Raw genomic sequence first — 72089 nt, 5'->3', positions numbered from 1 at the left:
TTCCCTGAAAGGGTTTGCTTATAATCAGAATGACCTAGTGTTTGAAAGTTTGATGGAAGTCCCCTATAAAACCTTCTGAACTTGGTGTTTTCTTTAAGAGATGATGTTACCTACTGATTCAATTTATTTAAGGATCATAAGACTATGCATTCTTCTTTTTATTCTTGAGTCAACTTAAGTAAGTTATATTTTTCTAAGAATGTAATCATTTAGACTAAGTCTTCAAACATAATGACAAAAAAGCTGTTCATAATATTCTTTTATTATCAGTGTCTGCACATTTGTAGTTGTATTTCCTTTTTCATTCCTATTATTGTTTACTTATATCTTTTCTTTTTTTATGAGATAATTTTGTCTGAAGTCTATTTTATTGCTGTGAACCAATTCTTGGTTTTTATCTTCTCTATTATATCTTTATTTGCTATGTATAATTACTGAATTATGCTCTTATTTCTAAACTGCTGTTTTTCATTGGGTATGATATGCTAGGTTTATTCTTAAATTTTTGAAGTTGGAATCTTAGCTAATTAATGTTGATCCTTTATTTTATATATAAACATTTAAGCTATCAATTTCTGAGTGTTATTTTAACTGTACCTCACAAGTTTGAATACATAGTGTTTCAGTCTTCAATTCTAAATAATTTTAAATTTACATTATGAATTTTTTCTTTGACCAATGAGTTGTAGTGGGTTTGCTAAACTGGCATTTATCACCCATGCCAAACCTCCTTCTAGTTGCCTGCCAGTCCTTCAGAGCCTGGCAAGATAAAGCTTCATATGTCAGACTCCCAGACTTCATATTCAGTCAGACTCCCTGAATGTGAATTAAGTTCTTCCACTGGATGAATTGAAAGAAGGAAAATAAGTAAATATCATCAGTGCAATCTTTAAAGATGGTGAGTGACAAAGAAGGGTTCTGAGCCCCCCTCCCTGACCCCGAAACATGGAGCAACTCCCTCTGAAAGAAATCTGGAAACTACCTAGGCAGCTCCTACACATTGGGCAAACAAGAAAATAGCCACATCAAAATGGGTAGGAAAGGCTACAGCACAGTGCCATACCATTGGAGGAAACCCCCAATTCCCAGCTTCTCCTTGAGGAGTGAAGAGTTTGGAACCCATATTTAAAGTTCCAACTTTTAAGACTCCCACCTAAGGGACAGGTTCCCAAAACACCTAGCTCTGAAAGCCAACAGGGCTTACATCCATTAGACCCACAAGGCCACAGCCAGCAAAGCAGCTGTTATTAGCAGGTGCAAGCACTCACCATGGCTATTCTCCCAGGGCAGAGAGAGCTGGCAGAAATGCCTGTCTCCCAGTCTTTCCCTGAAAGGGGTCTAATTTGGATACTTCAAAAGCTGCTGCCTGAGGGTCAGGCTTTTAACTTGGCACACATCTGTGATTCTCTACAGAGACCAGGGATGTACATGAAACTTCCCCTGCCCTTTCCCTCTAGCCCACTCCAGGTCACCAGTCGCTCCCTGGAAGGAGATAGTATACATGTGTGGTGCCCCGATTTTTGCTGCTGCTGCCTGAGGAAAGGCCCCCCAGATCACCTGGCCCTAACAGCACCGGGGTTGATTCAGGAGTCCCAGAGAACTGTAGCAAGCAAGAGGTTTTTAACGGGCTCAGAAGCACCTTCCCACAGCTGTACCTCCAGGCTCAGGGCAGAAGGAACAGGCAAAAATGCCTATTTCACAGTTTCTCCCTGGAAGGGGCCTAACTACTTATTTTCCAAGCTGTTGCCTGAAGGTCCAGCTTCCAACTGGCCTGCATGTAGGTGCTGACGGCAGTCTTCCCTTTGGAACACTGATGGGTCTTGACACACCCTCAGCTACTAGAATAAAGAAGTCAACTTGGACAATCACAAAGGTCTGAGACACAGCCAAGGGCATAGGCAAGGCTGCTTGAGAAGGTTCCTATCCTACATAAGACTATTCTATCAAAAGTGGGAGAGGGGGGCCTCCCTGGTGGCGCAGTGGTTGAGAGTCCGCCTGCCGATGCAGGGGATACGGGTTCGTGCCCCGATCTGGGAGGATCCCATATGCCGCGGAGCGGCTGGGCCCGTGAGCCATGGCCGCTGGGCCTGCGCGTCCGGAGCCTGTGCTCCGCAACGGGAGAGGCCACAACAGTGAGAGGCCCGCATACCGCAAAAAGAAAAAAAAAAAAAAAAAAGTGGGAGAGGGAATTCCCTGGCAGTGCGGTGGTTAAGACTCCACACTTGCACTTCAGGGGACACAGGTTCCATCCCTGGTCGGGGAACTAAGATCCTACAAGCCATGCAGTGTGCAGCAAAAAAAAAAAAAAAGAAAAAAGAAAAAGAAAAAAGACTGGGATGGGAGAGGTGGCTATTTTATCTAATACACAAAAACCAACAGAAAGAGTCCAGGAAAAAGAAAAACCAGAGGAATATGTTCCAAACAAAAGTAAAAGATAAAGGTCCTGAAGCAGATCTTAAGGAAATGAATATTTTACCTGATAAAGAGTTCAAAATAACAGTCATAAAGGTGCTCACTGAGGTCAGAACAATGCATGAACAAAGTGAGAATTTCAACAAAGAGAAAATATTTTTAAAGTACCAAACAGAGATCACAATTTATTTAATGAATAAAATAACTGAACTGAAAATTTCAATAGAGGGGTTCTACAACAAACTAGATTAAACAGAAAGAAGGATCAGCAAACTCAAAGATAAGGCAGTGGAATTCATCCAATAAGAGAAGCAAAAAATGGGACTTCCCTGGTGGTCCAGTGGTTAAGAATCTGCCTTCCAATGCAGGGGACACAGGTTCGATCCCTGGTCAGGGAACTAAGATCCCATGTGCCACAGGGCGACTGAACCCTCGTGCCACAACTAAAGAGCCTGCGTGCCGCAACTACTAAGCCCATGTGCTCTGGAGCCCATGTGCCACAACTAGAGAGAAGCCAGTGCACCACAACTAGAGAAGCCCATGCACCACAATGAAGAGCCCGTGTGCCACAGTGAAAAATCCCAAATGCCACAACAAAGATCCCATGTGCCACAACAAAGACCCGATGCAGCCAAATTAATTAATTAGTTAATTTTTAAAATAAAATAAATGTCAAAAAAAAAGAGGAGCAAAAAGAAAAAAATGAAAAAGAGTGAAGAGGGCTTAAGGAAAGAAACAAACATCCAGATTGAGGAAGTCCAAAGAGTACCAATAAGATTAATCTAAAGAGACCCACCCTGAGACACATTAATTAAACTGCCAAAATTTAAAGAAGAGAAACTTTTTTTTAACTTTTTATTTTATATTGGAGTACAGCTGATGAACAATGTTGTGTTAGCTTCAGGTGTACAGCAGAGCGATTTAGTTCTACATATACATGTATCTGTTCAAATTCTTCTCCCATTTAGGTTGTTACATAATATTGAGCAGAGTTCCCTGTGCTATACAGTAGGTCCTTAAAGAAGAGAATCTTCAAAACAGCAAGAGAAAAACAAATTGTAACATATAAGGAAACCACCATAAGACTATCAGCAGATTTTTCATCACAAACTTTGTAGGCCAGAAGGGAGTGAGATGATATATTCAAAGTGCTGAAAGAAAAAAACTGCCAACCAAGAATATTCTGTCCAGCAAAGTCGTGCTTCAGAACTGAAGCAGAGACAGTTTTATAGACAAGCAAAAGCTGAAGGAGTTCATCACCACTAGACTACCCTTACAAAAAAAATGTTAAAGCAAATACCTGAGACTAAAACCAAAGGATGCTAATTGGTAACAGGAAAAGTATATGTAAGTGTGAAAGTATAAGAATCGGGCCTCCCTGGTGGCGCAAGTGGTTGAGAGTCCGCCTGCCGATGCAGGGGATACGGGTTCGTGCCCCGGTCTGGGAGGATCCCATATGCCGCGGAGCGGCTGGGCCCGTGAGCCATGGCCGCTGAGCCTGCGCGTCTGGAGCCTGCGCGTCCGGAGCCTGTGCTCCGCAACGGGGGAGGCCACGACAGTGAGAGGCCCGCATACCGAAAAAAAAAAAGAATCACTGGTAGGGCTTCCCTGGTGGCGCAGTGGTAGAGAGTCCGCCTGCCGATGCAGGGGATATGGGTTCGTACCCTGGTCTGGGAACATCCCACATGCCGCAGAGCGGCTAGGCCCGTGAGCCATGGCCGCTGAGCCTGCACGTCCGGAGCTTGTGCTCCGCAGCAGGAGAGGCCACAACAGTGAGAGGCCTGCATACCGCAAAAAGAAAGAAAAAAAGAGTCACTGGTAAAGATAAATGTATAGTTAAATCCAGAATATTCTAATGTAATGGTGGTGAGTAAATATTTATAACTCTAGTATGAAGAGAAAAATATTAAAAATGACAATTACACTAATTTGTTAATGGATACACAAAGTACAATAAAAAGATGTAAACTGTGACATCAAAAACATAAAATGTGGGGGAGATGGAGAGTGAAAATGTAGAGCTTTTGTATGTCTTCAAAGTTAAGTTCTTAGCAGATTAAGACAGACCATTATAAATGTAAGATGTTTTATGTAAATATCATGGTAACTACAAAGCAAACACCTATAGTAGACATACAAGAGATACAAAGAAAGTAATCTAAGCATACCACTACAGAAAATCATAAAATCAGAAAAGATGAGAGGAACAGAGGAATTGCAAAACAACAACAACTCAATTAACTAAATGGCAATAATAAGTCCATAATTATCAATAATTATTTCAAATGTAAATGGACTAAATTCTGTAACCAAAAGACACAGAATAGCTGAATGGATGAAAAAAAAAAAAAGACCCAATTATATGCTCCCTAGAAAAGACTCATTTCACCTTTAAGAACACACATACACCAAGAGTGAAGGGATGGAAAAAGATATTCCCTGCCAATGGAAACCAAAAGAAACCTGGTATTGCAATACTTATATCAGACAAGATAGACTTTAAACCAAAAACTGTAACAAGAGACAAGAAGGTCATTACAGAATGATAAAAGGGATCAATTCATCAAGGGGATATAGCATTTGTAAATATTTATGCACCCAGTATAGAAGCACAGAATGTATAAAGCAAATATTAACAAATCTGAAGGGAGAAATAGACAGCAATACACTAATAATAGGGAACTTCAATACCCCACTTTAGACAATAGATTATCCAAACAGAAAATCAATAAGGAAATATTGGACTTAGACGACATGTTTAACCAGATGTGCTTGACAGATATTTACAGAACATTCCATCCAACAGCAGCAGAATACATATTCTTTTCAAGTGCACATGGAACATTCTCCAGGATAGGTAATATGTTAGGCCACAAAGAAGTCCTAATAAATTTAAGATACTGAAATCATATCAAGCACCTTTTCTGACTACAAAGATATAAAACTAGAAATCAATTAAAAGAAGAAAACTGGAAAATTCACAAATATATGGAGGTTAAACAATATATTCCTGAACAGCCAATAGGTCAAAGAAGAAATCAAAAGATAAATTTTAAAAATATTGAGACAAATGAAAATGGAAAACAACATACCAAAACTTATGGGATGCAGCAAAAGGAGTTTTAAGAGGGAAGTTTACAGTGATAAATGCCTACATTAAGAAACAAGAAATTGGGATTTCCCTGGTGGCGCAGTGGTTAAGAATGCCTGCCAGTGCAGAGGACACGGGTTCAATCCCTGGTCTGGGAAGATCCCACACGCTGTGGAGCAACTAAGCCCATGTACCACAACTACTGAGCTTGCGCTCTAGAGCCCACGAGTCACAACTTCTGAGCCCACACACAACAACTACTGAAGCCCGAGAGCCCTAGAGCCCGTATGCCACAACGACTGAGCCCACGCACCACAATTACTGAAGCCCATGCACCTAGAGCCCATGCTCTGCAATATGAGAAGCCACCGCAATGAGGAGCCCACGCACTGCAACGTGCCCCTGCTCACCACAACTGGAGAAAGCCCATGTGCAGCAACGAAGACCCAACACAGCCAAAAATAACTGAAAAAAAAAAGAAACAAACAAGAAATATTTCAAATAAACAACGTAACTAGAAAGGAACTAGAAAAAGAAGAACAAACTAAGCCCAACGTTAGAAGAAGAAAGGAAATAGCAAAGATCAGAGCAGAAGTAAATGAAATAGAGACTAAAAAGACAATAGAAAAGATCAATGAAATGTTAAGCTTGTTTTTCTGTAATATAAACAAAATAGACAAAACTTTTAGCTAAACAAGAAAAAGAAAGGACTCTAAATTAAAAATTAAAGAGAAAATTTAAATTATAAATCATTATAACTAATACCACACAAACAATACAAAGGATCAGAAGGCACTACTATGAATAATTATACAACAAAATATTGGACAACCTAGAAAAAATGGATAAATTCCTAGAAACATACAACTACCAACAATGACTCACAAATAGAAAATCTGAGCAGACCAATTACTGGTAAGGAGATTGAATCAGTAATCAAAAATGCTCAACAAAGGAAGTCCAGTAACAGATGGCTCCACTGGTGAATTTTACCAAACATTTAAAGAAGATACCAATAGCAATCCTTCTCAAACTCTTCCAAAAAACAGAAGAGGAGAGAACACTTTCAAACTCATTTTATAAGGCCAGCATTACTCTGAAAAGGACAAAACCAGACAAGGACACCACGAGCAAATTAAATTACAGGCCAATATCACTGATGATATTGATGCGAAAATCCTCAACAAAATATTAGCAAACCAAATCCAATAGTATGGTTGACCCTTGAACAACACAGGTTTGAACCACATGGGTCCACTTAAATGGGAATATCTTAACAATAGTAAATAATACAGTACTACCCAATCCATGGTTGGTGTATTCATGAATGTGGAGGAACTACAGATACAGAGGGCCAACTAGGTTATATGTGGATTAATTCCCGTCTATTCAAGGGTCAACTGTACATTAAAAGGATTTACACCAAAATCGAGTGGGATTCGTTCTAGGGATGCAAAAATGTTTCAGCATCCCCAAAATCAATGTGATACATGACATTAACAAAATGAAGGATAAAAATCATATCCTTCTTCATATCCTTGTAGAAGAAGCAATTGAAAAATTCAACATCCTTCCATGGTAAAAACAACAACAACAACTCTCAACAAACTGAGTAGTAGGAATGTACCTCAACATAATAAAGGCCATATATGACAAGGCCATAGCTAACATCATACTCAATGGTAAAAAGCTGAAAGTTTTTCCTCTAAGATGAGGACCAAGACAAGATGCCTACTCTTGCCACGTTTACTCAACATAGTACTGGAAATCCTAAACAAAGAAATAAGGCAAGAAAGAGAATTAAAAGGCATCTAAATTGGAAAGGAAAGAGTAAAATTGTCTCTATTTGAATATGACATGATATTTTATATAGAAAAACTCTATGGACTCCACCTAAAAACCGTTAGAACTAATAAACAAATTCAGGAAGCTTAGGATACAAAAACAATTCCTCAAAGTCAGTTGCATTTCTATATACTAACAGTGATCTACAGATAGAGAAATTAAGAAAACAATCCTATTTACAATAGCAAAAAATAAATAAATAAACTATTCAAGAATAAATTTAACCAAGGCAGTGAAAGATCTATACACTAAGAACTATAAGACATAGATGAAAGAAACATTAGACACAAATAAATAGAAAGGTAGTCCATGATCACAAATTGGAAGAATTAATATCGTTAAAGTGTCTATACTATGCAAAGCAATCTACAGATTCAGTGCAATCTCTACCAAAATTCCAATGGCATTTTTCACAGAAATAGAACAAAGAATCCTAAAATTTGTATGGAACCAAAAAAGATCCCTGGAAAGCCAAAGCAATCTTGAGAAAGAAGACAAGGCTGGAGGCATCATACTTTCTGTCTTCAAACTATATTACAAAGCTCTAGTAATCAAAACAGGATGGTACTGGCATAAAAACATACACATAGATAAATGGAACAGAAGAGACCAGAAATAAACCCACATATTTATGGTCATATAATTTACGACAAAGGAGCCAAGAATACACAATGGGGAAAGGGTAGCCTCTTCAATAACTTATGCTGGGAAAACTGGACAGCTATCTGCAAAAGAATGAAACTGGACCACTATCTTACACCATACACAAAAATCAACCCAAAATGGATTAAAGACTTGAACATAAGACCTGAAACTACAAAACTCCTTGAAGAAAGCATAGGGAAAAAGCTCCTTGACATCAGTCTTAGTAACGATTTTTTTTGGTTGGACACCAAAAGCAAAGGCAACAAAAGCAAAACTAAATTAATGGGACTATATCAAACTAAAAAGCTTCTTCACAGCAAAGGAAACCATCCAGAAAACAAAAAGACAACACTGAATGGGAGAAAATATTTGCAAATCATATATCTGATAAGGGATTAATATCCAAAATATATAAGGAACGTCTACAATTCAATAGCTAAAAAAATCTGATTAGGGCCTCCCTGGTGGCGCAAGTGGTTGAGAGTCCGCCTGCCGATGCAGGGGATACGGGTTCGTGCCCCGGTCTGGGAGGATCCCATATGCCGCGGAGCGGCTGGGCCCGTGAGCCATGGCCGCTGAGCCTGCGCGTCCGGAGCCTGTGCTCCGCAACGGGGGAGGCCACAACAGTGAGAGGCCTGCATACCGCAAAAAAAAAAAAAAAAAAAAAATCTGATTAAAAACTGGGCAAAGGATCTGAATAGACATTTTTCCAAAGATGATATCCAAATGGCCAGCATGTACATGAAAAAGGTGCCAAACATCAGTAAATCATCAGGGAAGTGTAAATCAAAACCACAATCAGGTATCACCTCACAGTGTTAGAATGGCTATCATCAAAAAGACAAGAGATAAGTGTTGGTGAGGATGTGAAGAAAAGGGAACCCTTCTGCACTGTTGGTGGGTCTATAAATTGGCGCGGCCACTATGGAAAACAGTGTGGAAGTTCCTCAAAAAATCAAAAGTAGAACTACCATATGATCCAGCAATTGCACTCCTGGGTACATTATCCAAAGGGAATGAAAACAGGTTCTTAAAAAGGTATCTGGGGTTTCCCTGGTGGCACAGTGGTTAAGAATCCACCTGCCAATGCACGGGACGTGGATTTGAGCTCTGGTCCAGGAAGATGCCACATGCTGAGGGGCAACTAAGCCCATGCGCCACAACTACTGAGCATGCTCTCTAGAGCCCGCAAGCCACAACTACTGAGCCCGGGTGCCACAACTACTGAAGCCTGTGTGCCTAGAACCCATGCTCCACATCAAGAGAAACCACCACAATGAGAAGCCCACGCACTGCAATGAAGAGTAGCCCCTGCTCGCCGCAACTAGGGAAAGCCCGTGCACAGCAACAAAGACCCAACACAGCCAAAAATAATAAGATAAATAAACTTATTAAAAGAAAAAGAGATATCTGCACTCTCATGTTCATTGCAGCATTATTCACAACAGTCAAGATACGGAAATAACCTAGGTGTCCATTAACAGCTGAATGGATAAAGAAGATGTGGTGTATACACACGGTGTATACAGACACAATGAATATTATTCAGCCATAAAAGAGCAGGAAATCCTACTTTTGTGACAACATGGATGGATCTTGACGGCATCACGCTAAATGAAATAAGTCAAAGACAAATACTAGATAATCTCACTTACATGTGGAACCTAAAGAAGCTGAGCTCCTAGAAACAGAAAGTAGAATGGTGGTTCCCAGAGGCTGGGAGGGAAAAATGGGGAGATGTTGGTCAAAGTACAAACTTCCAGTTATAAGATGAATAAGTTCTGAGGATATGATATGCGGCATGGTGATTATAGTTAATAATCCTATATTATGTACTTGGAAGTTGCTAAGAGAGTAGATCTTAAATGATCTCACTACAAAAAGAAATGGTAATTATGTGATAGAGGTGTGAGCTAAAGCTATAATAGTAATCATTTGCAATATATAAATGTATCGCATCAACATATTGTCTACCTTAAACTTATACACTGTTATATGTCAATTATATCTTAATAAAGCTGGGGGTGGTTTTAAAAAAAGTAGTAAGCATCATCATCCTACTGACAAATTCACGGGATGTTTGGTTTTTCTTCAGCAGCATTCCAGTGTCTGTCTGGTCTCTATCTCTTTGAGTGTTGAGAGTTCATCTTGATGGTGGTAGCACTCAACTCAGGGTTCTCACATCCAGCCCCTGGCTTCAGGGTGTGGGGAGACAGTTTTGACAGCAACAGTGACAGCTTCCTGATCGGTGGCTTGCAGCCTGGTGGTCTGTCTTCACCTCAAAAGTCCTAATGCCACAACAGACTGCCACAGGTCCCCACCTGCATAACCTCTGCTTCCCACCCTACTACCTGTGGCAGAGGTGAAGGCAGATCCACTCAGGGCTTCTGTTCTGGAAATCATCTCTGGAAGTCCCACCTATAGTTCACTTCTCCATCCCTTTCAACAATTCCCAGTATTAATTCCTTTTCGGCCTAAAATAGAGATTTTTGAATCACTGAATGCTGAATGATACAGATGATTTTTTAGGGTTTTCTATTTACATCTCACAATTGTATTGTTGTCAGAGAATGTGTTCTATATGATACTGAACCTCTGAAATTTGTAAAAGCTAGATTTGTGACCTAGTATATGGGTAATTTTATCAAATTCTATACGCTCTTTTAAAAATATGCATATTCTCCAATTGTTCACATATGTTCTTTATATAATGCTTGCTAATCGTGCTATTCAAATCTCAGATATCTTACTACTTGATCCAAACCTTACTGAAAGTGATGTGTTAAAATCTTGCATCGTAATAATGGCTTTGTCACTTTCTCCTGGTAGATGTGTCATTTTGCTTTAAGTAGTGAGATGCTGTGATATATATAAGGTTAGATACATATAAGATACATATAAGGTTAGATAACTTCCCAGTGAAGTAGATCTTTAATCATTATGCAGTAACCAGCTTTACTCTCCTGTGACGTTGTACCTTTTTGTGTCCTTATGTCTCATTTAACAGTAAGATTTTATTTATTTTTTATAGATGTTGGGGGTAGGAGTTTATTAGCTTATTTATTTATTATTTTTGCTGTCTTGGGTCTTCGTTTCTGTGCGAGGGCTTTCTCTAGTTGTGGCAAGTGGGGGCCACTCTTCATCGCAGTGAGCAGGCCTCTCACTATCACGGCCTCTCTTGTTGCGGAGCACAGGCTCCAGAAGCGCAGGCTCAGTAGTTGTGGCTCACAGGCCCAGCTGCTCCACGGCATGTGGGATCCTCCCAGACCAGGGCTCGAACCCGTCCCCTGCATTAGCAGGCAGATTCTCAACCACTGCGCCACCAGGGAAGCCCCAAGATTTTATTTTTAATCCAGTCTGACATTCTGTATCTTTTAACTATATTGTAGTCCATTTACTTCTCTTTCACTCTCCCTATCTTCTTTTAAGGACTACCCCTAGATGTTTTAAAATGCGTATTTTTACAAAGACTAACGTTAATCAATATCCTTAACCTCCCAAATCACACAAGAAGAACAGAACATTTTAATTCCAATCACACACTTATAACTTACATGCTACTTTTGTTCAGTATTTTGGTTTTATTTGCCTCCACAAATATACACTTATTACCATCATTATCTTAAGGAGTCAATATTAGTTTATATATACCCATACAGTTAGTTTGTTCATCATTCTTTTTTGCATCTCTGGAAGCCTTCCTTTCTTCCTGAACTTTATCCTTTTTTTTTTTTAGATATAAATTTATTTATTTTATTTATTTATTTTTGGTTGTGTTGGGTCTTCATTGCTGCACACGGGCTTTCTCTAGTTGCAGCGAGTGCAGGCTGCTCTTCGTTGCGGTGCGCAGGCTTCTCACTATGGTGGCTTCTCTTGTTGCAGAGCACAGGTTCTAGGTGCGTGGGCTTCAGTAGTTGCAGCACGTGGGCTCAATAGTTGCGGCGCACAGGCTCAGAAGTTGTGGCGCACGGGCTTAGTGGCTCCGCGGCATGTGGGATCTTCCCGGACCAGGGATCGAAACTGTGTCCCCTGCGTTGGCAGGTGGATTCTTAACCACTGCACCACCAGGGAAGCCCCTGAACTTTTTCCTTTAATTTGATTCTGGTGAAGGTCTGTTGGTAAACTCTCAAATTTTGTTTGTCCTAATACTTGAGGTATATTTTGAGTACAGAATTCTAGTTTGAAAGTTATTTTCTATTAGCAAATTAAAGCTATTCTGCTACTATCTTCTGGCTTCCATTTTTTTCTGTTAAGAATTAGGCTTCTGTAATTGCTGTTCCTTTTTAATATGACTATTTTTCAGATCTCTTTAAACTGGCATTCAACGGTTTGCTTATGATGTATCTTGGAAGATTTATTTTATCTACACTACTTGGGATTTCCTGGGTTTCCTGAATATGAGGATTGGTTGCTTTCATCGGATGTGGAGAATTCTCAACCACTGTCTCTTTGAATGTCGCCTCATTGACAGTCTCCTTCTAGAACTCTGGCTGATCATCTGTTAGATCCTCTCTCTCCTCCAAGTCTTGTTACCTGTCTCATTTTTCATCTTTGTGCCTCTGATCTGCATTATGGATAATTTCTTTGAATTTCCTTTCCAGTTTATCATTTCTCTCTTCAGCTTCCTCTAAAATCTGATATTTAAACCATCCCCGGAATTTTAATTTTTATGATTATCTTTTTTGTGCTAAAATTCTATTTGTTCCTTTTTCAAATTTACTTACAGTCTCTTTTCCAATCATATTTGCAGGCTTATTTTATTTAAACACATTAGACATATCTATTTTATAGTTTGCATCTGATAAATTACAATATCCAAAGTCTTTCAGGTCTGTTTCTGACATCTATTTTTCCAACTAGACCTTGGTCATGTGCCTCATTTCCACTACCCCCTTTTCTAAAAAAATAATTTTTGACCTTGAACTGCTCACTTACTTAGAAATGAAGAAATTCTCTATAGAGAATCTCTGGAGCTGCTGAGGTTGTATTCCTCCAGAAAGGGTTTATGTTTAATTCTACCATTTTCCTAAAGACACTATCAACCATGAACCATTCTTAATTTATCTTTTTCACTTTTTTTTTAACCACACAGGTTACATAAATTTGGATCATAATTCTATGAGAACCAGCTTGCCATTAGAGATTCTCAGGGGAGACTTTTTATTCCTTCCTCGTGGCAAGGTTGAAACAGGCAAGTCTCCTTGCCATCGTCTGTAGCACATCAGGTTTATTTCTTGTTCACACTTACCCTTAGATTGTAACCTGTTGGATTCCCAACCTTAAGCAAAAGGGTCTCCTAACAAACTTCCCCCTTGGGTATGCCCTAGCCTTATCCCCTATCCCTGAGCCACCCACAGCTATCAAAGAGGAAAGTCAAGGGGCTTCCCTGGTGGCGCAGTGGTTGAGAGTCCGCCTGCCAATGCAGGGGACACGGGTTCGTGCCCTGGTCCGGGAAGATCCCACATGCCACGGAGCGGCTAGGCCCGGGAGCCATGGCTGCTGAGCCTGCGCGTCCGGAGCCTGTGCTCCGCAACGGGAGAGGCCACAACAGTGAGAGGCCCGCGTACAGCAAAAAAAAAAAAAAAAAAAAAAAAAAGAGGAAAGTCAAGATCTCCACCCTTTAGCAGAAACTCTCTGTGCAAGCAAAGGAAACAATAAACAAAATGAAAAGACAACCTACAGAATGGGAGAAAATATTTGCAAACAAAGCAAGCAACAAGGGATTAATCTCCAAAACATAGAAAGAGCTCATGCAGCTCAGTATCAAAAAACCAAACAACCCAATCAAAAAATGGGCAGATCTAAGTAGATGCTTCTCCAAAGAAGACATACTGATGGCCAACAAACACATGAAAAGGTGCTCAACATCACTAATTATTAGTGAAACTCAAATCAAAACTACAATGAGGTTATCACCTCACACCTGGCAGAATGGCTATCATCAAAAAGTCTATGAATAATAAATGCTGGAGAAGATATGGAGAAAAAGGAACCCTCCTACACTGTTGGTGGGAACGTAAATTGATACAACCATTATGGAGAACTGTATGGGGGTTCCTTAAAAAAACTAAAAATAGAACTTCCATATAATCCAGCAATCCCACTCCTGGGCATATATCCAGAGAAAACCATAATTCAAAAAGATAAATGCACCCCAATGTTCATAGCAGCATTATTTACAATAGCCAAGACATGGAAGCAACCAAAATGTCCATAGACAGAGAAATGGATAAAGAAGATGTGGTACATATATACAAGGGAATATTACTCAGCCATAAAAAAGAATGAAATAATGCCATTTGCAGCAACATGGATGGACCTAGAGATGATCATACTAAGTGAAGTCAGTCAGACAGAAAAAGACAAATATCATATGATATCACTTACATGTGGAATCTAAAACAAGAATACAAATGAACTTATTTAAACAGAAACAGACTCAGACTTCAAAAACAAACTTATGGTTACTAAAGGGGAAAGGTGGGGGAAGTGACAAATTAGGAGTTTGGGATTAATATATACACACTACTATATATAAAGTAGGGAATTCCTGGTGGCCCAGTGGTTAGGACTCTGTGCTTCCACTGCAGGGGGCACAGGTTCTCTCCCTGATCGGGGAGCTAAGATCATGCATGTCTCAGGGTTGGGGCCAAAAAAAAGATAATCAACAAGGACTTACGGAACTCTACTCAATAATCTATATGGGAAAAGAATCTGAAAAAGAATGGATATATGTATATGTATAACTGAATCACTTTGCTGTACACCTGAAACTAACACAACATTGTAAATCAACTATACTCTATTATAACATTAAAAAAAAAGAAAGAGAGAAAGAAACTGTGCAGAAGCCAGCTTCGTCACTCAATTACCTCATAAGATTCTTGCTTTCTTTTCATTTTTTTGACCCTTGCAGATTTTAGGGAATCTCAACAACGTATTTTAAAAATATTTCCCTAGCATTTTGGTGTTTTCCAACTGAAAGATCATTTAGAGTATCTAATCCACCATATGAACAGAGACAGCTATCCCACCCCACAAAGAATGGGTCACCAAGGGGGTAGGGATCCTTTGACGCTGGGTCCACAAGTGGCCAGTGCCAGACAAGGACTGAGCCAGTGTTTCTAGGGCCATTTTGGGCTCTACGAAGTCCTGCAAGAGATGACTGCTAAGGGGTCGGACTTAGGAGGGTGTGAATATCCGAGGATTACATGTTATCGTACCCTTCTCTAAAGAACCACTGCCATGGGAAAGCATCTCCTTATAGATGTAATCTAACTGATAAATGAAATGAAAAAGAAATGATAGTTTCAGAATATCACCATTTCGTAATGCCCAACAAATTAGTGGATCTAGATATTGAAAATCAATGGCTACTAACATCACACAGTCAAAGGTTCGGAGATAAAAGAAGCTTCACCACCTGGCACCTTGCCAAACAGTTCAAACCCAAGTGGGATCCAGCCCCTGGATCCAGCTGTCAATCTGCAGGGAACACAGAGGTCAGAGGAATACAAGACATGCCATGCACACGCCATCACAGGGTCAAAACTACAGGTCAAGGGACTTCACTGGCGGTCCCGTGGTTAAGACACCATGCTTCCACTGCAGGAGGCACTGGTTTGATCCCTGGTCGGGGAACTTAGATCCCGCATGTCTCTGGGTGTGGCCAAAGGAAAAACAAAACAAAAACACAAAACAAACAAAACAAACAAAAAAACCCCTGCGAACTACAGGTTAAGTGGCCCAGGCTCTTCCACCGATAAATGCGGTACGCAGGCCTCTCACTGCTGTGGCCTCTCCCGTTGCGAGGCACAGGCTCCGGACGCGCAGGCTCAGCGGCCATGGCTCATGGGCCCAGCCACTCCGCGGCATGTGGGATCTTCCCAGACCAGGGCATGAACCCGTGTCCCCTGCATCGGCAGGTGGACTCTCAACCACTGCGCCACCAGGGAAGCCCCTCTTTTTTCTTGATTGATAGTTAAGTTCAGTCAGAAAGCAACCGTCTTCATCAGTCGCTTGTTAACAGTGATGTTACTCATTCTGTGTAAATATAGCATTGATTTTACTTAGTATTCAGTTATAAGTTACAAAGGTCTGTAACTTGTATGTCAGCTTCTCTGTTACAGACCAAAAAGAAGGATCAAGGATTGACCAAAAGCTCTAGAAAGCTTTGAGAGTAAACTCTAGTGGTGCTGGCAGTAACATTCCAGCAGAGGGCAGAAGAGGGCCGAGCGAAGGGCTGTAAACCGTTTGTTTTTTTTTGTTTTTTTTTTTTTGGCCGTGGGGCATGCGGAACTTCCCCCGACCAGGAATCGAACCCGTGCCCCCTGCGTTGGAAGCATGGAGTCTTAACCACTGGACCACCAGGGAAGTCCTGAGTTTCCCATTTCAAGGCAGAAGTTTTCCAGAGTTAGAGAATAAGCAAAGCTAGAATGCTCCACGAGCCTCTTAGATCTCAAAGTGACCACAGCCCTGATGTGATCTGTACTTATTCAAAGTTTAGACTGCAGGGGATGAGGATGGGTTGGGGGGGAGTGGAGTACAGGGCTGTGTTTCCTCTTATGTAACATCCTGAAGCAACCTTCCTCCTGACTCAAAACCCGCCTCCTGGAAAACCACCTTCCTTCTAAGTCCTGCCTCTCCCTGGGAATTCCTCCTAGGGGCAACTTTCCTATGCTGTCTAAGAACAGGGCCAGTTCGTGAAGCAGCCTTATGTTTTCTTCCGTGGACTGCCCCTTGCCTTACCTGATTCTGGTCAGCAGGTTCTCTGCAGTTAAGGTCTGTCCCACCCAGGTTTTAAAAGGGACCATCATTATTTTCAGGCCGAGGTAATGTATATTCGCACAAATTTTTTTCCATACTTTAAGGAGTACATGTTTAAAAGAGAGATTCCATGACAGTTCTTCTTTTTATAAGAAGCTCATCTCTGGCCATTGGGGGTCCCTGGGTCTCACTGCTCAAGGCTCTCCCCACCCCCAAAAAGGGTACAGTGTTCCCTCTAAAAACTGCAATGCCAAGCATGTCTGCAACTTTAGTGACTGTCAAAAGAATGCCAGGGGGCCCAACCATATGTGAATAGAGGGACTAGGGGAATGACAAATAAGAATCTCCTGCTCCTGTGCTAGCTGTCCTTGATCATCTGTACTGAGACCATTGAGCACTGACAGATGCCAGCCCAGGGGCGGATCTGCTACACTCCGCCCTGAGGGTGAACATGGGGCTGACCAACTGCAGCAAAAGAACCATCTTGTTGAGCAGACTCTTCCCAGGGGACTCTTTGTGACACCTTTGGTTTTCCAGTTTTTCCAAAATCCACCTTGGCCCTAAGATCTCTGGAACACTATAAATCATGGACTTTGCTGCAAAAAAAACCCAGAATTTTTAGGGACTTCACTGGCAGTCCAGTGGTTAAGACTCCGTGCTTCCACAGCAGGGGACAGAGGTTAGATTCCTAGTCAGGGAAGATCCCGCACGCCTGCATGGAGTGACCAAAAAAATAAATAAATAAGCTTTTAGAATATCTGAGACTGCTAGTTGCCTGCCTAAGGCCTAGTCTCTCTCTTTCTTTAGTAACAGACGTCAGGGCAATGTGCCAGGTTGTTTGTCTACCTATATAAATAAATATTTAAATAAAATAGACAAATATTTATTTATATATAAATAAATTAACTAAACTAACAAGTCTGAGTCTCTTGTGCGGATTGGATGTCACCAGATACGAGTGCAAGCCTTGGGGTGAGGCCTCTTGGAAAGCATGTCTGCCTCTCCCCTCGTCCAGTCCCAGCCTAAACAAGGACACAATGGCTGAAGGTCCAGCTGTGGTCTTGTGAGCCCAGTGGTGGGGCAGAGACAATAGGAGCTTGGGCACTGAGGATCTCTGGAGCCACCACACCAGCCCTGGATTCCTCCCTCCTTCTGTTACTTGAGAGAATAGACCCCTAATTTTCTTGGGTCACTGACATTAGCCTCCACTATCAACTGCAGAAGGCAATGCTGACTGATGTTATAACGAACATCACTGCCAGATATTGAGGATAATTAGACAAAAGATGCCCCCTTAGTCTTTCCCCAATCCAGATAGACTTAATCTTCTGGTTTTATTTTTTTCCCATACTGCCACGCAAACAACCTTAGCCAGAACCTTTAAGGAGTCGGGGTCAGGGGGAGGTCAGGGGGATCTTTTGGCTCTCACCCTAAAACTGGAAAGAGCCCCACATTTGAGCAGCTGGTCAGTGGCCAACGTGTGGAGGTAAACCTGTTACAGGTGTGTAAGTGAATGATACTTATTACGTGTCTAATACGAGTGAGGCTTGATTCCAAACGCTGATTCTAATGGGAACCCACAAATCCACCCTCATCCCAGACAAGTTAAAGGAAACGTCCTAATAATGTTCCTTCCCTTTTTATTCTAATTACAAAAGTAATATAAAAACACATTTAACTACAAAAATCTGCAGATACATACTACAAATGCAGAAAACAGAAGGACATAAAAAAAGCACCAATAATTCCACCCACAGAGTAACTTTTATGCCATGGAAATAACCTCTCGGATCCTCTGAGACAGACAGATGCACATATCAATGCATGCATTTATCGTTAGATAGGATCAAGCTATAGGTATAATTGTGTAGCTGCAACCCCTGTTCAGGGCATAAGTGCACCCTCCTCTGTCCATCTCCACCCAGATACTGGACCTAGGACTGTCCCTCCCATACCGCCACCTCCCTCTCTGTTTCTAGAAGGGCTTCCGAGGTAGTGGAGACCTTCAGGGGATGGCCCTGAGGCCAGGACAGCCAAAGCCACTTCTCTGCACTGTTACCAACTGGTACGGCTGGGCGGAGGGGCAGGCTGGCTGGCTTGCCCCTGGGCGTGTAGGCTGTTCTGGCCAACACCAACTACGCAGTGCAGTTCCTGACCCCAGCCCCTCGACTCCCCCTAGGATCACATCTCTGCCCTCCTCCAGGCCCTTAGCCCCCTCCAGTGTGCTCCAGGGCACCCTCCCTCCCTGTCTCTGTTTGTCTGTCTGTCTGTCTCTGTCTCTCTCTCTCTCATTGCTCTCCAGACAGAGGTATAATCTCATTGCCCTGCTCCACAGGGCTCTTTCATGTTGGTTCCCTAATAATAAACTAAACGTACACTCTAAGTTTCTCCCTGACATATATAGCAGCCCTAACAACCCCGACTCTCCTTGAGGCGGTGCACACACCCCTGGGGCAGTAAATACCCCACTGCACCAGTAAGTAAGGAAGGGCTGATCTGAAACTGCTGTTGAACAGGACCCTGGGGCATCACCCTGACTCTCTCCACTTGTAATTTCTATGACCTTGGAAACATTAAGTTCAAAGAATTGAAGGAGTTGAGTGTGCTAGGTAGTTTTCAGCCAAGGACATAAACCAACTGTTTTTTCCCTTCATACTGCTGAGTGACAGATAATAATGTTAGGCCACCTTGCCAATGACTGTGCAAAGGAAAGCCCTCTGCATCTAGAAACGCAAGAGGAATGTCGGTCCGCCATTCTCCTATGTGAGTCTCAAAGCCCTGGGAGGGAAGAGGAATTCTTCTCAAAAAGAACAATGGCTAACATTTACCAAGCACTTATTCTATGCTAGGAACTTTTCATGTATTATCTCATTTAATCCTCACCAACACCCATGATGTAGATACTATTATTATCCCATTTTACTGATGAGGAAATTGAGGATGGGGACGTTGACTAACTTGCCCAAGGTCACACGACTAGCAGTTGGTATACCCGAGAACTGAACCCAAAAACCTGACTCCAGAGCTCATTCTCTCTTCAGGGTGCAGTCCCCAGGGGAGGATGACCTCTCAGTCAGCCATCCATTTCCAAAGATCATGTGCTTTGTCCTAAAAAGCTCGCCAGCTATTTCAGATTCAGTTGCTATACTTCAGCCTGTTCTGAGAAGTAGAAGGTAACAAATATGGGGATTCCAAACATCGGACTTGCATGGACTCAAATCAGATATTTATTTAAGACATGGATGGCAAATTTCCTGGAAAGGACCAACTGGGAATTTAGGTAAATCACTTCTGAGAACATAGCCCAGGAAAGAATAATAACCCCATGATCCTTATTCCAAAAGGGAAGTTCCAAATTGGAGACGGTTCTTGTGCAAAATGTCAAAATCTTAGCCAAGACATTCTCAAAGTAATATAGAGGGAGAACTTGAACATTTGGATGTCAAAACTTAGTATAAAGCTAGAGTAACTAAGAAAACGTGTTGGTGCAAGGATAGAAAAATAGAACAATGGACAGAATGGAGATCTCCCAACCCACACACATAGGGACCCTTGGGTCATGAGGAAGGTAGCTCTACGGAGTACCTGGGAAAGGACCATCTTTTTAATAAACATGGTGTTGTGGGGAGGAAATGAAACCTTCCCTGTGACTCACACCATACACAAAAAACACTTCCCAGAGGACTTTAGATCCAATGCTTAAAGGCAACTGAGGAGAAAATCTAGAAGAATATCTTTTTGACCCCAGGTTAGGAAAAGTTCCTTAAACAGTCATAGATATATTGATAAATTGGACATTAAAGTTAAAAACTTAAGCTCGTCAAAAGATATTCTTACAAAAGTAAAACAACGAACTGGGAGAAGATATTTTCAACTGTTGACAAAGAATGTCACCTGCCATATCAGTAAGGCCATCAAGCCATCAGCCACTACAGCTGCCTGGACTGTGCACCCTCAGGGGATACAGGATGGAAGAAAACAGGATACCAGTCCTAGAAAGTTAAGGAGCACATCAAAGGAATGATTTCAGTGAGCCCAGACTCTTGCATCTTTCCATACACAGAAAAGTGCTAAATTCATTAACTTGAGATGTCTGTTTTTTCTTTAGTTAGCAGTAATTTTTGATGTTCTGACCACGTGCTTTTTGTTGCAAAAACTCCTGTGTATCCCGGTTCCTCCCTTACCTCTTTGGAACAGTCCCTCAGAGCTATCTGAGGGGCTGTCTCCTGGACTTAAGTCCTCAGTTTATCCACCAAATAAAGGATAATTCTCAACTTTTAGGTTGTGCATTTTTTTCAGTTGACACAACACATATCTAGAATAAGGAACTCCTACAAATCAGTAAGAAAAAGAGAAACAACGGAGCAGAAAAGTAGGCAAGAGACTTGAGTAGGCACATCACAAGGGAAGAAATCCAAACGGCCAACAAATATATGGAAAGGTGTTCAGTCTGGTTAGAAATCCAACACATGTGAATTAAAACCACAATGAGACTAGCTTAATCAAGCCTTTACACCTAACTTCCAGTGTATAGAAAATACCAGGGAAGAACAAGTGAGACACCAAGAGGGAACATCAGACAAACGCAGAATGGGACGCTTCTTCAAGACAACTTGCCTGGACATATCCAATGACCTGGCAATTCTCCTCCAAGGTATCTACCCTACTTAAATGTGTGTACTTGAATACAGGGAGACATCGATGAGAATGCTCAGAGCTGATGTATTCATAAAATCCCCAAACTGGTAACAAGCAGATGTCTACAACTAGGTGGATTTGTAAACACCTGTTGATTACTCAATCCAATAATAGAGTGACAATGAATTAACTACAGCTGTGTGCCACGACGTGCAGGAACCTCACAAACACTATGTTGGTAAAAGCAGTCAGATACAAAGAACACACACTGTATGGATCCACTTCTATACACTTAAATAGTTTGATATAAAAATCAAACAACAGCGTCCATGGATGTCTATTTACCTAGTCAAATTTTAAAGAAAAGCAAAGAAGTGAATGACCGTAAGAGTAGGGACAGTGATTATCTTTGAAAAGGGGAACTACAGTGGAGAAGGGATACACAGGAGGGGTCCAGGGGACTAACAGTGTTTTATTTCTTGACCTGATACATTTACTTTACATAAAAAATTAAATCGTATATTATGTTTAATATACTTTTCTCTATGAGTGCTATAGCTCACAATGAAGAGATTTAAAATAAACGGCAAAAAACATCTGCAGAAATAATTAACATCTGGCCTAAAATCTCTCACTGTTATTGCACAAAAGTCCTTTGCACCACGTTTGCCTAGGGGAAGATGGCTTTTGAAATGAAACCACAGGTTTCTGGGCTCCTTCAGGGAAAGCCTTTCCACTGGCCTTGCTGCAGAGGAATAGGATAGCTGTCACCAGACTTTGAGTTTTGGTGTCTAGGAAGTAAGCTAAATCACTTCTTTTGGAATTGTGCCCATCACACGAGACAGGTAATTCTCATTCCTCCAGCCTGTAAGCTCTGTGAAGGAAGATGAAAATCTCCCGTATTTGTTATACTCAAGGCCTGGAGCCCAAGGCAAAACAGAGAGGACATCACCCCAGTGAGGGGGGCTGGTGCTCAGAAGAAGGTGGTCCTGCCTGGACATGGGGCGCCGGGGGTAGAGTGACAGGCTCAGGGGCACAGAACAGGATAACAGATCCGGACCTCAAACCCAGGCCAGATGCATCATCCATGCTCCTAGAAGGAAAGCTTCTCTCCTGTTTCTGTTTCCTTGGAGATCTTCCTTAATGTTTTCATTCATCATTAAGGAATTTTATTCAGCTGTGAGTAATGGAAACCAGTGGAACCAGGTGAGGTTTTCACTTTCTTTCATCTAACAATGAATCTTCAGGTAAGTCGTTGCTGGTGTGGGTTCAGTGATTGGGTGGGGTGGGGGACAGGATACCACTGCTATTCTCTTAGCCTTTTCCTTGTGGCCCCAAACCAGGGCCAGCATTAGAACATGTGGCACCTTTGTGCAAAGTACAAGAGAGGCGTCCTTCTGAGCAGGTGAAGCAGGACTCACCCCACCCCAGATGAACGGTTTACTGATGGACACCCCACCAACAAAACCTGGCTTTATAGCTGTCGCTACCATACTCACCAAGGTAGTCAAGACATCTCAAGTGAACCTCAGGAGTTTTTCATATAGTACTGAAATCTGAATTATATAAAGCCTAGGACCTAAATTCTGAAGTTAAAATGACCACCATCCCAAATCCACAGTGATTGCTGGAAATTAAATAGTTAGAGGTCCATTTCCTGGCAAAACCTAGATGGGCTCAGAGGATTCACTCCCAAGTTGGGTGTGTGGGGAGAAAGGGAGTGTGGCAGGTGTCCCCACAGAGGCAGGTGCCGAGCTGTTCAGACACAAGTTCAATGGCATGGCAGTTTCAGTGCCTGTGGACATGTACTCTAGGCTATGCAGGGTACAAAATGTCACCTCTGCTGTGGCATCCACTTTTACACTCTGGTCAGCTTGCTCTCGGACCTCAGGGGGGCAAGTTCCCTTGCTAACAGGAAAAAAATCAGGAGCGGGGGTGGTGTTCATTGCATACAGGTGGAGATGGGGCTAGTTGTGGGGAGGGAGAGTACACAGCAGGTTAGCATTTGAATCCGCGTTCTTCATATGTGTAACTTATAGCCCACCAAAGCTCTAATGGGAAGGAATCTGAGTAACAGGCACAGCAACTACATTTATAAAGTATGAATCAAAGCCCAACATTTATAGCTGCCAGATCATCTACACAAGTGGAAAACTCGGGGAAGTGCACAATATTTTCTCTCCTAAATCTACATCAACCCCTAAAAAGGACTTGAGAGAAGTCCTGTTTGGGTCCATGTCTGGAAACCAAATGCCCACCCTCTCTGTGATTACATTTTACCCTATTTTCAAGCTGATAAGTTAGCCTGTTGCTGTTTTCTTTCATGCTGCCAGAAGACAAGGGACAGATCAGAGATAAGAGACCTAATTACATCATAGCATGCAGCGTGAACATCAGCATCACTGCGTTGGGCTTCCCCCAGCCTCATGGGAGCAGCCAGATGACATAACCCAGAGGGACACCACGCACGCAGTTGTGTGCACCACAGCCGAGGAACACTGAGCTTGGGGAACCCACTGGTTTTATAGCAAGCAAGCCTGCTCTTTGTCCAGGAGGAGAAAATATCTTGTCTCACAAGGTTACCAACCACATAAACAGCCTGAGAAATGGCTGAGATAATACACCGGTCAGGACTTTGCATTCCGGGCAGGCACAGCCCAGCCTGTGAGCCCAAGAAGCTCAGGGAGGACCCTGTCTCCCAACACTGACCACCTCTGTGGCTGGTTAGCCAAAGCCACCTGATTAACAGCCCCACTGGAGCCTCATGGAGGAAAGTGGCAGTTCCCAAAAGAGGGGTTACAGCCATAAACACAAACGAAACATAACAAAATCAGGTATGGCCCAGCCTTAACTTAGCTGGAGCGGGGTCGTACCTTAACCAGCGCCCCCTTGTGAGCACACAGCAGGTCCCGTCAGGGAACGGAGTGTCCACTGCTCTCTTCCTGCCCTGGCTCTCTCCAGGGACACCCTCTGCCAAGCCCTTTGCTCCTGCTAAACTGTGCGAATGGCCTTCCCGCTGCCTCCTGGGGCCACAGAGGAGCGGCTGCCAGGGGAATCTCCGAGGTCCTCAAACGTGATGTCTGCAGCCACAGGCGGCCACCCAGGGAACAGGGAGCTCCCGCCCTTTTCTTTGCGTTCCAGTCCATCAGACGTGGCCAAAACAGTATTCTTACTACCCAGGGCCGGACGGCTTTCAAGGAGCGGATTTTGCCGTTCTTACTTCCAGCTCTCGGGCCCTCTCCTCAAAATTGAAGGCAGACGCGGCGCTTTGGGGGGCGGGGCCGCGGGGAAATGGGCGGGGCCGAGCGCGAGGGAGGGGAGGAGGCCTCCCGCGCTCAGCTCCTAGTGGCCCACGCTCTGCGCTCACCAGGCCAAGGTCAGCTCGTTTGCTGTCCTCTTCCCGGATGACGTTTCTCTCCAGGGAGATTTCTTAGCTTCTGTGTGAGGACTTAGGCTGGTACCTTACGGTTTGTGAGAACTGCCCAAACGTGACAGGGGTGGACTTTACTTAGGTTCAAATTCAACCACGTTAGTATATATAAACACTTTTAATATTTCAGAACATAATTATCTGTTATTTTGCCTTCCTTTTCTCTTCACCTCCTGTATCAGCTGTTACTGATGCTCTTTTCTCTTTCCTACTTGCAGTGGCTGAAGCCAAAGAGGAAGGGGTGGGGTAGTGTGGTCAGAGTTGGAAACTGCCCGAACTAGTGGAAACAAACCATTTAGTTCCTTTCCCAATTGCTACCTCAAATCTTGAATTAAAAAAAAATTCCTCTTGAGAAATTTAAACATTTCGGCGCAGATTCCCACGGCCCCTAGGTGATGTGCAGCGTCTTTGCAGCCCTCTAGCGGTGGAGGCCTCCGGGCTGTTGGTGCTACCTGTGTTGAGGGGCACGTACATCCACCTGGAGGCAAGTAGCAGAGGGTGAAGTGGACACTGCTGACCGTACTGTGTAGGACATGGAGTTTAGGTGACCAGTTTCATCCACACTCACTTCTCTGTGTCCTTGTGACCAATGGATTCGATTTCTAAGAGCTAGCAAAGATTAAGTACCTACAGAAGACAGCAAGGCCAAACTTGGCCTCATTAGCACTATGAGCTATTCTCTAAACTCTAGCCTAACTCCAGAGCAGGGATGGCACACCAGTGTACCTTTCATTACCAACACACAGTGATCAATACTGGCTTCCTAGAGCAGGGATCAGCTTTCCTGCATTTCTGTAAAGGGTCAGATAGTAAGTATTTTAGGCTTTTGGTCTGTATGGTCTCTGTGGCAGTTACTTAGCTCTGCCACTGGAGTAGGAAAGTGGCCACAGACAATACGTAATCAAGTGAGTGTGGCTGTGTCCCAATAAAACGTTATTTATAAAAACAGGCTGTAGGGACTTCCCTGGAGGTCTAGTGGTTAGGACTCCATGATTCCACTACATGGAGCACAGGTTCGAGCCCTGGTTGGGGAACTAAGATCCAATCCCACATGCTGCATGGCGCAACCAAAAAACAAAACAAACCAAAAAACAGGCAATAGGCAGGATAAGGCCTTCCAGCCATAGTTTGCGAACTTGCCCCCCATCTAGCAACCACTGACCACTGTGTTGTAACGGAGTATCAAGATGCCTCCAAGCTCAGGGGGAGGGTTGTAATCAATTAGTGTCAGCGCAGGTGCTGTAAGGGGAGTAAGAGTTTCTAAATCAGTGGTCCACAAAGTGAGCTGTGCTCCCTTTGTGGATGTGTACCACATGATTCATTGAGTTATGTGAAAAAAATTAGAATTTCTATTTATTTTTATCTAATCTGTTTTCATATTAGACTATTGATCTTGTCTACTTAACCATGGATCCATGGAATTTACAGTGAGTCAGTCCTGTATAATGTACAAATTAGAAGTCAGGCTTACAAATCTCTGAAGAGAATGTCACAGCAGATGTTCCCTCGATTGGCAAGACCTGCCCATTGCCTCTCCCTGCTTGTCCAGTCTGAGCTATGCATGTCTCCCTGGAATTTACCCAAGAGGAGAGCTGTGGTTCCTAATTCCTCGAAGGCAGTTTCTTTGGGGAGTATGGTGGACTTGTCATACTAGAGAAGTCTTAGACTCACAGTCTTAAAATCTGACCAGTGGCTCAGCTATTGGTCAGAACCCAAAGAAAGGGAACACGCCGTCACCCCTGCCCCTGCACGCACGCACGCGCGCGCACACACATACACACACACACACACATATACACCATTCACAAGAGCGTTGAACAAGTTGTGCTTCCTTGGCCTCTGGTGGTCTCCCTCTTTCTTGGTAGTCAGACCTGCCATGGACAGGTGAACAGACTGTACACTGCACAAGGGGCCATAAGTAAGGTGGTATCATTCACGTAGTAAATATGGTAGACTTTATTATGTCAATTTTCTGGTATGTAGCAGCATCTTTTTCTAACAAGATCAGTACATTATGACAATTTCTGACCAATGAATGTAAAGTATCTTGAGGAAAGGGTGCCTTTTTAATTCCACACTGCATGGGTTAGCAGCAGCCACAACTATATGACACCTCTAGTAGGTAAAGAATAGAGAAGAAGGGAAATACACACAATACAATAGATTAAAACTCTTCTGAGGCAGAGGTATCTTGGGAGCAGCCTTTACAGTGTGGTGGGAACTTTTCAGAAGGAGCCAGCGTTTGAGTGCTGAATCGTGAGCACAAGCCTCTAAGGGCAAGGGCCCAGAGCTGGTTTCTACCCTCTAACAGTCTCCTCTACTCGTGACTGGAGGCGAAGGGGCAAAGGCACAGAAATTATTTCTTTCCTCATTCTGACGGCTCTCCTTTCCCACAGAGAAGAGCCAGAAGAGGCTGTCAAAACAGAGGACTGTGTTTTGACGTCAGGCCCACAGAAGCAAGCGCCAAAGTGAGACCCTCCTGAGAGAAGAGCCGGCTGCCCCCCAGTAGCCATTCCCCTTTCTCCTGGTAATAGCTCCCACTTCCCCTTCGGGAAATAAAATCTGCCCCTTGTGCAAAGTCTCCAGAATCACCAAACAAAACACCCTGCCTTGTGCTGGCCAGAGGGGTGGTCATGTGACTCCAGCTAGGCCAGTGGTGTCCTCGCTGTAGGGAGTAATGCTATGTGTCAACGTGACTGGGCCATGGGGTGCCCTGATATTTGGCCAAACACGATTCTGGTTGTTTCTGCGAGGGTCTTTTGGGGTGAGATTAACATTTCAATCAGTTGGAGTAAAACAGATTGCTCTCCATATGTGGGTGAGCCTCCTCCTGAATAGAATAGAACAGAACAAAAGGACCGACCTCCCCGAGTACGAGAGGATTCTCCAGCGTACTACCTTTGGGCTTCATCTCCAACATCGCACTTCCTGCCTGACAGCCCTTGAACTGAAACATCTGCTCTCCCTGGGTCTCCAACTCCAGTCTGCCAGCCCAGCTGCACATTGGGGTTGCCAGCCTCCATAATCGTGTGAGTCAATTCCTTACTGCAAATCAATCTCTCTCTGCCTCTAGATAGATAGAGAGAGAGATCGATCGATCGATCCTATTGATTCTGTTTTCCTCTGGAAAACTCTGACTAATACACTCTCCCTCTGGATTTTGATGCGTAAGTACAGACACTCAAAAACATAAGAATAGTTGGAGAGCATTCATTCCAGCAGTGGTGTCCTGATGGGAACTGTCGGGGACTGAGTTCCTGCTACCTAAACCCCTCCAGAGATGTTCTCATGTTTAGCCTTTTCTGAAGCTGGTTCTCGGTCTTCCTAACAATTCTTTGATCCACCCTATATCTTCTTTTAGTTCCACAAACATTTACCTATTATAGTCAATAGTCAATGCCTACTATATATTCAAGATACTGTCCTACTGGGGAAACAGCAGTGAACAAGCTAGCCCCTGCGCTCATGGAACTTACCTTCTAACAAGTCCATTTCTTCTTAAGTAGGTGAACCCTTATTAAAGAGTTGATTTCTTTTGCTTGCCACCAACGAGTCCTAAGTGATACTAACATTCTCCCTCCAGAGAATGCTAGCTTTGCCCCTTCTCTGGGTCAACTTGGGTAAGCCAGATGCTAGTCCTCCAGAAGAAGTCAGAGGAAAAGATCCCAGCTCTGTGCAGTTCTTGAAAGACACTTCTCTGTGATTACCCCAAGGAAAAACCTGAGAACTGACCAGAGGACTTGTCCAAAATTGGATAGTAAGTGGCTCAGCTGGGACACTACATCAGAGCAACTCCTCAGCTGGATGCCTTCCATTGAAACCACCTTCCCTCCTGCTCACGCCGGAGAAGATACAACACAATGAGCATTACATTGCTTGTGCCACTTGTTTCAAATTTAATCTTCTTCGCCAGAAGCCTTTTTAATGCCCTCCCCCAAGGCCCACAGGATTTATTCTGGGATTAGACAGGAGACAAGATGAGAGAAGCTGATCGAAGTGGCCAGACATAGCTTTCTCCTCAGGTAGAAATAGACAGTTATTAAATACTACTGCAACTCTATCTTGCAGCAAGTAAGCATGCTGTTTGCTTCACTGAGGGGGGCTTGGTGCCTATGGCTGGGAATGGTCACAGTTGAGTTTAGCACTCCTGGCAAAATTGGGAGCCAGCCTGCATATTGCAGTGTCTAAAGAACATGATTCCAGTTGAACAGAACATGTTGGCAGTTAAAAAAAGGACTTGGTCACATAACAACTCATACATAAACTGTGAGGCTGGGGGAGGAACCAAATGAAATAATAGTCACTGAGGGTTCCTGCACACCTGCCCCAGTCACTCAGAGCCTGTACTCACTGGAAATTGCCAGCACACAGAAGTCAAATGGCAAAAATAAACAGAAGTCAAATGGCAAAAATAAACAGACGTACTAACCCAGTTAAATCAAGAAACATGAGTGCACCTTTAAGCAGACAGCAATTCAGGCGGCCTCTCCGGTCCAGGCCTCCTCGGGGATTTAGCTTTGTGTTCTAAGTGAATTAACTGTTGTAGATCCAGTGGCTTGAAAGCTGAGACTGAGTGAGGTGTGAATTCCATCCTCACTGATGGGTTTTCACTGCACGTTCACATGTTATGCTCTGTACAAAACACACCAAACTGGCGGTCCCTGACCCCTTCTAAACAGATAACCCACTGCTCGGGCTGGCAAAGTGGTAAGAATTACAAAAGAAAGATTTGGGCTTCCATACCAGGAAACACATGAAAACAGGATCATGGGTCTAATTGGAAAAGCCGTCCCGGAAAAAGAGAAGAAACCTCACGCCTGGGTATGTGCAAACAAAGCCATCAGTACAGTTGATACTATAATATACTTCCAGAAAAAAGGATGTGGGAGAACTAAGAGAAAAGGAGGCTGTCTCCGACCCCAGCCCTGCCCTCACCAGCCCTCTGGCCTTGGCAAATTGTTTTTCTTTGTGTCTCTCTTCCCTGTCTTTAAAATCAGTCTGCAATGCCTCTTTCCCTCTCAAACTCACCAAAATGGTGGAAAGTTTAATTGGACGCTTGTGGCAGTTCTTTGTTTCCGATTGTGAAATTCTAGAGCAGTAATACCCTCTGTGCTTCACAATCACCTGGGGAGCTTGTAAGAATTACAAGTACCTGGGATTACAATACTAGAGATCCTTGGGTGGTGGGTCCCCATCACAGGTAGATTTTAAAAGCCCTCCAGGTGATCCCAATGTACGGCCAAGGTTGAGAACCGCGAGCCATGACGGGGAGAAAAGGAGCCCTATGGCTTCCCTGGAGAATGGAGGTAGGTGAAAGGCACGTGGGTGCTCCTACTACCTCCAGATCTTCATGGGGTTGGGCAAACCTTCATTCCCAGACCTTCTCTCACCAACTTCCCCCACCCCTCTGCCAGCATCGCTCAGCAAGGGAATGAGCTAAATATCTTGAAAAGGTGACTGAGAACTTTTTATGGTTTTTGATTAAAGCAAACTCCTAAGTTGCATTTAAGGGTATTAAGGCCTTTACCTCCAAGAAGTTTATCTTTTCGGGTTTACTCAGTATTGGAGCGTTTGTAACCAACCAGAGGATCCTACAATCCTCAGTCTGTGCTGCCGTGTTCAGAACAGGCTCCTGCCTTCACACCCGCTGGTGACATTGCACCCGCTGAGCCATAGGTCATTAGTAAAGGGTATCTTGGTGTTAAGCAACCCATCTGCCTACAAAATGCAAACGGTTCAGGGTAGAGGATCCATAGTAAGTCCCTTAGTGGGGGACTTAATGCCTCAGCGTGCACTGTTCAGCCCCATTTCTCCTGTCCCCACACTGGGCTCCATGCCCCTCCTGACTAAGGCATTCATGTTGTAGCCCTGCTCTACGGGTCAGTTATGTTTCCCACCAGAACAAGTCCTGGAGGACCCATGGTTCATTCTGTATTCTCCCACAGCCTGTAATTCAGTTCTTTGTCCTTGAAAGCACACTGTTTGCTTCTGCTCTGTTGAATCAAACATTTGGAAAGAGCTGGAAACCTTGAAAGAGAAACCAAAGGACACAGCAAGGTCATAGAGTGGAGTGATTAAGAGCTGGGGAATCGAACAGGCCTGGGTGTGAAGCCTGTCTCCATCACTTACTAGCTATGCGCCTGAGATAACATACCTAACCTCTCTGAGCTTCAGTTTTCTCAACTGTAAAATAAGTTTAAGGTCCGTATCATAGGATTGGTATGAGGATTCAATGACATGTACCTGTCATCCTGTGACTACCCCAAATGCTAGCCACCATACCACTGTTCTTTTAGTAATAAGGTAAGGGTGAGGGGTGCAGAATCAATGCGAACAACAGGACTTGGGGTGAGAAAATCTCAGTTTAGACCCGTTCCCTTTCTCTATGATTTTAGACAAGTCATATCACCTCTTTAAGCTTCAGCTTCCCCAGTTGCAAAATTGTGATAATAATAGTAATAATAATGCCTACTTCACAGGGTGATTGGAAAGACTAAATGCAATAATGCATGTAGATATGCTTTGCAAACTACAAGGAACCATATAATATTAGTAATTATTATCCACCAAATTCTTAACATTTTCTGGGTCTAGTCCTGACAACTGACAAAAGGAATAAATGGATTCTCTAAGATTAGAAATGGAAGAAAATGAGGCTTGACTCACACGCCTAAATAAAGCCCAGGCCAAAGGGTTAGCCCCACAGAGAGTGAAGAGTCTGATTAAAAGGGGTTCCCTACTTCCCTGGTGGCACAGTGGTTTAGAATCCGCCAGCCATTGCAGGGGACACGGGTTTGAGCCCTGGTCCGGGAAGATCCCACATGCCACAGAGTAACTAAGCCCGTGCACCATGACTATTGAGCCTGTGCTCTAGAGCCCGCGAGCCACAACTACTGAGTCCACGTGCCACAACTACTGAAGCCTGTGCACCTGGATCCCGTGCTCTGCAACAAGAGAAGCCACACAATGAGAAGCCGGCACACCACAACGAAGAGTAGCCCCTGCTCACTGCAAGTAGAGAAAGCCCGCACACAACAACAAAGACCCAATACAGCCAAAAATAAAATTAATTAATTAAAACAAAACAAAACAAAATGTTTAAAAGGGGCTCCTGTGCTGGGCCAATTTCATTCCTGAATGAGCCTTTCCTTTGATTCAGCAACTGCCTACTGTTTACTTACCATATTATCTCATGTTGCCTCAGGAGACATCCTAACATTAAAGTTATTGGTTTTCATAAGCAATGACCTTCATAAAATATGGCCCAATATCACGGGGCAAAAACAAAAAAAGTGAGGGCAGAAAACATCATAGCGTATGTTTCTTCTTTTGAGGAGCCTTTTTTCCTGGCTCTTAGGTTTTTTGTTGTGTTTTGTTTTTTTGGCTGTGCCACGTGGCACGTGGGATCTTAGTTCCCCGACCAGGGATTGAACCCGAGCCCCCTGCAGTGGAAGCGCAGAGTCTTAACCACTGGACCACCACGGAAGTCCCTCTCAGGTTTTTGCAATGTTCAATTTTTTTTTTTATGTTGCATTTTGGGTGACACTTTTCTGGTGTTTTATTTTTTATGGGTTCCCCCACCTCTGCTGACTTCGCTAACCTATACTATTTTCCATGGTTACCATAAACAAGCATTTCTAATGTGAAAGTTAAAGGCAGGGAACAGCTATGCCAGCAAGCAAGGGGGAAATCAAGGTCCAAATGTATCTTGCCGCCTGTAACAGGTCCTGATGGCTGCTATCAAAGCTGTCCTCCAGAGCACTTGGTTTTTAGTAATAATCAAAATTCAGCCGAAGGAAAGAAGTTCTGGTAGTAGAATTCCAGGCTCCTGAGGGCCCAAGAGGCATTACAGGAACAGGCAGAAAATAATTTCTCCGGTAATACTGGGGTCAGTGGTATGAGGTCTTCAAATGACTTCCTACCCCTTGCCCCCTGCCCACTAGAGAAAAATTGCAGCCAAATACATGTGTAGACGTAGGATGTGAGCCAGGAGGGGGAGGCTGAAGGAAATTTGTGAAGAGCATTCAAGAGTGCCACTCCTCCAGAATTTTTTACATGTTTGTGGAGGCCACAGGGTTAATGCCAAGGGAAGAGAGGCAACCTAGCAATTAGGAATGTTCTCTGTCCTCAAAAAGGCTCTGAGGAGGAGTGTCTCAGAGTTGGAGCATGTGTAAAATATGCATTAATGATAAGGAGATCCCCTCTGGAAAGCTTCTTCCAGCCCCCAAGTAACTTCGTTTTCCCCACAAATTAGGTAAGAAATTAAGAACAAGAAAGGAAAATTTTAAGTTGCTCGAACCTATAAAATTAAAACCTCCACTTCTGCAATACTACATTTTACCAGCAAAAGAGCAGTGTGTGTTTATTTTACTCGGTGGCAAGTATTCAAACACAAGAACCTTTGGAGGTGTTATGAAAGGCATTGCACTTCATTGTATAAGGCAGGCCACTCAGGAAATGAATATTCTTAAATGACCAGAAACAAAGGGGATCCTGAATTCCAGTGATGTCCATAAACTACCAAGGGGTCTGGCTGACCTAGTCACCCTTTGAAGGGTTCTAGACACGTAAAGGAATGACCAGGTGGACAGGTGGCCGGGGTAGCAAGTCATAAACAGCAAACACATCCTTGAAGTGAATTGGAAATGTGCCATTGGTGACCTCAGATTCTCATGTCCAACTCTGGCTACACTGGTGAAAGATGGCCAGTTCTGCCCGCAACCAAAGTAAATATTGGATGAATATTTGAAGAATATTGTTTTGAGGTGGTGGCAGATTATTTGCCTGCTTGAAGCACCCATCTCCGTAAACATAATAGCTTTTCAAACTGAGAATGCAGAGGAGAGGTACAGCCTCAGGACTACGGGTATTGGAAAGGGGGTAAAAATTGTCTTTTCTCCCTCATCCTAACACACAAGTGCCCAGTGCCCTCGGGCTGCCCAGAGTCAGGAAAGGGTGAGGTGGGATGAGGAGACGTGAAGGAGAATGAAGCCAGGTCTGCTCCTGCACCCCGTGCTCTCTCAATTCTGCTTGCTGCCGTGGGGCAGGATCAAGGGGAATACCACTTTTTTAGGACTTCTTAGGTGCCAAAGATTCTGCTGTTTGCATTATAAACATTATCTCTTTTGAGTTCTCACAACAACCCTTGGAAGTAGTTGTCACTATTCCCATATTCCATACGAGGTTCAAAGGAAGTTAAGGAATTTATCCAAATTCACACAGGATTCAAACCTGGGTCTGACTCTCAAGCCCCTGCTCATATGGGATAGGTCTCATGCACTTTCAGACTCCATCCGTGCCATCCTGGCTTGGATACTCGGCCACCAGTTCTGGCTCATTTGCCTCCACAGCCCAGGAACTTATTCCACCTGGGGTCAACCAGTCTTGCCTGGGAGGGTCAGGACCTGCCCCGTGCTACTGTTGGGCAGCTGGGCCAAGAAGCCACAAGGCCTGAGATTTTGGCTTCTCCCACCACTTCTGGACTTAGCTAAAATGCAGGCTGTGAAATCTGGTTTCCCTAACTGCCACCAAAAGGGGCCAGAGAAGCAACCCAGAAGTGGTGCCCAGGGAAAGTTACCTTCCCTTTGGAGAGACCCAGACTGACAATTTTCCTGTCTCTCCTCCCTCCCAAGGACTGCTCCAAGGCACAGACTCTCTGAACATCCTCCCTGAAGACTTCCCGTGTGGCTAAACAGACACACCTGTGGACTCACTGGCCCTGTGTCTTCAGAGCTGCTCATGAAAACATTCCTGGCATCACTTCCCACCCTTCCCCACCTCCCTTCACTTTTCCCTTACCATCGTTACTCTGAGATGGCACTTTCTAAGTAAAGCACCAGCATCAGGCTGTTTCCTAGGGAACCCAGGCTTTCTGGTTTTGTTTTCACTTACCTGTGTATTTATTTCATTGTTCTTAATAATGTGATAAGTAGCTGCAAGCCTACAGTCAAAACAAATGCTAGAACCTTGACATAACTGTCATCTAACCATGTGGTTTCCCATCCCGTTCCCCATCTTTCCCCACACAAATACAACCATGATCCAGAATTCCTTTGCTTTTTCAAATATATAGTTTTATTGCATCTATATATTTTTCTATAAAGTATACTCATATTAGTTGTTCTCAACTTCATAAAAATTATATCGTATTGTATACTTTTTTTTTTTTTTTTTTTTTGCGGTACGCGGGCCTCTCATTGTTGCGGCCTCTCCCGTTGCGGAGCACAGGCTCTGGATGCGCAGGCTCAGCGGCCATGGTTCACGGGCCTAGCCGCTCCGCGGCATGTGGGATCTTCCCTGACCGGGGCATGAACCCGCGTCCCCTGCATCGGCAGGCAGACTCTCAACCACTGCACCACCAGGGAAGCCCATATTGTATACCTTTTGAGCATCTACTTTCTTCACTTAATGTTTTGTTTCACTGCTAGCATTTACCGCATTGCTGAGAATTAGTGTAGTTCATTTGTTTTTATTGCCATAAAATATTCAGTTGTGTGAATATATCACAATTTATCCATCCACTCTCCTCTTGATGGGCATTTGAGTTGTTTCCAGGTTTTTGCATTGTGACCAGTGCAACTATGAACATTCTTTCACGTTTCCTGCTGTATATCTGCTTGGCTTTCCCTTGGGTCCATCCCTCAGAGTGAATTAATTGTTGGGTCATATGTATATGAATGTTCAACTTTAGGAGATAATGCCAAAGTGTTTTCCAAATTAGTTACACAAATTTGTGCCCTTTCTAATCACACTAAGGGTGTTCTCTAAAATCCAATTTTTATAGTTCCCCTGTTTTGATAGCTGGCAAAAATGAGAATTGCTGGCTGACAGGGAAATACCTCATGTCTCTTCTGGTATTTGCATTTTTAAAGAGGATGCTTGGAGAGGCAGTGCTTTAATCCAAAGCAATGTACTTCTCAGGCTGAATATTTCAGGGCCTCTAACTCTATACGCTATATCAGATTCACTCACTCAATGCTTCATTGAAATGCTTGAGTTCCAGGGCTGTGCTAGGCATGAAAATCCACCAGTGGGAGGTACAGGACCTGCCTTCAAACATCTTAAAGTCTGATGTGTGAGAAAGATAAGTAAACTAATTATATTGGACTTGGATGCTATCTTGGTCTTCCTATTTCTTCTTCACAAACTTTCCCAGGTGAATAGAGTAATTCTGGTTGACATAAGGCAGTGGGGGACACAGGAAAGCTTCAAGGAGAGTGGGCAGGTAGACACTAATCTTGAAGTTGCACAAAGGCAAGTAGCTTCAAACAGTCCCATCCTGGTTACTTGCTATCATCAGTCCCCTTCCACTGTAGATTTCCTGGGAGAGTTTAGCTCTTCCTGACAAGGACAAGTGGTTCTATAGTGAGCCACAGCCCTGACTGCCCCATCCTCAGAGACTGCTAGAAACCTGGCCTTCTACTCAGCTTCACCCACACAAGAATCTCTTAGAATGGATCTATCAATAGTATCAGTTAGGACCTCTCTTCCCCCACTCCCTATCCATTGTTTGCCTCTGCTGGGCTTCATCCTCACACTGACTCCATGTGGCCGAAAGATGAACTACTGGCTGTCCCAGACCTCTAGAGTTCTTAGAGCCTGTGATCCCAGAGAAGGGTATTTTTCTGGATAGCTGGTGAAATACCTAGAGAGACTTCTGACTGGTACAACTTATATCACATACTCTTTCATGAGCCAATCACGGTGACTAGGGAGATAAAAATACTCTGATTGACTGAGCCTGGATCACATAGCCATCCTTGGGTCAAACCACCTGACCAGGAATACTTTGGAGTGAGGGTGGAGGATGTGTTCTCCCAAAAGGAGGCTGTCCCTCAGCATTCTATCAACTACAGCACAATTATCCTTCCAATATAAAAATAACGAAGTCATCTTCCTATTTCTAATGGCTTTAGTAATCACATGCATAAAAGGATGTTTAGGACTGTGCCTGCAGCCTACCACAGTACATATTTCAGTCCCCTCTAACAGCTGAGCAAGCAGGGAACACAGGTGGCTCCCCACACTCTACCCTGCAGTTTAGGAGGAAGTCTCTTCTCCACTCTGCCTCTCCTCTTTACCTTGGTTACTGCTCTGGAACTGTTGTGAGTTCACTCTCCTACATGGAACATTTTCAGTCAGTTTTCTTGTTTGCTTTTTTCTGGGGCTCTGGGTGTATTCCTTATTCCCCTCTCTCTTTCTTGTCACCAGCATATGACTAAACACCTCTCTCTGTTTTCCTCTCCTTCAAGACAGTCTATTAGAATTCTCAACCCTGAAATTTCTGGAAATTGGCCAAAGGATGGGCATTGTTGGTGGTGGGACTAGCAAACAGAAAGTAGGTCTTTTTTTTTTTAAGTTTTTTTTTTGGCCACACTGCGCGGTATGTGGAATCTTAGTTCCCCAGCCGGGGATCAAACCCACGTCCCTTGCATTGGAAGCACGGAGTCTTAACCACTGGCCCACCAGGGAAGTCCCTGAAAGTTGGTCTTAATATAAACCTCACAGGCAGCAGTCAACCTCGCCGACTTAATTATTAGAGTTGGCTCTGAGGAGCCCCTCAGTGCTTACAATGTTGAGTCTACAGAATATCAAAAGATTCTGCGAGTGTCATAATGTTATCCCTGGAAATCCTACATGGAATTTCTTACATAGGCCCTAACTTACAGAGGATCTAAGCCAACAGTAGTTGATTATGTAAATTATGAAGATGGCAGTCATTGCCAACTTATTTCTGTTTTACCACAAATTTTGCAGGGCAGTAAAATTGAAGAACAGAAAACAAGAAATATAAAAAGCGTATGTTTTGTGTTCTTCATTGCACATACCACAACTTGAAAAAATATTTTTGTTTACCACTTTTTTCTTTCAGCCTATCTTTCCTTTCAGAAAGGAAACTCTTTGAGGACAAGACTATCTTGTTCCACTTTCTATGACTGAAAATGAGCAAAGTGCCTGGTCCGTATCGGTGATCAATAAATATTGGAAGGAATAGGTCTCTCTTCAGGTCTCCTTCTCAAATGATTGGCAACCATTGAAATTAAATATGCTGAAAAGATTCAGTCTTCCCTAAACTAAATGATGCAGGAATCCAAGTTTGCTTTATTTCTGCTTTCCCATTTTCCTTTTCTTCAACACTGAGCCGCTTCTCCACCATATTTCCCAGGCATTCAGAATCCCTTTTGCAACTCCTTGGCAGCCTGGAACTTTTTCTTTATTTAAGACTGTCCTCCTGGGATGGTGCCCCAGATTCTAAAATTACTCCTTCTTTCCTACACTCCCATTAAAACTCCCATTTTTCTCACTGCCAGGAGAAAAAAATAATCAGATAATTTTCCATTAAAGTGCTATGCTGTAATAGATTATTTAATGCAATAATTCTCCAGGGTTGGGGGGGTGGCAGGGTTGGGGGGGTGGCTGGAGCTTTCTTCATTCTCTTAGGGTTATGCCTTGATAACAAAGTCAAAGTCAATAAATTCTTAGCCTTCTCACCATTTGGTCATTCTAGGAAATGGAAAAAAAATGAAGACAAATAAGAAATCAGGAGAATTTAACAACAAACTTTGCTTTTCCCTCAAGAAAAATAATAACAATAATCAAAGAGATTGTTTCAGAGAGGAAAGACCAATTTACTTACCTTGTAAGAAAATTACAAGTGATTGTTGCTTTAAGAAAATTGGGATGGGTGGAGAGCATAAAAAATACAAACCTATGAAACTTAAAGAATGATCACAAGGAGGTTCTCCAAAAGAATACTTTAAATGGCCAACTTTTGAAGTGTATTTAAAGTAAAATTCCATTTACAGTTGACTTTCTAGAAAACAAGCTACTGTATAAAACACTTTTTTCTGCCTCCTAGAGAAATTAAAAACAAACCTCCATTGCTGTCATTCTAACAGTGTCCCATGTTTCCTGGCCAGTCCCTACTTGGGCCTTTCTTTACCCTTTTGTATCACATTAGAAGATTGGTTTTGTTGTTGATAAGATGACAGACTTCCTGGGCATGTGACTGGTCAACAGCGAAAGTGGTCATTTTGGTGATCTGTTCTCTCTTAATAAATGTTACAGTGTCACTCAGAAGATCATGTGGTCCTGACACAAAATCGACGGGGCACGAATCAGGAGGGAAGGGTTCCCGTGCATTTCTTTGGGTTTCCTATGTTAGGTACAGGACGTTCAGATCCTGAGGCGAGCCCGTCCAGCTTGCTAAAAGCAAAGCACTCCATCTGCTCACTTTACTGTCCCACATCTATCACGCCCTGCTCTTTCCCTGGCAGGAAGTCAGCTCTCTGCACTTCAAACAGAATAAACAAACCATCCATACAGAACTAGTGGACATTTCGGGTTTTGTTTCCCACCTGATTTCAAGAGAGTAAAATACAATACTAAACTTAAAATCTCTGTGTAAAACTTAGGGGGCCCACTGCTTTCCAGGGAGACAATAAAATATGGAAAAATAACTAATTATGATAAAAACGGCTCAGAACTGGACTCTAAAATCTCCATATCCACCGTGCTACATAGCCTAGGCCACCTCCACCCCTCCATCCCTGGATATGACTCTGAGACCAGCCTGTGATATCTTCACGTTTGTCTTCATTCCCAAGTCCTGATTGTTGTCAGAAGTACTCCTTTGGAAAAGGGAACCCTCATACACTGCTTGTGGGAATGTAAATTGATACAGCCACTATGGAGAACAGTACGGAGGTTCCTTAAAAAACTAAAAATAGAACTACCATACGACCCAGCAATCCCACTACCGGGCATATACCCTGAGAAAACCATAATTCAAAAAGAGTCATGTACCACAATGTTCATTGCAGCTCTATTTACAATAGCCCGGAGATGGAAACAACCTAAGTGTCCATTGATAGATGAATGGATAAAGAAGATGTGGCACATATATACAATGGAATATTACTCAGCCATAAAAAGAAACGAAATTGCGTTATTTGTAGTGAGGTGGATGGACCTAGAGTCTGTCAGACAGAGTGAAATAAGTCAGAAAGAGAAAAACAAATACCATATGCTAACACACATATATGGAATCTAAAAAATAAAAGATCATGAAGAACCTAGGGGCAAGACGGGAATAAAGACACAGACCTGCTAGAGAATGGACTTGAGGATGCAGGGAGGGGGAAGGGTAAGCTGGGACAAAGTGAGAGAGTGGCATGGACATATATACACTACCAAATGTAGAATAGATAGCTAGTGGGAAGCAGTTGCATAGCATAGGGAGATCAGCTCGGTGCTTTGTGACCACCTAGAGGGGTGGGATAGGGAGGGTGGGAGGGAGGGAGACGCAAGAGAGAAGAGATATGGGGACATATGTATATGTATAACTGATTCACTTTGTTATAAAGCAGAAACTAACACACCATTGTAAAGCGATTATACTCCAATAAAAATGTTAAGAAAAAAAAAAAGAAGTACTCCTTTGATATTAATCAACATATGCAGAGTTGGTGCCTTACAAATACTCCCATCAAGCAGAAGTAAGCCAAAGGAAATCAAATGGTAATGCTCCAGGAAAATTTGTAGATCTGACAAAGCCAGGGCAGGAACCAGTGGTTTGGGCATCTAAATCTTGTGCTTTTGCTGCAGGCAGTATAGCGCTGCTGGGGCGAACCTGCTGTCTGCTCTTGCTCATGGTCACCACATCTGGGACCCGAGATCTCATGACCAATAGGGTTAGAAAATATCAGCTCTCTTGAACCTATCTGCTAAAGATCTTTCGAGTTTATCTTCTATACTACTGCTGTAGTGATTTTCCTAAACTGAAATCTGACCGTGTTTCTCTCCTTTGCCTCAGAGCAACTCACTGACAGAGAATAAAGTCCAAACTCCTAGCCTGGCATATAAAGCCCTGCCTCCACACTGCTCCCCTTACCCGTACTGAGGTGTCTGGCGCCTCAATATACTCCCCTCTCCTCTGCCACCACGCCCTACCTTCGGCTGCACCTCTGTAGGGAACCCCCTCATCTACCTGTGGAACTCCCTTCACATCTCTCAAGCTTCACTTCTTCTATGAGGCCTTTCCTGATAGGCTTTCTTCCCCATGAGCTTCCCTCTCAGCAAAATGTGGATCATAATTCCTATACCCTCCCTTAATTCCAGGCTCACGTGAAAAAAATGACTATGAACAGTCTCTGAAAAACACAGAACACTATATAAACTCCAGGTTATTATAAAAGTTATTATACAATAAGCCTTTTTTCTTTAGAAACCTAATTACAGTACTTGTGATGATTAGCATGAAATTAGCCTCTACAAAGTAGAATATGTTTCTCGTTTTTCATTGCTTAAATGTCAGCTAAACTTAAAATGGTGATGAGAACTGTGCTTACTTCAGCTACAAATAGATTTAAACTGGACCCGTACAGAGAGGATTAGCATGACCTTTGCCCCACGATTTTCAGTAGTGAAAAATTGCATTTTCTTTGTTTTCTGGAAATCTATTCCCAAGTTTCATATTTCTTTCATTAATGCAATAGTCTTCCTTAAGCTGGGTGCTTTGTGACCACCTAGAGGGGTGGGATAGGGAGGGTGGGAGGGAGGGAGACGCAAGAGGGAAGAGATATGGGAACATATGTATAACTGATTCACTTTGTTATAAAGCAGAAACTAACACACCACTGTAAAGCAATTACACTCCAATAAAGATGTTAAAAAAAAGTCTTCCTTAGAACTCTAATTCTCTTCTAGCCAATAAATAAAAGTTTGATTTCCTTAAATGACCTTCGCCTCTCACATTGAGTCTTTTTTGCTTCTTAACCACCCAGCTGGGAGATTGATCCACCCACTATTTCTGGAACACAGTGATTATAACAGGTAACACTTACTAAGTGCTTACTCTGTACTCCTCTATATGATCTCTAAAGATTGTAAAATTTAAACCTCACTACAACTTTCATTTCCTCTTTGCAAAATAAGAATGAAAAAAATAGGGGGAAAAAAAGAATGAGAAAAAGGAACCCCCTGCTGAAAGTCACAAAGTAGAGGTAGGGTTTAAAGCCAGGCATCTGAGAACACAGCCTTGCTGCTAACCACTGAGTTTTACCACATCTCCGAGGGACTGTAGAGCAACGGGAGGGCTCCCTTGCTCTCCAGAAACTTACACTTAGTACAACGGGTGGTGAGGCCCAGGGCTATGAGAGCGGATGCCATGCTTTAGGCATGTGCCTGAATCAGTCATATGCTGCAGTGGGTCACGGCCACAAATCTGGATACCATCACCTAAGAGAGTCAAAGTGGGGCAGGTGCTAACACCCAGGCAGCAGCCACAGAGCAGGGGGCTACTGGGCGCAAGGCAATTTGTCATATACTGAAACCTTCTCATATATTTTGTTCAATTTTCAACAGAATGGAAAATGATTTTGTTTCACACACTTCCCTCCACTCCTGAACACCCCTTCAAAAAGAGCTCATTAGATTAAGCGTGGTATCCCGGATCAGATCCTGAAGCAGTAAAAAGACATTAGTGGGCAATTGGTGAAGTTTGCAAAATTCTGTAGTTCAGAGAACAGTAATATACCAATGTTAATTTCTTTGTTTTGACAAATGTATCTTGGTCATAGAAGGTGTTAGCATTAGGGGAAACTGGCTGAAGTGTATACAGGAACCCTTTGTATTTTGCAACTAAATCTAAATCTAAAATTATAAATCTAAACCTAAAATCTAAATCTAGATTTAGATCTAAAATTATATTTTAGATCTAAAATTACATTTAAATCTAAAATTACATTTAAAAGACTTCAGTTTAATTATTTTGAGATTAATTTACTGGGTCCATTGAGTCAGTCTACAGTCTATTGTACAATTTAAACAAATTTAGAGTGATTTCTGGAATTTTCTAAAAATGATTGTTGAATTCATCAGTGAAAAGAACTGTGTTTAAAGGCAAAACTCAGATTTTGAACCCATTGATATTAAACACTATCTTTTCAGAAAAAAAGGATAAACACTGGTTGAGAATGAGTTAAAATGATCAGAACGCTGTATTGCCATTGAGAAACACAAAAGAATGTTATAGTTAGCCAATGATATGATTTCCCTAAACACAGCTTCCTCCTGACCTCTGGCACATCCTTAAATCCCAATATCTTAACCTGGCACATGTTTTATAAACAGCAAAGAGAGAGTAAAACAATAACAAATTATGTAGGTAACTTAGCCATAATCATACTAGCAGAGATAATTCTCAATAATACTACCTCAGACAGGGCAAGTTTGCATTACAAGTATTATTTTCCATTATGGCCCTGGTAGAGGGTGGAACATGCTGTGCCCAGAACTTCTGTCTCTCTCCTCAGATTTGAAGAACAAATCAGACATGACCAGTGTTGTAGTCAATGTTATAGACTCATCTGAACATTCTTCCCAGATTTTGAACAGTTGTGCCTTCAGTGAGATGCTATTGTTTCAACACTCTTGTTTTTACAGCATTCAGAAAATTCACAACTATCAGGTGGCCTAATCCGATCTCACCTGCTCTGCCAGCCAGTACCAGCTCCTTCTCAGGAAGGTAGGAGCTCCTCTGAGCTCACCCGACCGGCACAAGCAGCGCTGGGCTGTACATCACTGAGGGTAACAGCAGTCGCTCACTCCTGCTTGGTTTTACCCAGTCAGAGCCTGTAAATGAGTTCTGTTAAGTGACCAGACACTACTCTTCTGCTACCTTAAGTGATCTCTGTCTTTTCAAAACGAGTGGCACATGGCCAAGGAGGAGAGAACTTCTTAATGTTCAAGGTGCATACTCTGGTCCTAAGGGTCTCCTGAAGAGAAACAACCATGCTTTCCACTGGTGGGCATGAACCCGAAGCAGGAGAGAAAGCAAAAAGAGGCAGAAGAGAGGAACAGAAAGTTAAGCTTCTCAGAAGTTGAGGTTGGGCCAATTCCGATTTCTGAGACCTTCAAAAAATGAAAAAAAAAAAAAAAAGGAGAAATGCCCAAACTGGGTTACTACATTACAGTATAAGCTGCAAAGTGAGCATCGTTCTGATTTGTCAGCGTACATCTCATTCGGAAATAACATGAGAGGCTAATTTGAATCTTTGTGAATATGAAGGCCAAGCCAAATAGCATTGCTATGCACAACCCAACTCCAGTGCCAACCCAAAAGCCTCAACAGAATGGGAGAAAAATGGACTAAAGAGAATACAACGAGAAGAGTAGCAAGGAAGCGAGTAAGGAAATCACTACCTTGGGGCTCCCATAACTGGGTGCCAGGAGAAAAGGTGCAGAAACAAAGTAGAAAATTTTTAAAAAGCGGGGGAAGCAGGAAGACCTGAAGTATCACTTACACCGGTCTCAGGTGCGCTGGATACCAATGCATGGTCACCTTCCACTGATTCTGCCCTGAGGGGTGTCTCTGATGCCTTCTCTTTAAGTAAGAGGAATCTGCAGTCATTCAGCAGGTGCCCACTGAACATAAGGCACTGTGCTGGGGATGGAGGAATGGAAGTCAGGATCAAAAGGATAAGGATGTCTCTGTGGACCAGGAAATTGAAATAGGTTCTTTGTACTCTCTGGGAAGCAAAGAAGGAGGTAAACAGGTCTCAAATGAGAAAGGGTGAGCTTCCTAGAAAGACGGTCAGTATCAGTTGAATAACTTCCATGACAAGGAACTTAATTCATATAGGTAAGTGCTTGGAAAATCAGTTAGTATAGGTAGGTACTTCGAAGTTGGTATATTGAGATTCCATTGCTAAACGCCTTTCTTCCTTATTTACTTAGTGTTACATGTGTCAGCCCCCTTACCAAACACGCCCGAAGGCCAGCATCCCAACTCTCCAATAACTTCCAAGATACTGGGGAAGCCAGTAAGGAGGTCACTTCTTCGGGGCTCTGATCACTGGGTGCCAGAAGGGAGGCGTCACCTAAGGCGACTCTCGAAGGGGGAGCAGGCATTAGCCTTCTGTAGGAAGACTCCAAGAGCGCCCCACGGAGAGAACTGGACCGACAGGGTAGGAGAGCTGGGTAACAGGAGACGCCTGGCCGGCGAAGCCTTTTTCCGTTAGGTATAACCTTCCTGGTACATCCTCCAACCCTGACTCCAATGATAACTCTGACAATAAATTTAATTTCTGTAAGAATGTTTGGTGAATCACGCTTCTGAGAGAGACCCTACCGCAAGGTCGCTCAAAGTCCGTTGTTCTGCAATAACTTTCCACCATTTTAATAAAAGGTCCCTAACACCAGCCTTGAATCGCGGCTTCATCTGTGTTAACATTTTATAAATCCACGTAAAAGTTGGCAACTGTGAAGGGAAGCCAGGGGAAGACAGCTGTTGCCCGGAGAGGCGCGAGGAGACCTAACTGAAACCTGGGGTTTCGCGCTGGGCAGCGGCCCCCGCTACGCAGGCTTGGGACTGGGCGCGCGCATGCGCGACAGGAACCCGAGCTCCGCGGGCTGGACTTGAGGGAAGGGGGCGCGGCGCACGCAGCCTGGCGTCCAACGTCTACTTAAGCTCGCCAGCGGATCAGCCGGCTGGGCCAGGTGCGGCCCGGGGAGACACCGCCCCTTCCCTGCCTCTGCCCGCCCTTGCCTCCCGCGGCCGCCCCTCTCCGTCTCCGCCCCAGCGCTTCGGCGTGCGGCTCAACCGCCACCGCCCCGCCCCGCCCCGCGGCCTCCCAGGCCCGCCTCCCGGAGCCCACCCCGCTTGCCCTTTCTCGCGGCCGGGCAGCTCTGTCTTGTCGGTCCCCCTCCTCCTCTGCCCTGCCGTCCTGACTCTCTTTCCCTCCTTCCCTCAGAGGATGTCCTCCTTCCAGCTCAACCTCAACCCGCTCAAGGAGCCGCTCGGCTTCATCAAGGTCCTCGAGTGGGTGAGTGCAGCCCGCGCCCCCCGGGCGGGGAATCGCGCCGCCGCTCCCGCTCCGGTTCCGGCCCGGCCGGCGCCCTCGGCGGGGAGGCTGGGGGCTCCGGGAGCCGGGGCGCGGCTCGCTCCGCGGGGGAAGCGAAGCCGCCGTCTTCCCCGAGACGGGACCGGACGGGACTGGAATCGCTGGGAGGGGACAGGAGGCCGCGGCCTGGGCCCGCGCGGGGCGGGAACGCCGCGGTCGGCGTCGAATCATGGGTCCCTCGGCTGCCTCCGTCCCAGGCGGAGCCGCCCTCCCACACCGAAGCTCACCTCTGGGTATCCCTCGGGGAGTGGTGGTTCAAATTTCTCTTTGGCTTCACTGCTTCCCGCGAGGGAAGAGAAAACTTCCTCTTGCGGTCTAACCGAAACCCAGCGGGCCGGAGTAGCACCCCGGCCGGCGCTGCCTTTGCGCCTCCGGTAGAGCCCGTGCATTTCTGCCCCGTGCGGACTGGAGGCCGCGCTCCGTCGAAAGCTGGTGTGCCTTCCCCAAGTGATCTGACGAGCTCCGGGGTCTTAATTTGTTTTTAAGATTGGCCCCAAGTTAAAAATGGATAAAAATAAACTGTGGGTCAGGGAAGCGGGCGGGGGTGGGCGGAGTAGGGGAGAAGGTGTAAGCAAAATGCGTTGTGAGTCCGGTCGACTGAAACACAAGTTAGGAATCGCCATCCAGTTTGTTTTAGGTATTTCCCAGCAATATCCTGCAGTCAGCTCTTAGTCCTTCCTTGGGAACACTCTCAGTCATTAGCATCAAAGCAGATTTATTACTTCGGCCTTGGTGATGATCAGTCACTTTGGAGGAGTTGGTGAATACACCAGGCACTGCACAGTGCCTTCGGAGTTCGTGGCCTAGGACATATTCCAGTGGTGGCTTTCAGGCCCGTATTAATAGGCAGCTGGCATCTGTCCAGCGTGCAGGCAAGTTGCTTGTTCAGCCAGCAGCCTTTTACATCCGTAACTCTTCAACCCCGTATGTTAGTGATAAAGTGGTGAAGAGTAAGAACTTACGATTTTCTGTTTTAAATAACCTGCCGAGGATGTTTTTTTAAAGTAACACAGAAACTCACATTCTCTAATGGGTGCTCAATCTGATTTCCTTCCTGCACCCAAGGGTTCCTACGTTTCCTCCAAAGTTTTACTTGGTGTTTTCTGAAAGCTGAAATAGTGCTAATTGCACACAAATGTTTACTTTAAAGACACTTAAATGTATATATTTAGGGTTCTGTTAAGCCTAAGCCCAGATTTAAATATAAAGAAGATTCTTATTTGAGTATATAAAAATTTTAAATTGCAGGAGGAAAAACATTTAACTGAGCTAATCAAATATCAGGTTTAAGAAAAAGTCTTATTATACCTAGTAGTTTAATATCATTGAGGGTTATAATTAAATTTATAATTAACTTAAAATTTCACTTAAATGAAGAGGCAGTTGTTTATATTTATGCTTATATTATTTGTCAATTTTTTAAAATGTAGACTTAATTTTTTTCTTAATATTTTCCTTAATATTTTAAAACAGTGATAAGTTTATTAGTGATCATAGGTCTGACATAATTTGAAAAATGTCCTTTTTAAACTTAAGGAAATACTACTTTCAGTTTGAACAACTTACTATTACACAAGAGAATCTTTTATGAAAAGAGTATTCGTTGTTCATGGTGTAGAGAATATTCAACAAATATTTGAGTGTGTTTTATATATAGGTGCTGAGCTAAGCACTAGCACTAGACCATGTGAATAAAACATGGTCTTTTCCTCATGACCTAATAAGAAAGATATGAAAACAAATATGAAAGTGCCATATGGCCAATACTATAATAAAGGTATAGGCAAAGTGTAGTAGGTGAAAGGAAGGAGAAATCGATTGCTTGGAGGTGCTGGAGAATTTCATAGATGAAAGAACACTTGAAGGATGATTACGAGTACTTGTTCACTTGGGGAATGGTTGGGGAGTGGCTTTCCAGGCAAAGAGAATCTTACGTTCAGTGGTGTGAAAAGTTGAAGCAGCATAACCCTATTTAAAAGTAATTGGGGTTGACTGGAACGTATACCGGGAGGGATGGTGTGGTTTGAGATGACTCTGAAAGGTTTCAAAGGGCTTGCAGAATAGTTTGGAGTTTATCCTATGGGCCAGTGGTTCTTAATCCTTTGGGTTAACCTTTGATAATCTGGGCCCTTTCCTTAAGAAAATGCATATGTGCAGGTACAGAATTTTGGGTTGTTTATCGTACAGCTTCCATCTAAGCCCAGAAGTCCTACCGTGTAGGGTGGATTCACTCATTCAAGAGTAAATAAACATGTGAATAATATAATTAGATTTGCCTTTTAGAAGTTTTTATTTTGTCAGCAGTGTGCGGGATGAATTGGAGAGGAAAGGTCATAATTGAAGAAAGGGAAATCTGTTGTTTGAAACATAATGAAGGCCTAAAACTAATTGCAGTGGGACTAGAAAAGAGAGGTTTGGAAATTAGAATATATTTGTAGGGTGAAGAAAAGGGAGGGCTGTAAGATGACTGCCATATTTCTGACTCGGATTAGTAGTGGCACATCTGTCTAAGACAGATCACTAAGGAGAAGCAGCAGGTGTTTGGTGAAAGGTCAGTAAGGTTTTGAATGATTGAGTTTGTGATCTCTTTAGAGCATATAAGTGGAGGTATCCTGTAGACAGTTAGATACGTGGATCTAGAGTTTAAAAGACAAGTATGGGCTGGAGATTTCAGCAGGTATTTGGCAGCAAAGGAAGAAGGTATTGTTAGGAAGATGGAGAGGAATAACATCTTAGCATCACTATTAGAGATATTTCAAGAAAAGAGTACTCAGCAATATTAGGTGCAATAGGTTAAGAAAAATAATTACTAAAATGCACCCCTTGATTTTGGTAATCAAGAGGCTTTAGTAAGAGCAGTTTTGGTAAAATCAGAAACCAGATGGTAGTAGGCTGAATGGATGTATGGTAGGAAAGAGAAGACAGTGAGAGGAGACCACTATTTGACCGTGAAGATGGGAGAGATGGGGTGGTAACCTGTTTTAAAGATGGGAATGATTGAATGTGTGTGTGCGCGCTGTAGAGAGGAGACTTGTGAATAGAAGGTTTAAAACAGAGGCAGAGAGGAATAAGACAAGGTTCTAGAGGAGAAAGGCCCATAGTAGGAATTTTTAAATGTGTTTTGAAAAAATTGTTCAAGTTTCATAAGGTGTTGATTGAGATGTATGTGTTACCTCTAAAAATAGTCAATAAATACGTTACAAACAAATCTAAAATCTAGATAAAGGCTGCATACTATCCATATAACTACAAGAATAATTCCCCAAATCAGCTTACCTTTAGCAATGTTCTAGAAGATGTTAGACTAAGATATAACCTGATAATATGTAACTTTCAAGGGGTCACAAATATGAAGGCCTCATAGACATGAAGGCAAGTACCCAGTAAATATTTATTGACAAAATAAAAATACAGTCACCAAAGCAGAAGCATTTCTATTTTGCTTCTAAACTGTAGCCACCATGCTTATATATATATATATATATATATATATATATATATATATATATATATATAAAAATCTACTTTAATCTACTTCTGGCCCTTAGTTACAGTGCCTGGCAGTGACATTGCCTCAGTTCTGTTTGTGTAATAAGTACTCAGTAAAGGTTGAATTTTTGTTGTACTTTTATGGGAATAGCAATACTTCACAGGGCTGTTGGAATGACTGAGTTATAAATATGTGAGTGATGATAATGTATTTGAACAGTTCTTAGTAGGTTCTTCAGAACTGAAATGCTGTGTTTCTAGGAAGACTAGATCCAGACAGTGGATACAATTTGAGCCCTATATGACTAACATATCTTCCGGTCCTTCAAGATCACTAAGTTCTCGTTTACATATTTTAAACTTTAGAAATGGTATATTGTAGACTTTTCATTTGTTTGCATGTTTTCCTGCTTTTAGCAGCCTGTCAAGGTAATAAGATAAAATTTAAGTGAGATTAGATGCCCCACGTGTAGGAGTTGAACATGGAAGTAAAAAGGCAAGGGTTAATGTTATCAAAGCAGCTTTTTCAATTATTTAATATTTTTCTAGTAAATTTTAATTTGGATCTTACTTTGTAGTCAGTTATCACTAGAGTATTTAGATTAAAGTTTTTCATTAAAATGACTTTATCTCCTTTTAATATCTCCTAGAACACTGTGTTTTGGACTTTCTTGCTACTTAGGGTGAGCACTGGTCAAATGTTTAGCTCTAAATAAGTCTAAGTAAGTAACATGCTTTCCTAATTCTACACACACAAAATTGTGGAAGAGATACTGTTTGGGAGTATATAAAGGAATTATAGACTAGTTAGGTTGAATTTTAGAATTATGAATATTTTTGTGCTGGCCAAGTTTACTCTCAGTGTTAACAGGAGATATTTATTGAGTCAATATATGTTCTAGGGCTTTACCTGTATTTTCTCATTTAATTTTCTGACAACCTATGAGGGTTGTTATCTCTATATTACATGTTACCATTGTCATCTCCATGTTACTGAGGCTTAGAGAAATTAAGTAATGTACTCAGATCCCATGATTGTGATTACTACATCCTGGACTCAGTCTGTTCTTAGTCTTTTCGGTAACTTACCTTTGTGTTTCTGATTGGTCTTTTAATAAATTAATGAAAAGATTACCCAAAATTTCAGGCTTAAGAAACAAAAACATAAGGTACCTGAAGTAATTTTTTTCTTGTTACATGCATGTTTATAACAGGATCTTAGGAGGAGTTAAAAACAAGTAGGGTTTTCTTGATTCATTTATCAAGTTTGAATTTTTTTTCTGATTTTATAAAGTTTTACTTTTTTTTTTTTTTGCGGTACGTGGACCTCTCACTCAGCGGCCATGGCTCACGGGCCCAGCCGCTCCGTGGCATGTGGGATCTTCCCAGACTGGGGCACGAACCCGTGTCCCCTGCATCGGCAGGCGGACTCTCAACCACTGTGCCACCAGGGAAGACCTTTTTCTGATTTTATACTTACAATTAATGAGCCAATTCAAAAGAACATTTAAAAACATTACTTTGGGGTAAATTTTTATCCAGGAAAATTAGTGTGAAAAACGATGAGTAAGAAAACCCATAACCATTTAAGCATTACACATATCAATTTGTTTAAAAAACAAACTTTCAGAAATATGTACTAGTTTATCTAAAATACTCTAAAAGTTTAGTCATCCCAAGTAGATTATAGGATTTTTACAAACAGGGACAATGTTTTATTCTAATTTTGTGGTTATAATATAGCACAGAGGAGCAGCCTAGAAAATACAAATGATATTACAGAGTATAGGGGATGAGGCATACTCAGAATGATGTTTGTTTCATCCATTTGCTTAATACTTAAATTTTTAGGCTATCAGTCTATGGCACAGACTACCTTTTAAGAAACTTATCTTTCTCTTAACCTTGCCATTTGTGTTCACTTTTTTCCCCTATTGTAGAAAGGGAAAAAAGGATTTCAAATGGCATTTCGTGCCTACCAGGACTCTATATACATGTAAAACTTGTAATAGACTTACTGACTTACCACTGTGCCTTTGCTCTCTGTTTCTTCTACCTGGAATCCTCTTAGTGTTTGCCTTGAACCCTCTCATGGGATATACTAGATGTTTTTTTCATAGACTATATATATATATATATATATATATATATATGTATATATATATATATATATATACACACATATATATGTGTGTGTGTGTGTGTGTGTTGTCAGTGGTTTTAGAATGTACATATATACACATACACACTCACTTCACACATACAAATAGCAATCTCTTATAAAACATTAAAGGGAAAATTAAGATAACAGAGCAGTGCTTTAATACAGTGGTTCCCAAAACACTTTGGTCTGAGAACCCCTTTATACTCCTAAATATTGAGTGCCTCAAAGAGCTTTTGTTTATGGGGTTGTATCGATTGATACTTACCATGTTAGAAATTTAAGCTGAGACATTTTAAAAATATTTTTTTTAAATAATGATAATTAATCACTTGAAAGTTTGATTACATGAATGGCGACAAATGCTTCTGGTTTTCCTTGAAGTGAAAGGCTCATCTTTTTCAAGAAAAAGATCTGACAAATATGCAAGTCTGAATACCTATATTTTGTTTATTACTTTTCCAAGTAAAAATAGTATTTAACGAAAAAAGTGACTAGTTCAGCAAACAACTCAGTTGTTTAAATGCTTTCCCTGCAGACAACCATTGTATTTAGGTATGCCGTAATAGTGGGGTTTTTTGTTCGTTTGTTTGCTTTGAAGTATAGATGATTTACAATGTTGTGTTAGTTTCTGGTGCACAGCAAAGTGATTCAGTTATACATACATATATATATGTATACTTTTTCATATTCTTTTCCATTATGGTTTATTACAGGATATTATAGATCCCTGTGCTATACAGTAGGACCTTGTTGTTTATCTATTTTATATATAAAAGTGTGTATCTGCTAATCCCAAACTCCTATACCCCACCCCCCTATTTCCCCTTAGGTAACCATAAGTTTGTTTTCTATGTCTGTGAGTCTTTGTTTTGTGAATAAGTTCATTTGTATCATATCTCAGATTCCACATATAAGTGATATCTTATGATATTTATCTTTCTCTTTCGGACTTCATTTAATATGATCATCTCTAGGTCCATCCGTGTTGCTGCAAATTGCATTATTGCATTCTTTTTTATGGCTGAGTAGTATTCCGTTGTATTTATATACCACATCTTCTTTATCCATTCATCTGTTGATGGACATTTAGGTTGATTCCATGTCTCGGCTATTGTAAATGGTGCTGCTATGAACATCAGGGTACACGTATCTTTTCAAATTAGTTTTCTCTGATATATGCCCAGGAGTGGATTTGCTAGATCATATGGCAACTCTATTTTTAGTTTTTTGTTTTTTGTTTTTTTTTGCGCCGGCCTCTCACCGTCGCGGCCTCTCCTGCTGCGGAGCACAGGCTCCAGACGCGCAGGCTCAGCAGCCGTGGCCCACGGGCCCAGCCGCTCCGTGGCATGTGGAATCCTCCTGGACTGGGGCATGAGCCCGCGTCCCCTGCATTGGCAGGCGGATTCCCAACCACTGTGCCACCAGGGAAGCCCTATTTTTAGTTTTTTAAGGAACCTCTGTAGTGTTTTCCATAATGGCTGCACCAGTCTACATTCCCACAGCAGTGTAGGAGGGTTGCCTTTTCTCCACGCCCTCCCCAGCATTTAGTATTTGTAGACTTTTTGATGACTGTTGTTCTGACTGGTGTGAGGTGATACATCATTGTCCTTTTGATTTGAGGTTCCCTGATAATTAGCGTGAGCATCTTGTCATGTGCCTATCAGCCATCTGTATGTCTTCTTTGGAGAAGTGTCTACGTCTTCTGCCCATTTTTTGATTGGGTTGTTTTGTTGTTTTGTTGTATGAGCTGTTTGTATATTTTGGAAATTAAGCCCTTGTCGGTTGCATCGTTTACAAATATTTTTCCCAGTCTGTAGGTTGTCTTTTCATTAATAAAAGTATTTGCACATCCTACTTCATCACACAGAATATTAAGAAGACTCAAGTGTCAGGATTTAATAAAAGTAACAATTTTTCTGCTTCATCAAAGACATTCTTAAGTAAAACTGGCTTTTTTCCTTTAACTGCAAATGCATGGCAGTGAAATAACAGTTTGATGCTTTTGCTGATTCTTACTAAAGCCCAGCAGTTTTACCCACCAATGCTTTTGCGCATATCAGCGCAAATGTCAACGTAGTGTAAAAAGCAAATAATGTTGTAATAATATTGTAAAAATATTTTTGACCTCATGGACTCCTTGAAAGAGTCTTGGGTATTCCCTGGGGTCCACAGACCACACATTGAGACTTGCTTTTCTAATAGAGGATAAACATCATTGGGGACCAGCAATGGAATGGAAATATGGGTGGGAGAAGGACTGTTCCTGGATCTGGGAAATAAATCTGAGAAAAAGCTTCAACCTGTTGTTTGGCTTTATAACTTCCATGGAGTGGAGTACTTAAAGAAGTAGAGAAAAAAAAAAAAAAAAAAAGGGCTTCCCTGGTGGCGCAGTGGTTGAGAGTCCGCCTGCCGATGCAGGGGAAACGGGTTCGTGCCCCGGTCTGGGAAGATCCCACATGCCGCGGAGTGGCTGGGCCCGTGAGCCATGGCCGCTGAGCCTGCGCTTCCGGAGCCTGTGCTCCGCAACGGGGGAGGCCACAACAGTGAGAGGCCCGCGTACCACAAAAAAAAAAAAAAAAAAAAAAAAAAAGAAGTAGAGAGAGAGAGAAATAGCCCCCTAACAAAGACCTGAATCAACCTACCTGCTTAAGGTCTGGATTTGTGTTAAGTGCAATATTCTCCTATGTTGGTAGTTTGCGGTCCCATCATAGGATAAGGTATTTTGTGGAGTAGGGCAGGGGTCCCCCACCCCAGCAGGAGGTAAGCGGTGGGCGGGCGAGCGAAGCTTCATCTTCCACTCTCCATCGCTTGCATTGCCACCTGAGCCATCATCCCACCCCCCCCACGCACCCCACCCCCGTCCAGGGAAAAATTGTCTGCTACGAAACTGGTCCTTGGTGCCAAAAAGCTTGGGGACCGCTGGAGTAGGGGATTAAGAAGGCCCGGTAGAAATGACCAGAAAACTACTGGGCAGGGAGATGACTTATAAAACCACTAGACCAGGATGGGGAAGGGGGAAATAACATACTCTCAAGTTGAGCTTACATCAAATATCCTAAAATACATGAAGAAAACTAATGTTTGCTTAAAAGCTCAAATTATATCAGTGGCAACAAATACTGTCAGTTTTCCGTGAAGTGACAGACTCAGTTCAAGACAGCCATCCAGATCAACAATCGGAATATTGATTCGCTCCAAAAGACATAAAAATAATAGAACTGTCTGAAATGATTTTAAAGTAAGTATATTGAGGTTCCTCAGAGACTTCTAGTTCCATACTCAGGTTCACAATTGTTTAAGAATAAAGGTGACATAAAGATGTTTTCAACAGTAATAACTGAGCTAGCAAAAATCTTCTAGCTATTTATTTCAGCAGGAACTCAAGTTTACTTCTCATGATCCAGATTCTTAAGGGTTTTGGAACTGTACTAGAAGGCTATTTAGAGCTTTCTATGATTGTCCTTTCCAAGCAGAGGGAAATCATAGAAGAGTGAAATTGAAGAACTTTGAAACTGACTTCACTGCTCAGTGCACAGGGGGAGTAAACTGAAATATTAACATCAATAACAAAATGTTTTTTAAAATGAATATCTGTGGTAAATGCTTCAGACTTTGATTTAGAAAAATCAATACCTTGGCTCCAGGCATTCTGATCTGACTGATGGTAAAGGCAAACATGCTATGATAGTTCACTTAAGTACTGAATGATCATTTGATTTAGTAAAACAGCATGCATTTGATTTGGCACACAAACCCTCATATACAATATACTTTTCGACCTATTAATATTTCTGAAGATTTCAATTATATCATTTTCCTGAACAGGTTAATCATGAAATTAAATAGCAGTGAGGACCCTGCAACTAGAAACATGTGAAAGATACCCATAAATTAGATGAGTACCAGTGTTCCCCAGTAGAACCCTCTGTGAGCTGAGCAGGGTCTGAGAATAGGAACTAGGACTGGGACTCTGGCTGACTCTGTCACTGTAAGATTTTATACACAAAGCCCTAGTATGCATCTATGACTTAGATGCATGTTTTACTATGTCATTATCTTACGGCATATTATTTATATACATACAGGGTAAATTTCATTCATATTTCAAATTTTTAAAAATCCTTATTTCAGATATTTGTCTAATATTTTCTTTTCTTTTTCTTTCTTTTTTCTTTTTTTTTGCCAAATTCTGATCTGATTAAGTAGAATCTGTTTTTACCTTGTAATGTGGCTCATGAATGCACCTCATATAGAGTATTAATGCTTCTGTTTTCTCTTTTGGACATGAGGTTTTGTCTTATCACTCAGTAGTTTCTGTGAAGACATTTTTAAGCCACCAGTCCATTTTGTGAAGGTTTGTTTGGTTAAAAGTAGATAATTTATTCCATAAAGACACTTAGCCAGGCACACTCACATTATTACATGAACTCTAAAAGTGGAAGAATAGGTGAAGGTATCACTGTCTGTCCTTCTCTGTTATGTTCCTTACCTTCAGGATACCCAGCATACTGCCCCGACATCTGACTCTCTGACATACAGACCCAGCATGGGTTTCAGCAGTATATTAATTTTAATAAAGCTTTATTTCCTTGTTTAAGTCTAAAAGTAGATATAAATAGGCATATTTTCTTCTTGTACACCAGTTAGATGAGTACTCCAGTCTATTTTAGAGAGTAGTATTCTAGAGGACCAGATATTAGGTATAGAATATAGATATTCTAGATATCTAAATTAGTGAGGCATCTGTCGTGTCACTAATGTGGGTCCAGTGGGCAGAGAGGTAAGTAGAACTTGAGGCCGTCATAATGAATATGGAACCTTTTGACCTGAATAGAAGCTTGCTGTCCATCCTGTCCCTGGATTCTTACTAGTTACTGTACAGGTGGAATTTCATATCAGCAGTTTCAGTCATTCTATATGGGATAGAGAGAGAAGGGGGAATTAGTTTCATAAGTGGCAAGGAAGTATAAATCAGCATACTAGAACACCTCATTTTAGACGAGAAGTACAAACTGAAGTGCTGATAGGAACCCCTCATAAAGGAAATGAGTGAAACAAGTGTTTGGGAGAAAAAAGAGTAGTGGAAGTTCATTGATTACTGGTAACTAACAGGCATCCTGAGGGTTGTAGAGACGACAGAGAGTGACAGCGGTCTGGAAAGCACCTACCCTGTCTTAGGCGTCATCTGTCACTCATTTCCATGTGATTGTTGCTTTATGGGGATATAGGTCAGATACTGGCATATCTTTATCCACACCCACACAGGAAATCCAAATTTTTATGTGCAACATGCTGATATGAAAATATTGACAACAAATTCACATTTTTCCTGAATACTGGGAAAACCACAATCTATCTTCTGGCCAGGTTTCACCCATGGGCTGCCGGTATGTAACTTCTCATCGAAATCAGAGTACTAGTGCAATATAGGGAGAGGTGAGATGGTTGGATAGTTTACCCTCAGATTGTTTGTACTTCACTTAGTAAAAAGTGTGTACCTTATCCCTTTTTTCCCATAAGATAAAGACCAAAATGGCAAACATGACATTTATTTACCCTCATAACAAAAAGAGAAGCTTGAAATAATGAGTATGTAAGACTTGAAATATGGTTTTATTTGTACATTATTGGAAATTGATTTTTTCCCTTTAATTAAGCAGTTATTTAGTGAGCATTTGGTGTTGTCAGGCCTGCTAGGTAGGCACTGAAAATCCTGAATAAAAGCAAATGCAAAGACATGACAGTCTGCCAAGGGAGAGAGAAAGGCAGTAGTCTTAAAAGCAATAAGCTGGGCCTCCCTGGTGGCGCAGTGGTTGAGAGTCCGCCTGCCGATGCAGGGGATACGGGTTCGTGCCCCGGTCTGGGAGGATCCCACGTGCCGCGGAGCGGCTGGGCCCGTGAGCCATGGCCGCTGGGCCTGCGCGTCCGGAGCCTGTGCTCCGCAACGGGAGAGGCCACAGCAGTGAGAGGCCCGCATACCGCAAAAAAAAAAAAAAAAAAAAAAAAAAGCAATAAGCTGTGGTACAGTATGCCATTGATATACTAATTTTTGTATTAAATGGGAAACTAGTTTTTATCATTTTTGCTTTTGGGTTTTTGTTTTGTTTTGTTTTTTTTAATAAGGCAAGATACACAAGAAAAATGCCTATAATAGAGGTAGTGAACTCAAGTCTATCTATTCAGCCCAGGAGACAGAACAGTACCACCACAAGGAACTGGGCAGGGCCTTAAAGGATGAGCTTCTTGGAGAACCAGGGTGGGGGCAGAGATGAGGAATCCTGGCAGAATAAACACACATATCCAAGACATAAATACCTGGTGTGTTTCAGGAACAGTAAATACGGTATATAGTGCAGTGTGACAGAGTTGTACAGGACCTGGCAGGCAGTATAGCATATAAATCTAGAAGGATAAAGTTATGCCAAATTAAGAAGTTTGGGCCTAAAAAGAATTTTTTTTTCCCTTAAATTTAGATCTGGAAAGCCACTGAGGAAATCTCTTCAAACAGGGGGGTGACATGACCAGATTTTTATTTCATATCAGTGTGACATCACTCTAAACAGCTCTGTTGGATAGAAACACAGTGCAAACTACAAATGCCAGCCATACAGTAACTTTAAGCATCTTACTAGCCATCCTAAAAGAGTGAAAAGAAACAAGTGAAATTAATTTTAATAATACATTTTACTTAACCCAATATATCCAAAATATTATTGTTTCAACAAGTAATATAAACAATTATTGATGAGATATTTTACATTCTTTTTTCATACGAAATCTTCATAAACCATGGTATAGTTTACACTTAACAGCCATCTCATTTCAGACTAGCCATTTTTAAAGTGCTCAGTAGCCACATGTGGCTTATGGCACCTTACTGGATACTGCAGCTCTAAAGCCCACAGTAAAAGATGAATGGTGTTGGGAATGAGTTTAAAAGTGAAAGGAGGAGTCTGCTGGGTTAGTCCCAGGGAAAAATGGTGCGGGCCTGAACAAAGACAGTGGCAGGAGTGATGTAGACAAGTAAACAGAGCTTTTAAAAGAATGGCATTATACCCTGTGTAATCTTTTTTTTTTAATTCTTTTTTTTTTTAATAGAAATTTATGTATTTATTTTTGGCTGCGTTGGATCTTCGTTGCTGTGCGCGGGCTTTCTCTAGTTGCAGCAAGGAGGGGCTGCTCTTTCGTTGCGGTGCGCAGGCTTCTCATTGCGTGGCTTCTCTTGTTGCAGAGCTCAGGCTCTAGGCGCGCGGGCTTCAGTAGTTGTGGCATGCGGGCTCAGTAGTTGTGGCTCATGAGCTCTAGAGTGCAGGCTCACTAGTTGTGGTGCACAGGCTTAGTTGCTCCGCGGCATGTGGGATCTCCCCGGACCAGGGCTTGAACCCGTGTCCGCTGCATTGGCAGGCGGATTCTTAACCACTGCGCCACCAGGGAATACCCGCTGTGTAGTCTTAGGCAACTTTTTTTCTTTCCCACTCAGCGTTAGGTTTCTACAATTCATCCTTGTTGAAGTAGGTAGCTGTAGTTTGTACATTTTCATTGCTATGTAACTTCCCATTGTAAGTACTGTATATCAATATATTTTATCTACTTTCCTGTTGCTTCCCCTCCCCATATTTTGATATTATAAACAATGTTACTGTGAACGTTCTTGTGCACATGATGTAGTATGCATGAGCAAGAGTCTCTCTTAGGTCTGTATACATAGATACTAATCGTTTGTGACATTATCGCAAATACTTTCTCCTAGTTTATAGCTTGTTTTACATTCAGAAGCTGACTTTTGATTTAAAAAGAAACCTCTTTTTCTGTAGTTGAATTTAACAATCTCTGTGGTTAGCTTTTTTTTTTCTTAAGAAATTCTTCCCTTCTCTGTGATCACAAGTTTTCTTTTATATTGTCTTCATAATTTTTAGACTCACTTTTTACATTTAAGACTTTAGCCCATCTGGACCGTCCTTCCCTGTGTTAGTTATTGATTTCAAATAACAAATTACCCCAAGCTTAGTACTTAAAACTATAGACAGTTTATTATCTCACAGTTTCTGTGGGTCAGGAATCTGGGAGTGGCTTAGCTGAGTTGTTGCAGCTCAGGGTCTCCCAGGAGGTTGGCTTGGGTTGCAGTCATCTCAGGCCCCCCTCTAGTTCACTAATATGACTGTTGGCAAGCCTCAGACAGTATACTTTCAAGGTCCCTCACATGGTTGATGGTAGTCCTCGGTTCCTTACCCACATGAGTCTATAAGTTGCCTGAATATCCTCCCAGCATGGCAGCTGGCGTCCCCCAGAGCAGGTGATTCAAGGGAGTGAGAAATGAAGACAGAAGCTGTAGTCTCTATTACCTTACTTCAGAAAGAACATCCCAGTCCTTTTACCATATTCTGTTCACTAGAAGCAAGTCACTGTGTCCTATCCACATTTAAGGGGGGAAAAATTAATCTCCACCTCTTGAGGGGAGGAGTATCAAGGAGTTTGTGGTGACATCTTTAAAACCACCATTCTCTTTTCCCTAGTGCCCTACAGTGCCAGCTCTGTTAGATATAATTTGTCTGTACACACAAATCTATTTCTGGCCTCTTTATTCCATTGATTCAATTTGTGTATCCTGTTTCTTTTTTCTAATTCTAAACGCAGGTATATACCCGAGACTCATTTCCTGGCCTTCTGTTTTCACTCTGTGTATTCCTGCACATTTATGCTAAGAGGGTATCTATTCTTCTTTCTTTATTTTTTAACTCTTTTAACTGAAGATTCCAAACTACGTGCGGACATTATACCAAACTCTTCATATCTATAACCAGATTCCTTTTCATATATCTCTTCTTCATGGAAAAAAAAGTTTCATGGATAGTTATGATCCTGATTATGGCCTGATTCGAGGTCCTGGATTAATCCATGAGAGGCATTATATCAGTGTTCAACAGTATAGGCTTTGATACCAGACCTGTACTGAATTTTATGTATTTGCTGGATGTCTGTGACCTTGAGCAAAACAAAGTTCCTGCCCTCTTTGAGTTTACATCCTAGAGAAAAGTGGGCAAACAAATAATGAAGTACTGTCAGGCACTGGTAATTACAATGGAGGAAAACTAGAGCAGTACAAGTAAAGAGAATAGATAGTGTGGGGTGGTAGGGGCACTGTTATTTAACATAGTGAGGTTAGGGAAAGGCCTGGCCTCTCTGATAAGGTCACATTGGAACAGGAAGCTGTGAAGTAGGAAGTTAGCCATGTATTCCAGGCAGAGGGAATAGTTCAGTGCAAAGGTTCTGAAGGAGTTTATCCCATGTGTTTAAGGAATAGCAGGGAGACCATTTGTGTAAAGAGATTTGGCAAGGGAAAAAGTAGCAACGTGAGATGAGAAATGTTAAAGGAGGAAAGGATCTTGTAGACCATTATATGAACATTGATTTTATTTGGAGAGAACCCTGAAGCCATTGGAGAGTTTTGAGCAGACAATAAAGGTTTCTGCCTTACATTTTTAAAAGATGATGCTGGCTGATGTGTTGACAGTAGACTGAAGCAGGAGCAGGGACAGGAGTAGGGAGCATCAGTTTCAAAGGCTGTCACCATATAATTCAGGCCAGAGGCGATAGTGGTTTTGATCAGGATGTTGTGATGGTGGTGGTAAAAAGTGATCAAATTCCAAATATATTTTATAAATAGAGCCATCAGCATTTGCTGAAGCATTGAGCTCTTGGTCACTACACTGTATCTGGGTTTTTTGTTTGTTTTGTTTTGTAGAAAATTCGTAAGATACAAATAGAAAAAGGAATTATCTTTTGTCTTCTGTTCAGAGGTGACCACATAAAATTTTGGTGCATAGACTTTTTAGTTTTTGTTGTGTGTGTATGCACAGATGTAGACTCATGCACAACACATTGCTTAAACAAACTTTATATGTATTGAACCATTTTCTTTATCATTAGATATTTCCTAACATTTTAATGACTGCATAATGTTCCCTTGTGGAAATGAATTACAGTATATTTGATTCCCTGTCAATATTTAGGATGCTTTCGGTTTTTTTCCTGTTTGAATAGCATTTGAGAAAACACTATTACATTTCTTTAAGCATATTTATGATCAGGAAAACAAATTTCCAACTACTTTTTGAGACCTCGAAATACCCACAAGTGAGGCCTTATAAGCTCATGAAATAAGATCTCTTCTTTGCTTGTAGTCTCTTGGCTTTATAGTTACCCTTAGGTTCCGAATAAAATACCCCCAATTTACCCCCTTTTAATTTTGATACTAATAAATAAGGCTTCCTCTGAATTTCATACTAATATTTAGTGGGTACACTGTAATTTGAGCAAATGTATTTTTTTAACTTCTTTATTGGAGTATAATTGCTTTACAATGGTGTATTAAAATGTATTGTTATATGGACTGTTATACCAGTTTCTATATTATACTCAGGAAAATAAAATCACATTTGTTGAGAGTTGCAAATAAATTTTTAAATAATTTGCACAATCTTAATTTGTAAATAAGAATTCTAAGAATGTTAGTGAGCCAATTTTTAATAATCACTGTGTTTAAAATTTTAATGGCCTATGTTTGGGTACAGTAATGCTTCTTTTCTTTTTTGGTCTCACTTTGTGTAGATTGCTTCTATCTTTGCTTTTGCCACCTGTGGAGGTTTTAAGGGCAAAACAGAAATTCAAGTGGCTTGTCATACTAATAAATCTTCTGACAATAAAACGATTACAGCTGCTTTTGGTTATCCATTCAGGTGAGTTATTTGTTTGTTTTTATGGTTTAACAACTCTTTTTGACTCATTAAAATTTCCAACAACTTACTGATCTTGGGGGGTAGAAATTGTTTAATTGCATGCTCATTTGTAAGTAGTGATCATTGCTATTGAAAGTGTGATGCGTGGGACCAGTACCTGTCTGCAGACTATTTTCTTGGACTGTGATGAAATAAATACAGAAAATGACAGTAAGCATTTAGAAACTTTCATATGATGTTGCCTTGACACTTTTATTCTGTCATCCCACAGTGGACTGGAAATTTCAAAACAAAACAAGCCTGCTCTATCACCTTAGTTTGAGAGGCCATGTTGTGGAAGCAAACACAACTTCTGAAAAATCCAAATTTCTCATGTATTTGCAATTACTAAATAATAATGTGCATTATATAGCTTCAAGACATGTATTTATGTAAAGTGAAAAGCTCCTTGTGTTTCTTTCACTAGCATAAAACTTTATTTTCTGAATATTTATTTTATGACTATTTTGTTTGTAAGTTCTGTTTGACCTCAGTATTCATTAAAAGGTTTATTGGGTGTGTCCTGTGTTTAAGTCAGGGTGTGAATCTTCTTCCACTTACTAACTACTTACTTGACCTCTCCAGGACTCAATTTTTCTGTTCAATAAATTTAAATCTTCTAAGGTTGCTTTGATGATTAAATAAAATCTTACATTAAAGATATGTCAGATAGCAAGTGCTTGGTAATCAGTCATTTCCTCTCCATCTCTCAATCCTTCTCTTATAAAATTCCAGTACAAGGAACAGTTACAGCCTCTTTGGTGATAAGTGCTTTTGTGATTTATGGATAGGGAAAATTAAAGACTTTGTGGAGTTAGCAGCTAATTAACGCAGAGTTAAAATGTGAATCATTACAACTGATTCTCCTGGTGCTAGTCACACAGACTCTCCCTCCTAGAATGGAATATCATGTCTCAAATTGTAAAGCATTTTGTAACAACGCTCTTAATCTGCTAAGTTTTTATTACAGTAAGATAGTATCTGGGTGTGAACGTGTTTAATTCAGTCTATATTCAGTCTATCATAACCAATTACGAGGTATAATTTATGATTTATGTACATTTCTTATGAAAATTTTAATTTACTTAAATATTTGAATTTTTCATTTTTTTTAAAGGAAAATGTTTTAATATATTTGGGGAGTGTTTTTTTGAAATGTTATTTCAATATTCTGCCTTTCTAATACTTCTGCACTAGAAATACAGAAGATGTATTTCTGTCTCTGCTGGAAGAGTCCAAGTAATTCATCAATTTATTTGAGACTTTTTTTTTTAATAGGTTGAATGAAGCATCATTTCAGACACCTGAAGGTGTAAATGTGTGTGATATAGATTGGAAAAGTTATTTCCTTATTGGAGATTACTCTTCTTCTGCACAATTCTACGTCACTTTTGCAGTCTTTGTCTTCCTGTACTGCATCGCCGCGCTTCTGCTCTATGTTGGTTACACAAACCTGTATCGTGATAGTCGAAAACTTCCCATGGTTGTAAGTAATCACTTTCTTTTTATAAAAAGAATAATTTATATAAGATATTAGTATACATTATATTTGAATTTAGATATGGATTTTCTTACACTGGAAAAAAGAGTTCTTGGCATAAACCAGTTTCATTGTGTTTTGACCTGTGTTTGCCAAGAGGTTGAGCTTGCTCTCCTTGTCATGTTTAACCCAATTCTTGTAGCCTGTTTGGAGCACTTTCTCTGTACTCTGTAGAGTACAGAGGTTTTTTTGTTTGTTTCTGTTTTAACCTGAAAAGAACTCAAATATGTGATAGAGCATATTAGGGTGCAAGTAGCAGAGAAATTAAGTAGAAATTAATGCCTTTGATTCGAAGAATTGCTGACCATGCTAGTAGTCCCATAACTGTGTTCCTGTTTCTTATCTTTTTTCTCTTTTCTCAAAGAGACCCCCTTTATGCCTTAATTCAACTTAATAGTCTATATCAGAAATCCACAAACTATGACACACAAGTTAAATCTGACTCATTGTATTTGGGTTTTTTTTCAAATAAAGGTTTTTTGGAACAGAGCTATACCCAAATAATTTATAGATAGTCTATGACTGCTATCATGCTATAGTGTCAGAGTTAAGTCATTGTGACAGAGATCAAAAATATTTACTGTCTGGCCCTTTTCAGGAAAAGTTTGCTGGCTCCTGGTCTGTGTTCTTAAATTCTTTTTTTGTTTGTTTGTTTTTGTTTTTGTTTTTGTTTTGCGGTATGTGGGCCTCTCACTGTTGTGGCCTCTCCCGTTGCTGAGCACAGGCTCCAGACACGCAGGCTCAGTGGCCATGGCTCACGGGCCCAGCCGCTCCGCGGCATGTGGGATCTTCCCGGTCCGGGGCACGAACCCGTGTCCCCTGCATCAGCAGGCGAACTCTCAACCACTGCGCCACCAGGGAAGCCCTGTGTTGTTAAATTCTTTAATTCACAATCTGACCCAGGTAATTCTATAAGAATTATAGAATTTGGCATTAGTGGCATTCATGAGCTAATTTTGAATCTTTAAAATGGCAACAAAGGATTTGGATTTGAAGTCCTGATACCTTTTTTGGCTTCAGGTTCTACTGAGCTAGATATAAAAATAATCTCTGAGACTTAGTTAGTAAAATTGCCCTGGATTATTGGTGGCAAATCCAGAGATAAGCTGTGGTTTTAAACTGGACCTCCACTACCAAAGAATAACTACAAAGTCATTATTAGTGTTACTGACTTGAAGGGACAACAGAGGTTGTTTGTCGTGATACTGGTCATTTATATCCTGAGAAAACACTGACCACTAACATCTGCTTATTATTTGTGAAGTTACTTTAAAAGGTAGGCCAAATTATTAAATAACAGGTTTTATTTATTTACTTATTTTTAATTTTTGCTGCCTGGATCATAAGAATGCAGATGGTAAGTAAGGAATAAAACAATATTTTACCCTTCATATTTATTCCATTTCATATATCTGAGAAGAAATTCTCAAACCTGACATTTTCATAAAATATTTCTTGGTTGTTAGGTGCCTTTCAAAAAGATAGACATCAGCTTTTTAAAAAAATTTATTTTATTTTATTTATTTTTGGCTGCCTTGGGTCTTTGTTGCTGTGCGCGGGCTTTCTCTAGTTGCAAGCGGGGTCTACTCTTCGTTGCGGTGTACGGGCTTCTCATTGTGGTGGCTTCTCTTGTGGAGCACGGGCTCTAGGTGCGCGGTCTTCAGTAGTTGTGACACACGGGCTTAGTTGCTCTGCGGCATGTGGGATATTCCTGGACCAAGGCTCGAACCCGTGTCCCCTACATTGGCAGGTGGATTCTCAACCACTGCGCCACCAGGGAAGCCCCGACATCAACTTTTTAAATTTGCAGTGCCTAATCAACAGAAATTATGTATCAGTAATCTATAACTTCTGTGAACTTTACAAGCCTTATTTAAAAAAAAACTATGGTGATCATATAGTTATTATATTTTGTTAAAATTCTTTATAGTTTAAATTCCAAATGAAGACATTTCTTGCCAGTTTGTCATTATCCCAACAAATTTAAGTTAAATCTAGCAATGAGCCTTTTATTTCTTGTATTTTGTTTAGTAAGCTTTAAAAATATGACACTTTAAAAAGATTATTTATTTATTTATTTATTTAGACTGCCTTGGGTCTTTGTTGCTGCACGTGGGCTTTCTTTAGTTGTGGCGAGAGGGGGCTACTCTTTGTTGTGGTGCGCAGGCTTCTCATTGCCGTGGCTTCTCTTGTTGCGGACCACGGGCTCTAGGTGGGTGGGCTTCAGTAGTCGTGGCATGCAGGCTCAGTAGTTGTGGCACGCGGGCTCTAGAGCACAGGCCTAGTAGTTGTGGCGCACGGGCTTCGTTGCTCCACGGCTTGTGGGATCTTCCCGAACCAGGGCCCGAACGCGTGTCCCCTGCATTGGCAGGTGGATTCTTAACTCCTGTGCCATCAGGGAAGCCCTAAAAATATGACACTTTTTAAAGCAGCATTCAGATCTATTTTTGTAGAGGGTTTTTCTGTCTAATAAAATTATAAAATTGATCTAGTTGTATCATTCAGAACGTCAAAAGTAATTTTCCACCTTAGAGTAATCAATTAGTGGTCATATAGAGGAATAATCCAGAATTAGTTCCATAAGTGATTTTTTTGTTGGTATAATGTATGATGGATACTTCTTATTTGTAAAAGTCCGGCCTCTGAATTAAATTTTGGATTCAACTTTTAATTTAACTGTATAAATGTAAAGAAAATTTTTTTGTGATGCCTAAATTTTTAACTATAGCCAGATACAACATGGATTTTTTTTTTAAGTTAATGAGGGTATGCTGTTTTATCAATGTTCTCAATTCTCTGCTAAGGTATTTCTAGGAGAATTTCAACTGTGACATTTTAAAATCAACTTTAGCTTTTAAGGAAATCTAGCACTTTTTGTGGTAAGTAAGAGGAGCGTAAGGGTTCTAGGCCATGTGGAGGGTCGGAAATAGCATAAAGTGAAACTAAACAAAGATAGGGTGTCCCAAATCATAAAGACCTGTTAGGAGTCATATCCTAACTTACTGGCAGTACTAGGGCTATCACAAGCAGGTTGTGCATTGCATAACTCCACAACTAACCAGAGTCCTGAGTCGCACACACTGTCTTCAGAGGCCCACATTTCTCCCAGTTCCCCTCACCCTAAGATTACTTCGCGCATCCTTTTCAGAAAAGTACCTGCTTTTGAAATATAAGAATGTCATGCCTTAAGCCATCGACGACGTGGACATAAAGAGCATAATCAGAAAAAAACAGTGTACTTTTAATTAGGAATTTGGAAGGAAGAAACCTAAAAATTAAGAGGATTTGACATCTGTTGGTCAAAACTATGAACTTTAGCCCAGAGAGAACTTGTTTAACGTGATAATAACCTCATACTAATTATTAGTTCTTCAAAAGGCATTGTATTTCTAGCAAGTGCTTAGAAAATGTTTACCTGCAGCACAAAGTACAGCAGAGTACAGCAGCAAGAGGGGGAGTACTCCCACAGTGCAAAATATTTCAGCTATATTTCTATTCTCTTCTCTTTGATATACATTTTTTAAGAGGGCCAGTAGCAGTGGGGAGCTCAAGTGCAAAATGCAAATACATTGTACCACCATGCTTGTAAAATTAGTCATTGTTTTGGTTCTCTCATTACAAGACGTTTATTCAGTGCCATCTTGACCCGGTGGACAAGCTATATATATCACAGTTTCTATATCTCGTACATGACCACTGGTATTTATCCGACATAAATGATTAAAAGTTCGTTGGCAAAAGTAACTTAAAACTAACCAGATTTATTTAAAAAACAAAACAATTCTGTGATAAGCTCCAAAACCCATTTCTGAGCTTGGAGAGATTTTTGCTGCAGATATGTAAGAACTCACAGTCTTGAGCATATCTGAATGCTTAGAATACATAACATTAAAAGATAGAAATTTCATATTGTTCCCACTTTGGTTGTTAATTTAAAGGAAGACCAGATGAGGTGGAACTTTTACTTTACACTATCCAAATGCATACTTTAAAAAAGTGTTACTTAGGTCTTTGTAGCCAGTACTAGTTGACAGAATTCTAGTTCCCCAGCAGAATAGATTAAGGAAAATAAATTTTTTTCTTTATCTTATTAGTTCAGTAAAAGATTATCCAAAATATTAAAAACTCCGGTCCTATTCTTGGAATGTAATAAGTGGCAAAGACTTTCTTAGAAAACTGGTAGTGACAGGGTGTCTTGAGAGAGATTTTTTTTGTTGTCCCTTTCTTAATATAATGCGTATTCTTAAAATTTTGTGGTCATGAATTTAAAAAGAGACAAGTCATCCAGGATGTGTGCTTTTCACCATTTCATTATTAGAGGTAGATTTAACTAAAGTTAGAGGTTTGCCAGAGCAGTATGAGGAAGCAGGTGAAGGGTAAGGGAATTGAGAGTATATGTAAGAGATTATAATGAAAGACCTCAGAATATAAATTAAAGAGGGAAATGAAGGTGAGATTGTAGGTTTCAGTGAGGTCAAAGGATTTTTGAGGTTGGGGTGCCAGAGGGAGTAAGCTAGAAAGAGAGAGGTGATATTGGAGAGGGGGTGATTATAACAGAGATGATGGAGGTATACAGTTATTAGTGATAACAGGATCCAATATATGATCCTGAGAGGGAGAGGCTTAGATAAGTTGTGGTGAGGGCTGTGTAAAACTTTGATTTCTCCATGTGAAAATCTGACTCCTCAGGAGATAACTAAGTCTTGCTTACTGTTGTATCTCAGGCACTGGGCTGGCAATAGTCAACAGCAATGTTTGCTGTGTTGACTGTGGCCTTTTTTATGAAGTATGTTATGTCATGAAGGCCATTTCTCAGTACCATAGGGTTCATTGTGATCTCAATTCCTTCATCATGGATTTGAAATTTAGTATCTTTAAATTAACTGTTCATTATTAATTCATACTTATTTTTGCTTTAGGACTTTGCTGTTACTCTTGTTGCCACTTTTCTGTGGTTGGTGAGCACTTCAGCCTGGGCTAAAGCTCTTACAGATATTAAAATGGCTACCGGTCGCAATATTGTCCAGGAACTTCTGCCTTGTAAGCAACCCGGAGTGATATGTCATTTTGTCTCTGTGACTAGTATGGGATCCCTAAATGTATCTGTGGTAAGTATGCAGTGTTTATAAAATATGTTATTTCACTTATTAGAAAAACCTTAATAGTGATTTAAGAAAACAGTAGTTTTTAATAAATCTCTGGATGAATGTATTTTATTTTTACCAGCCTTATCAGAATCCTAGTTATCATATAATCTTTACCTTTGTAACAACAAAAAAAAGTTTGTAAAGAAAATTATTACTTGTAAATAGGTTTGAACAAGATCATGGTTGAGTCTTTCTTTTCATTAACATTGATTAGGCAAGACTTTGACCCAAAAGGCACTAATAATAGTCACTAACATTTACTAAGACTGTGTGCTAAGGTCATTACACTCATATCTTATTTAAGTTATCCAACAATTCTGAGAGGAATGTGGAAAGTGGTATTACTGTCTTCATTTTACAACTGGGAAAAAACGTAGCTCATGTGTTAATTCACCCAAGGTGACGCAACTAGTAAGTTGGCAAAGCCAAGGTTTGAACCAGATCTGACTTTAAAGCAAGCCCCTTCTCTAATCTGATTTGCTCTGGGTGTATGAAAAAAACACTTTTAGAGTTCCTTAAAAAATCCTAAATTTTTGGTCTATTTAAATTTAAGTATTATTTTGTCTGTTATTTTATCCAAATTCAGATAGATACATTATTAATATAACAAGGGTATTATTTTTAGGGAGGTCTCATGTCTTTTCAGGAAAATATTTTTCCAGTGGATAAAGTCAGTCCTGCCTTATAAAGCAATTTGATCAAACTTTTGTTTTATAACTTTGTAATCGAAAAGTGTTTTTTTTGTTTTTTTGCATATATATTGACAGTGATCTGAGATGGACAGTTTCAGAAATGTTGTTTTTATATCCAAATATACAAAAAGATAGAAAGCAGTTGGCCTTCAGTAATATGACAGTGCTCAAGCTTTTTACCTCACCCTTACCTCATAAGTCACTATTATTCTTGTATTTATAAAAAACTGAAAATAGGGTATCTTCCGTTTGTTCATCTCTGAGACTTTCATCTTGTCAGATTTATACCTAGGAAGGCTAATTCCTTTTAGGTTGACTAATGCAGGATGTGAAGTAAAGTTCTTCTGTGACTCCTTTTCTCTTCTGGCTGCAGCGGTGGAAGTAAGGGAGATGGTAGTAGGGGGATGAAGTAGGGAAATAGGAAAAGATGCACGAAGGATGTTTATAGCCATTCAGATGGGAGAAAAGTGAAAGCCCTCCCAAGGAAGGAACCATGGATTCCTATTGTTCCCCTTCACCTGGAAGCACTGAAGTCTAAATATAAAGTAATCAAAGGAAGGTTTTAGTTACTTTTCTCAAATTTAATCCCATCTTGTAATAATGAGCATGCAAAAATAAGATATGTTTTAGTCATGATTTTATATGTTACAAACTTAGAGATTTCATTGGGAATAAGTCATTATGTATCCAAATCTGGCACTGAAATGCAAAGTCTTCCTTTTTTAATTCCACTTTATGTGTAGTGCAAACTTTAAATGAAATAATGGTATACAGCCTGTAGATATTAAATATTTACAGGAAAACAAAGATAGTTATGAAATTTTAATTATATACTAGATTTCATGTTTATTTTTCTCTTTCTTAGATCTTTGGCTTTCTGAATATGATACTTTGGGGAGGAAATGCATGGTTTGTGTACAAGGAGACCAGCTTACACAGTCCCTCAAATACTTCTGCTTCCCATAGCCAAGGAGGTATTCCTCCTCCAACTGGAATATAATTGAAGGGAGAAGTACAGTACACTGTTTGAAATAGATGTCTATACTATGACCTGTTGCCAACATCTTGAGAAGCATTTTTTGTTTCTAATAAAAGTAATGGCTTTTTCAATAAATTGGTGGGTTTAAAATTTTGCTGCTTTTTTACATAAAGCTTGTGCCTTTCCTAGAAATTTAAGATGTAAATGTATTCTCACATGTGAATTTGAAAATTCTGGGGCCTGTTATGAGATGATACACATTTTTAAATGAACAGTAATTTCTTCACTAAGTTGTTTGCCTTCCAAAGTGTTTACACCTTAAGCCTTAACATATATCTCCACTCAGAAAAGAGTTACATTGTTATATCATAATAGGAAGAAAATCTCTATTGGAATATACACTACTGTAAGTTTGTACAGATCATATTCCTAAGACCTGTCTTTGTCTAAGAAAGAAAGTCTTGATTACGTAAATCATATTTAGAAAAAACATTTAGTTCACAGTTTATATCTGAACATTGTTTATATGTTATGAAAAATTTTTAATACAAAGGCTGCATGTATGTTTTATTTCTGTTTTTCTAAATGACCTACAGTACTTGACAGGTATACTAAAGTTGTTTTGGGAGTGGGGTTTAGAAATTTCTAATAGATATATAGTTAATTTAGTAATTCTCTTGCATGAGGTATAAGCTTCCATTATGCTGGTTATTTAATAGATTGGCTCTATAAGTAGAACGTGGTTCACTGAGATATTTTGATATGTATGGGCATTACTCCTAATGATATCTGTTTGCTGTCCTTTGTTGCTCATACTCCTTCAGTGCAGGCTGAGGCCTCATTTCCTTGTAACTACAGTAAAATAATCTACCTTTTTTTTGCAGACTCTATTCATAGGGTTACAAAAAATTAGGGTTGCCTTTTACTTTTGAAACATTTAACATTTATATTCAGTGAAGTTGCCATTTTGAGTTTAGTATTGATATTGTGAAAATGAATGCAGTTTGGATCTCATGTTTCTTAATGTTATTCTTATTTCACAAATGGATAAGTAAGGAATTACGCATAATAAACAAGGACCCTAAGTGGGCTCTATTATGGGTGTGCTGTCTTTGCTCACACATTTGGGTATCTTCTGACTACAGGGCTTCTTCACATTTTGCTACCTAATATTTTTGCTGTACAGGGCCCGATTTCCTACTACCAAATAATTGTTTATATGTGAAGCACATCTTACTATTGCCTTATTTTTGTTGCTTTTGTTCATGACAAGAATTGTCAATATGAGAATGTATATCTTTTATGCAACCGGCTTAATAAAGAAGTTAAAGGAAAGAGTCCACTGATTGTTATATTACAAAGAACCTTCCTCTTAAAGGCATGAGCAATGCAAAATGGAATGGATTTACAAAGCAAGAAATAGAATATCACAATAGTTTTTTTTTTTTAATATTTGGCAAGAAATAAAAGAAAAAATGCTTTGGAGACACTGGTTCTATCCTTTTTTCTTTCAATCTCATTTTTAAGATGCTTATTTCTAACTTTCAGATTAAGTTTTACCGATAAACCTTTT

General features: G+C 41.2%; 1 protein-coding gene across 1 annotated transcript; it reads left to right on the top strand.

Annotated features, from left to right (window-relative positions):
- The first annotated feature begins 45450 nt into the window (after nucleotides 1-45450).
- SYPL1 (synaptophysin like 1) lies at nucleotides 45451-71851 on the top strand. Its single transcript, XM_060108557.1, has 5 exons — nucleotides 45451-45652; nucleotides 61992-62119; nucleotides 63437-63644; nucleotides 68618-68806; nucleotides 70403-71851. Exons 1-5 carry the CDS (start codon nucleotides 45584-45586, stop codon nucleotides 70535-70537), a joined length of 729 nt encoding a protein of 242 aa, XP_059964540.1. The 5' UTR covers nucleotides 45451-45583; the 3' UTR covers nucleotides 70538-71851.
- Nucleotides 71852-72089: the final 238 nt, after the last annotated feature.

The sequence above is a fragment of the Mesoplodon densirostris genome, chromosome 9 (assembly GCF_025265405.1).
Source record: "Mesoplodon densirostris isolate mMesDen1 chromosome 9, mMesDen1 primary haplotype, whole genome shotgun sequence".
Taxonomy (NCBI): Eukaryota; Metazoa; Chordata; class Mammalia; order Artiodactyla; family Ziphiidae; genus Mesoplodon; species Mesoplodon densirostris.
The sequence above is the reverse complement of the archived record's forward strand: the minus strand, read 5'-3'. Positions and strand labels throughout refer to the sequence as shown.

What these genes read in the sequence shown, in the direction of transcription:
- SYPL1 (XM_060108557.1), top strand. Translation starts at nt 45,584, where the DNA reads ATGTCCTCCTTCCAGCTCAACCTCAACCCGCTCAAGGAGCCGCTCGGC. An exon ending in TCATCAAGGTCCTCGAGTGG is followed by an intron (nt 45,653 to 61,991) that starts GTGAGTGCAGCC and finishes CACTTTGTGTAG; the next exon opens with ATTGCTTCTATCTTTGCTTT. An exon ending in GCTTTTGGTTATCCATTCAG is followed by an intron (nt 62,120 to 63,436) that starts GTGAGTTATTTG and finishes TTTTTTTAATAG; the next exon opens with GTTGAATGAAGCATCATTTC.